This window comes from Ursus arctos, unplaced genomic scaffold, assembly GCF_023065955.2.
Source record: "Ursus arctos isolate Adak ecotype North America unplaced genomic scaffold, UrsArc2.0 scaffold_9, whole genome shotgun sequence".
NCBI classification, from domain to species: domain Eukaryota; kingdom Metazoa; phylum Chordata; class Mammalia; order Carnivora; family Ursidae; genus Ursus; species Ursus arctos.
The window spans coordinates 78,510,827-78,582,915 of NW_026623111.1; the positions used below are offsets into that span (position 1 = coordinate 78,510,827).

The following is a 72,089-nucleotide window of genomic DNA, read 5'->3' on the forward strand; positions in this document are numbered from 1 at the left end:
GAGTTCTGTAGCCGTTCTCCAGAACATGTGAACTATACTTCCATCTAAGTTGCTTGAGACACAGTACGTTTTCAAGTAAGAGCTGATACAGTACTGGAAATTTTATTGCCAGACACCAAGGCATATTCTAGCATGGGCTGGCAGTGCCTTGCATCTGGACATAACTTGCACCCTGGAGCTTCCCCACCCTTGTCCTGGGGAAATTACTTTTCTTTCTCCATGGCGAGAGCATCAGCTTCCTAGATCCCATGTCTCTCTCTCTTCCTCTCTCTCTCTCTCTCTTTTTTTCCCAGAGATTTTTTTCCAGCTTTATTGACATATAATTGGCATATACATTGTGCAGGTTTAAGGGTACAACCGTTTGATTTGATACACTTCTATACTGCAAATGATTTCATCATAGCATTAGCTAACACCTGCATCATGTCACATAGTTATCAATTCCTTTAATGTGGTGCAAACATTTAAGATCTACACTCTGACTAACACAGAGATTTTATCTTTAGCTGATAACTTCCTCAGTTTGCCACCTGGTTGTGCCTTGTGGGAGAGAAAATATATATCTCCCAGCATGTTTTGCGTTTTTCTTCCTACAAAAACCATTCAAATGTGGATGTAAGACCTCTTCTCACAATAACGCCTCTCATCAATGGCTTCAGTGCTTCCCTATCTGGCGCAGCCCCAGGATTGCTTGTGGGTTTTGTTACAAGATACTCAGGCCTCTCCCCAGACCTACCGTTTTAGAATGCTGGGCATGGGCCCAGGAATCAGTAAGCCCTACAGGCGAGGCTGGTGCACAGCCATGTGGGATCCTGCTCGGTGTGCTTGCTACTTCGATGTGTGACCTGAAGACCAGCAGCAGCAGCAGCACCAACCCTGTTATAAACCCAGAATCCACACTCTACTCCAGACTGTCTAGATCTTCAAAAGCCTAGGAAATTCTTGTGCGCACTAAAGGTTGGGTCTCCCTGGTCTATGTGCCTTCTAGGCACAGAACCAGACTGTGTGGTACGCTCTGGGTGTGCACTCTGATCAGCTTGCTTGGGCTTGAGGAGTCCACGGTTTGGTCCGGTTCCTTTCTCCCCCTCCCCCTCCCCCCTCCTCCTTCTCCCCCCCCCCTCCTCCTCCTCCTCCTCCTCCTCCTTCTTCTTCTTCTTCTCCTCCTCCTCCTCCCCCCTCCCCCTCCTCCCTCTCGCCCTCCTCCTCCTCCTCCTTCTTCGTTTCTGAGGTAGAATTTAGTGTCTTCCTCTTGATTTAGTTTGTCACTTTGGGAGAACTTCATCAGGTAGCTTCATGAGAAAGGTGCAGGGGGACATAAATTTCTTGAGATCTTTTATGTTTCTAATGGATTTTCATTCCTGCTATGAAAAATTTCAATTCTCAAGTGCTTTTTTCCCTTCCATTGTAACCTGTTCTTATTTCATGCATAGAGTATCTTCTTGTCTCCTTCAGGAGATTAATAACAGCTTTTTGGGAGATTTTTAAATTCTTTCTTTTTGTGGATTATTTCTTCTAACTTCTTTTTCTTTGTTTTGCTTTGTTCTCTCACATGTTAGAAAGCTAGAATCACCTCCGACGTCTGGTGGGTTTTGGTTGTTTGCTTCTGTTGAAGAATGGGACACTAACAAGCTGCTGGGAAGCTCTGGATACATTGGTGGCATTTGTTGACCATGGGATTTGCTATAGAATTATCTGGTGGTTTTTATTGTTAGGAAATCTGCAATGTCAATATGCTTGAGTCTTTTCTCTTTGGGCTGGTCAGATTCTTCACAGAAGGATTTTCCAATTTTTTGTGTGGAAGGTACATATGCCCAGCTGCCACTACTTAGGGGTCCGAGAGGGCAATTGAAGATGCCAGTATAAGTCCCTTGAAAGAAAAAGGTAGAATCCAGGACTATGCAGGCAACTCCAGTTTGTTTACATTAATCTCATATGACTATAAGCGAAAACTCTATTAGACCTTATAGTCTCACATTTAATAGCTCTTAAATGGTTTCTTTTAAAGCCTGTGGATTTTTTTTTGTATCTAGCCTTATAAATCTGCCTTAGATAATCTCAGGTTCCTAAATGATCCAGTGAGAAAACACATCTATGACTGTATGAGTAAATGCAAAATGTACAAAGTTTTAAAATCTTTTCAAGGATTTAGACATCTCAGAATAATTTATATATTATTTAGACAATTATTTGGCCAGAGGGTTTTTTCTTAAATGAAAACAAAAATCACAGTAACTTCAAGTTAATTTATAATTACATATGAATGTTGGCAGCTGAAAGGTTTTGCATCATTTCATATGCCTGTTGGCCATTTGTATTTTCTCTGTTATGAATTTCCATCGTTGCTCATTTTCCTATTGAGCTGTTTGTCTTCATTGTAAAAAAGCTCTTAGATATTAGAGATCCTAATTTTTTGTTAACATGTGTTGTAAATATTTTTCCTTGTGTATTATTTTCTTTTTGACTTTATTTCTTTATACCAAAATTAAAAGTTTCTACATACTCAAAATTTGATTTTAAATACTTTCATGAAATTATTGAAGTCAACTTCCCATTTTATTTGAATTAATATCTCATGAGAAGTCAAAGATTTAAAGTGATTATTATATACCACACACATTTTCTCCTTTATTCTCTATGCCCTATGCTTCAGTTACTCTTATAATCCTGCTTTCAATACCCATGACATCTGCCTGTGCCTTCTCCCTTTCTGTGGATGTTTTTGATTATGGTCCTAGCCAATAACTTCTGTCTTGGAATACATATTTATATGTAAATATAATCACTTGAACTATTTAATCAATTTTCTCCATAGTAAAATTTGATTTATCCAATATTCTTCTTCTTTTTTTTTTAACAGGGATGTTGGGGCAGAGGAAGAGAGAGAGAGAGAATCCCAAGCAGGCTCCATACCCAGCATGGAGCCCAATGGGTGGCTAGGTCTCATGACCTGAGCTAAAACCAAGAGTTGGATCCTTAACTGACTGAGCCACGCAGGTGCCCTGATCCAATATTCTTAAAAGTCTTAAAGAGAGGACTGGTAATCAAATTTTTGTTAAGCACATTCTTTAATAATTTATAAGAACTTGATATTGAGGGTTTCTAGTTCTGAGTTCTATTGTCATGTTGCAGTAGACAGAATTCTAAGATTACTCCCAAGAATCACTTACCCTGTGTGCACCGTTTGCATAATGCCCTACACTTAACTGTAGTTGGCGTCTTTGAATATGATGGTCTAGTCACTTGCTTGATTAGGTTATTTTATATGGTAAATGATGATGGTATTGTTGCTGCCATGATTATATTGCATTACATTAAGACTGGAGGAGGACTGGAATTCAGGAGATTGTAAGCATGAAAGGACAAATGGAAGGAGCCAGCCTGAGATTGTTCCTGGCCTACCACCAGCAAAAGAGTGGAAGATTAAGTCCTCTAACCACGGGGAACTGAATTTGGCCAACAACCGTGTGAACTTAGAGGAGGACTCCAAGCCCCAGAAAGGAATTCAGCCCAGCTGACACCTTGATCTCAACTTAGACCCTGAGCAGAGAGACCAGTTTAGCTGTGCCCCAACTTTTGCTCTAAAGAAACCATGAGATAACACATGTATGTTCTTTCAAGCCACTAATTTTATGGTAATTTGTTACATAGCAGTAGAAAACTGACACACATATGGAAAATGTTTCATGTCATTATGAATCACCCACAATTATGTGTATTTTTCAAGTACATTTTCTTAAATTTAGAGTAAACCTTTATGTGTAATCAAGGGAGATGTTTAGAAAGGGATAACTTTCAGGTAGTAAGGACAGGCTTTGGGGAGGACAGGGAATTATGGAACTTTTTTAGTGATGTGGAGGGTGAAGGAGACAGGTGAGTAGAGATGGGAAAGTCACTTGAGGGAAGATTTTGACTTGCAGAGGGGGAAGCATAGAGGAAACTGACAATAGAATACTACTTGCTAGGAAATTTTTGAAAATGGAAAATTTAGTTTAAAATAAAAAAGTATGATACAAGAATAGAAATAAGGTCTAATATAATTTAAAAAGTCTTATATACTGGCTAAATGTTAAAATTATTTATTTCTACTTCTGATATTTATATAAAGGAATTTTCTTTAAGTTTTATTTATTTAAGTAATCTCTACACCCAGCGTGGGGCTTGAACTCATAACCTGGAGATCAAGAGTCACATGCTCTTTTCTTTTTTTTTTTAATTTAAATTCAATTAGCCAACATATAATACATCATTAGTTTTTGATGTAGTGATCAATGATTCATTAGTTGCATATAATGCTCAGTGCTCATCAGATCACGTGCCCCCCTTAATGCCCATCACCCGGTTACACCATCTCCCTACCTCCTCCCTTCCACAACCCTCAATTTGTTTCCCGAAGTCAAGAGTCTGTCATGGTTTGTCTCTCTCTCTGATTTCTTCCCATTCAGTTTTCCTTCCCTTCCCCTATAGTCCTCTGCACTATTCCTTATGTTCCACGTATGAGTGAAACCATATGAGAATTGTCTTTCTCTGCTTGACTTACTTCACTTAGCATAATCCCCTCCAGTTCCATCCATGTCGATGCAAATGGTGGGTAATCATCCTTTCTGATGGCTGGGTAATATTCCATTGTATATATGAACCACATCTTCTTTATCCATTCATCTGTTGAAGGACATCTGGGTTCCTTCCACAGTTTGGCTATTGTGGACATTGCTGCTATGAACATTGGGGTGCATGTGCCCCTTCTTTTGCTACTTCTGTATCTTTGGGGTAAGTACCTAGTAGTGCAATTGCTGGGTCATAGGGTAGCTCTATTTTTTTTTAATTAAGGATCTTTTATTATATTATGTTAGTCACCATACAGTACATCCCAAGTTTCTGATGTAAGGCTCGATGATTCATTAGTTGCGTATAACACCCAGTGCACCATGCAATACATGCCCTCCTTACTACCCATCACCGGTCTATCCCATTCCCCCACCCCCCTCCCCTCTGAGGCCCTCAGTTTGTTTCTCATTGTCCATAGTCTCTCATGTTTCATTCCCCCTTCTGATTACCCCCCCTTTCTTTATCCCTTTCTTCCCCTACCGATCTTCCTAGTTCTTATGTTCCATAGATGAGAGAAATCATATGATAGTTGTCTTTCTCTGCTTGACTTATTTCACTTAGCATTATCTCCTCCAGTGCCGTCCATGTTGCAGCAAATGTTGAGAATTCGTTCTTTCTGATAGCTGAGTAATATTCCATTGTATATATGGACCACAACTTCTTAATCCAGTCATCTGTTGAAGGGCATCTCGGCTCCTTCCACGATTTAGCTATTGTGGACATTGCTGCTATGAACATTGGGGTGCATATGGCCCTTCTCTTCACTACGTCTGTATCTTTGGGGTAAATACCCAGTAGTGCAATGGCTGGATCATAGGGTAGCTCAATTTTTAACTTTTTAAGGGACCTCCACACGGTTTTCCAGAGTGGCTGTACCAACTTGCATTCCCACCAACAATGTAGGAGGGATCCCCTTTCTCCACATCCTCTCCAACAATTGTTGTTTCTTGTCTTGTCTATTTTTGCCATTCTAACTGGCGTAAGGTGGTATCTCAGTGTGGTTTTGATTTGAATTTCCCTGATGGCTAATGATTTTGAACATTTTTTCATGTGTCTGTTAGCCATTTGTATGTCTTCATTGGAAAAGTGTCTGTTCATATCTTCTGCCCATTTTTTGATTTGTTTATTTGTTTCTCGTGTATTGAGTTTGAGAAGTTCTTTGTAGATCTTGGATACCAGTCCTTTATCTGTAGTGTCATTTGCAAATATATTCTCCCATTCCGTGGGCTTCCTCTTAGTTTTTTTGACTGTTTCCTTGGCTGTGCAGAAGCTTTTTATCTTGATGAAGTCCCACAAGTTCATTTTATCTTTTGTTTCTCTTGCCTTTGGGGATGTGTCATGAAAAAGTTTGCTTTGGCTGATGTCATAGAGGTTGCTGCCTATGTTCTCCTCTAGAATTTTGATGGATTCCTGTCTCACATCGAGGTCTTTCATCCATTTGGAGTTTATTTTAGTGTATGGTGTGAGAGAGTGGTCAAGTTGCATTCTTTTGCATGTAGCTGTCCAATTTTCCCAGCACCATTTATTGAAGAGACTGTCTTTTTTCCACCGGATGTTTTTTCCTGCTTTATCAAACATTAGTTGCCCAAAGAGCCGAGGGTCCATTTCTGGGTTCTCTATTCTGTTCCATTGGTCTATGTGTCTGTTTTTGTGCCAATACCATGCTGTCTTTGTGATCACAGATTTGTAGTACAGCTCGAAATCCGGCATTGTGATGCCCCCAGCTTTGTTTTTCCTTTTCAACAGTTCCTTGGCGATTCGGGGCCTTTTCTGTTTCCATACAAATTTAAGGACTATTTGTTCCAGTTCTTTGAAAAATGTCATCGGTATTTTGATCGGGATAGCATTGAAAGTGTAGATTGCTCTGGGTAGCATGGACATTTTAACTATGTTAATTCTTCCGATCCATGAGCATGGAATATTTTTCCATCTTTTTATGTCTTCCTCAATGTCTTTCAAGAGTGATTTATAGTTTCTAGAATATAGGTCCTTTACGTCTCTGGTTAAGTTAATTCCAAGGTAACGTATGGTTTTTGGTGCTATTGTAAATGGGATGGATTCCCTAATTTCTCTTTCTTCAGTCTCGTTATTTGTGTATAGAAATGCAACTGATTTCTGAGCGTTGATTTTGTATCCCGCCACATTACTGAATTGCTCTATAACTTCTAATAGTTTGGGAGTGGATTCTTTTGGGTTTTCTATATAGAGTATCATGTCACCTGCGAAGAGAGACATTTTGACTTCTTCTTTGCCGATTTGGATACCTTTGATCCCTTTTTGTTGTCTGATTGCTGTTGCAAGGACTTCTAGTACTATGTTGAATAATAGTGGCGAGAGTGGGCATCCTTGTCGTGTTCCTGATCTTAAGGGAAAGGCTTCCAGCTTCTCCCCATTGAGAATAATATTTGCTGTACACTTTTCATAGATGGCTTTTATGAGATTGAGAAATGTACCTTATATTCCTACACTCTGAAGGGTTTTAATCAGGAAAGGATGCTGTATTTTGTCAAATGCTTTTTCGGCATCAATTGAGAGGATCATATGGTTCCTGAGTCTTTTCTTGTTGATATGATGTATCACGCTGATCAATTTGCGAATGTTGAACCACGCTTGCATCCCAGGGATGAATCCCACTTGGTCATGATGGATAATCCTTTTAATGTACTGTTGGATTCTATTAGCAAGGATCTTGTTGAGGATTTTGGCATCCATATTCATTAGGGAAATCAGTCTGTAATTCTCCTTTTTGATAGGGTCTTTGCCTGGTTTGGCGATCAAGGTAATATTGGCCTCATAGAATGAGTTTGGTAGCTTTCCTTCTGTTTCTATTTTTTGAAATAGCTTTAGGAGAATAGGTATTATTTCTTCTTTGAATGTTTGGTAGAATTCCCCAGGAACACCGTCTGGGCCTGGAGTTTTGTTATTTGGAAGGTTGTTTATCACTGACTCAATCTCTTCATAATTAATTGGCCTGTTTAAGAAATCAGTTTCTTCCTGTTTCAGTCTTGGTAGTTTATAGGTTTCCAGGAAGGCCTCCATCTCTTCCAGATTGCTTAGTTTTTGGCATATAGCTGATAATAGTTTCTAATAATCCTTCCAATTTCATTGGTGTTGGTCATGGCCTCTCCTTTTTCATTCATAATTTTAATAATTTGGGTCTTTCTCTTTTCTCCTGGATAAGTCTTGCCAGTGGTCTGTCAATTTTATTGATTCTCTCAAAGAACCAGCTTCTTGTCCTGTTGATTTGCTCTACTGTGCTTCTGGTTTCTAATTCATTGATTTCTGCCCTAATCTTGGTCAACTGCTTCCTCGTGAGTGGATTAGGCCTGTCCCTCTGTTGCTGTTCCAGCTTCTTGAGGTGAGAATATAAAAACTGCATTTTAGATTTTTCTATTCTTTTGAGTGAGGCTTGGATGGGTATGTATTTCCCCCTTAGGACTGCCTTTGCAGTATCCCATAGGTTTTGGACTGTTGTGTTTCATTCTCATTGGTCTCCATAAATTGTTCAAGTTGATTTTTGATTTCCTGGTTTATCGAGTCATTCCTCAGCAGGATGGTTCTTAGTCTCCAAGTGTATGAGTTTCTTCCAAATTTTTCCTTGTGGTTGAGTTCCAATTTCAGAGCGTTGTGGTCTGAGAATATGCAGGGGATAATTTCAATCTTTTGGTATCGGTTGAGACCTGTTTTGTGTCCCAGAACATGGTCTATTCTTGAGAATGTTCCATGGGCATTAGAATAGAATGAGTATTCTTTGGTTCTGGGGTGTAGTGTTCTATATATATCTATGAGGTCCAACTCATCGAGTATGGCATTCAAAGCCTTTGATTCTTTGCTTTGTCTTTGCCAGGGTGTTCTGTCTATTTCTGATAGTGGAGTGTTGAGGTCCCCTACTATTAATGTATTTTTATCTATATGTCTCTTTATTCTGGTTAAGGGTTGGCTTGTGTATCTTGATGCTCCCCTGTTGGGGGCATATATATTTATAATTGTCATATCCACTTGTTGAATACTTCCTTTAAGAATAATATAGTGCCCTTCTGCATCTCTAACTATAGTCTCTAATTTAAAATCCAATCTATCTGATATGAGAATTGCTACCCCAGCTTTCTTCTGAGGTCCATTTGCGTGAAAGATGGTACTCCATCCCCTTACTCTCAGTCTGAATGCATCTTTGGGTTTGAAATGAGTCTCTTGTAGACAGCAAATGGATGGGTCATTTCTTTTTATCCAATCTGCAACCCTGTGGCATTATGGGAGTGTTTAAACCATTTACATTGACACTAAGAACTGAGAGATAGAATTTTAATGATGCCATGTTGCCAGTAAAGTCTTTGTTTGTATCGGTTGTGACTTTCTGTTCTGTATCACTCTTGGGGCCTTTTTACCTTTATAGAACCCCCCTTAATATCTCCTGTAGGGCTGGTTTCATGGTTACGAAATTGGTTAGTGACTGGCAATTCTGGAATGTCTTTATTTCTCCATCAATTCTGAATGACAGCCTTGCTGGGTAAAGGATCCTTGGCTGCATGTTTTTCTCTGAAAGAGCTTTAAAAATGCCCCCCCAGCCCTTTCTCTCATTCCAGGTCTGTGTAGACAGGTCTGACGTAATTCTGATGCCTTTGCCTTGTACGTGAGAAATTACTTTGCCCTGGCTGCTTTCAATACTGTATCCTTGGATCTAATATTTGCGAATATGCACTATGACGTGACGTGGCGTAGGTTTGTCGTGGTTGAGCTTGGGAGGGGTCCTCTCTGCCTCTTGGACACGAATGTTTGTTTCCCTCACTAGATTAGGGAAGTTTTCAGCTACAATTTGTTCAAATATCTCTTCTAGACCTCTGTTTTTCTCCACCCCCCCGGGGATGCCGATGATTCTGACATTGGATCGTTTCATTGAGTCAGTAATCTCCCGTAACCTACATTTGTGGGTGTGGATTTTTTTAAGACCAGCCTCTATTTTCGTTTTTTCCTCTATTAACCCATCTTCCAATTCACTAATATGTTCCTCTGCTTCGGTGACCCTGGCCATCAGAGCCTCTAGTTTTGCCTGCATTTGGCTCATAGAATTTTTAATTTCTGTCAGATTCGTTCTCATTTCTGTCCTTAGGGATTCTATATTCTCAGTAACCTTTTCGTTAATAGTTTTTTCAATTCTACTCATCATTTTGACCATCGTTACTCTGCATTCCATTTCTGATACTTTGGTTACATCCATATCCATTATTTCTGTGGCAGAGGCCACAGACTCACTGTCTCTTCTTTGCTGGGGGGGGGGGGCTTCTCCTTCTTGTCATTCTGATGAGGAGAGGTTGCGGGATTGTCCAGAACCCAAATTATTGAATGGGTTCCAGGCCGTGCCCCTTGTTTTATAGGGATCTTAGGGATGTGGGCTTCTTCTTTAAAGATTTTATTTATTTATTTATGTGGCAGCCAACCAGCGAGAGAGGGAACAGAAGCAGGGGAGTGGGAGAGGAAGAAGCAGGCTCCCAGCGGAAGAGCCCGATGAGGGACTCCTTTCCAGAATGCCAGGATCACGCCCTAAGCTGAAGACAGGCGCTCAATGACTGTGCCACCCAGGCACCCGGGTTGTGGCCTTCTTGATTTTTCAGCCTGCCTTCTGTGTTCTGGGGGAGGGGCCCGCCGCGCTGATACTCAGGCAACCCTGTTTGGGTAGTCTCCGTGTCCCCTGCAAGGGGGGATGGGGATGGGCACTCTCTGAGCTGGTATTTCCAGGCTTTTGTTCTCTGGCGGCTTTCCCTGGCGGTTTGCTGTGCCTCTTCTGAGAGTCAGAGCAGCTGCGGCCAAATTTCAGCCTCTGTCACAGAACAGAGGGATTTCGGCCCGTTCTCCACTGATGTTCTGGCCACTTTAACTCTGTTTCTGTTGGTGCTGCTCAACCCTGCAGCGTCCTGGGATGTGCGCCCCACACCCGGCGTCCCAGCCCTCACTTCCAGGGCCGGCGCGTCTCTGTCCTTTGTGTTTCTAACGCCGCCAGCCGCCAGCTGCCCCGCGCGCGCTCCGCAAGCTCCCGGTCTCAGTCTATTTCTGGTGAACACTCCGGGATTCCGGTGTTCCGCGAGATGCCTGGTGGCGCGCACACCCGGCTCACGGTCTCAGTCTGCTGTTTTGCGGGTGCCGACCGCGAGCCCCGCCCGCTCCCCCGTGCAAGTGGCTACTGCTTCCCGGCGCCCGAACGCAGCGGCTCCCTCCCCCTTCCGTTTATCTTCCGATATCTGTGCACAGTTTCATGGCTCCCCACTTCGTACCTCAATACTCAGCACTGGAGATGTTCATTTGTAGAGATCCAGATGTATCATCCTGCGTCTCAGGCTGATTCCGTGGTTGTTTAGGCTGGTCTGGTACCTATCCAGCTCGACTCGGAGGACCGGCTGAAAAAGGTGTCTCCTACTCCCCCGCCATCTTAACTCCTCCAGGGTAGCTCTATTTTTAACATCTTGACGAACATCCATACTGTTTTCCAGAGTGGCTGCACTAGCTGGCATTCCCATCAACAGTGTAAGAGGGTTCTCCTTTCTCCACAGTCTCGCCAACATTTGTGGTTCCCTGTCTTGTTAATTTTAGCCATTCTAACTGGTGTAAGTTGGTATTTCATTGTGGTTTTGATTTGTATTTCCCTGATGCTGAATGACGTTATGTATTTTTTCATGTGTCTGTTGGCCATTTATATGTATGAACAGAAGTGTCTGTTCATGTCTTCTGCCCATTTCTTAACTGGATTGTTTTTTGGGTGTTGATTTTGATAAGTTCTTTATAGATCTTGGATACCAGCCTTTTATCTGATATATCATTTGCAAATATCTTCTCCTATTCCATAGGTTGCCTTTTAGTTTTGTTGACTGTTTCCTTTGCTGTGCAGAAGTTTTTATCTTGATGAAGTCCCAAAAGTTCATTTTTGCTTCTGTTTCCCTTGCCTTTGGCGATGTGTCTAGTAAGAAGTTGCTGCAGCCCAGGTCAAAGAGGTTGCTGCCCATGTTCTACTCTAGGATTTTGATGGATCCCTGTCTTACATTGAGGTCTTTCATCCATTTTGAGTTTATCTTTGTGTATGGTGTAAGGGAATGGTCCAGTTTCATTCTTCTACATGTGGCTGTCCAATTTTCCCAACACCATTCGATGAAGAGACTTTTTTTTTTCAATTGGATATTCTTCCCTGCTTTGTTGAAGATCAGTTGACCATAGAGTTGAGGGTCCATTTCTGGGTTTTCTATTTTGTTCCATTGATCTATGTGTCTGTTTTTGTGCCAGTACCATGGTGTCTTGATGATCACAGCTTTGTAATATAGCTTGATGTCAGGCATTGTGATTATTTTTCAACATTCCTCTGGCGATTTGGGGTCTTTTCTTGTTCCATACAAATTTTAGGATTGTTTGTTCCAGCTCTGTGAAAAATGTTGATGGTATTTTGATAGGGATTGCACTGAATGTGTAGATTGCTCTGGGCACCATAGACATTTTAACAATGTTTATTCTTCCAATCCATGAGCAAGAGTCACACGCTCTTCTGACCGAGCCAGCCAGGCATCCCTATATAAAGAATTTTAAGTAATGTATTTAACCAACAATTTTTATAGTTCCAAAAATATAGCAAAGAGACCCTAAGGACTCCAGTAAGCAATTTGGGCCAGTGGTTCCTTCTTCCCAAAGATTATTAACGACTGGCCCTACAACAAATGTCCCTCCCAATTACCCCAGTATATCTAGGAGATTGGGCAGGGGAAAGAGGAGTTTTTAGTCATGAGATTTTGTCCCAGTGGGAAGCACTGTAGCTCTTCCCTCCCCATTTTTTTCCTAGCTTGTGGGAAGAGTTGTGAGACATTTGCTCTCCCAGAGAGTTGTAGAGATTTCTACTTCTGAAGCAATGAACATTATGTAATCATGACAGCTAGGTCCCAAGGTGTTATCAATCTTCAAATTTTGGAAGTGTATTATGTAAATCTCCCCCTCCCCCCAAATGAAACGAGATACTTGAATATACTGTGACTTCTTTCAGACCCTTAATGAGTTACTTCTCATTTAGTGTTTAATTTATGAGTCATTTTTCTAGTTACCCCAGTTTCCCAATTGTCCAGACAGTAGACTAGTTTATAGCAAGAAGAAGAGAAAAGAAAAAAAAGAAAGAAAGAAAGATAGATAGAAAGAAAGAAAGAAAGAAAGAAAGAAAAGAAAAAAGAAAATCACTTTCAAAGTTATTGTTTCCTCTTTATGTAATACTAATTTTCCATATATGAACTATCATGCAATTAGAGTTCCTCACTTTTTCTTCACTTACCAAATTAGAATGAAATGTAATTCCTTTTGGGAACTGTTTTAGAGGAAATAATAATTTTTGGTTATTTCACAAGAATTATTGTATCTTTAATGATCAACAGAGAGCCACAGAATTGAATGGAAATGTAGACCCAGAGAAGCAACAGGACTCATTCATGAGCTTAAACTTTACCTTCACGGTAGTGGACATGATGAAATTTGATCACTCCACACCACTGTGTTCTATTGCTGATTGCATATGTCTAAATTGCAAAAGATCAAGTTTCATAACAACATTTACTGCTCCCCTACCACGTGTATTGCAGTATGTTAGGTACTGGGGAGATTAGTTACATACAAAACAAGGTCTTGGCACCATAAGATACAGCCCTTATAGTGAGAGATTTAAGTGAAAGTTCAACATAATTTAACATAGTGTTAGACATAATAAACATATCAAAGGTCAATATAACCTTGAGGTTATACAATATTAAAGGTACATGTAAGGCAATACAGGAAGACTTGACCTCTAAGCTGTAGAACTATCTGTTCAGGAACGAGAGAAGAAAAAATTCTCTTTCTGCCATGTCTTATGATGTCCATGTTTTCATTGTTGGGTAGCCTTTGTCACAATAAAGGAACTTTGGTGTCTCTCTCAGAAATATTTTAGTAGCTCATTTTGATTTTTCACTTTCTTGTTTCTCTCATCAACACGATGGCAGGCTTTGATGTTTGGCAGGCTTCCACGAGGGAGGAGGAGCACACCAGGTAGTGGGGCTCAAGTTCAACTAACAGTGTGGGGATTAAGAAGTCTAAGAAGTGGGGGCGCCTGGGTGGCACAGCGGTTAAGCATCTGCCTTCGGCTCAGGGCGTGATCCGGCGTTATGGGATCGAGCCCCACGTCAGGCTCCTCCGCTGGGAGCCTGCTTCTTCCTCTCCCATTCCTCCTGCTTGTGTTCCCTCTCTCGCTGGCTGTCTCTATCTCTGTCGAATAAATAAATAAAATCTTAAAAAAAAAAAAGAAGTCTAAGAAGTGTATTAGCTTGAAATGGATTCAAGGGCAAGTAATTGAAAATCTGACTCAGAGCGAACTTAACACCTAGGGGTTATTTTCTTCCCAGATAATCAGAATTTGGAGGTACTCATTTTCCTCCATGTGTTCAGCAGCATGATGGCATCAAGGCCAGTGTTTCTGAGAGTAGCTTAGCCTTCCGCATGATTGTTACTGTTAGGTCCAAGATGGATGTCCCAGCTCCAGGTTTTACAACTATGTTTAAACAGGCAAAGGGGAGGAGGAAAAAAGGGATTGTGCTAATCCCATTTGCTTCCTTCATTAAAAAATGGGCAGCTTCATTCTAGAAGCTTTCATCAATATTTTGCTACAACTCTGTTGGGAAGAAGAATATCACATGGCCACTCCAGATGCAAGAAAGCCTGGGAAGCAAGTATCTAGCTTTCCCAAGCCCTGTGGTAGAGGTGGCAAGGTAGAAGTGGTTTGAGATGTACTGGTTTAGGCAATGGATATTATTGGTCAGGGAACAAAGGACTACTGGAGGTAGGAATATGTGCTTTACGTGTAGGGTCTCAGTTATCACAATGATGCTGTAGGTAGGTGCTTTTATTATCCCTATTTTACAGATGAGAAAACTGAGGTTAGTTAATTTGTACTAGTTAGTTGGTAAGATTCAGACTAGATGGTTGCAGGGATCCACACTACCTGTTGACATTCAAAAAAATTTTTTTAATGCAGTTTCATGCTCCTACTGCACTACTACTGCAGACTTAAAGTCAGATGTCGCAGACTTTTATGTCAATGCTTAAAAACATATTTTGAGCAATGGCAACATGACTGGAATAGACATATCACCTTCTAAAGATAATATAATGAAAGTGATAATAGTCCATTGAATCTACGAATTTTGTTTGTTTAAAAAAATTTTTTTGGGGGGCGCCTGGGTGGCACAGCGGTTAAGCGTCTGCCTTCGGCTCAGGGCGTGATCCCGGCGTTATGGCATCGAGCCCCACATCAGGCTCTTCCACTATGAGCCTGCTTCTTCCTCTCCCACTCCCCCTGCTTGTGTTCCCTCTCTCGCTGGCTGTCTCTATCTCTGTCGAATAAATAAAATCTTAAAAAAAAATTTTTTTTTAAATTCATCTTATTTTTCATATAGTCAGTTTTCATACTTGGGAGAGAGTCAGTGCAGACCTTCAACAGCATGCTCTGGGCAGCAGCCCTAAGGAAGATCTGGCATGAGAGTGAGAACTGGCCGCAGGACCCTGGGCTCCATAATCCTGTTAAAAACACTGCCTCAATCTCTCTCTATAGAAACGTGGCAGATGGATGGCCAATAGTCTTGAAAGGCTTGTAATATTCATTAACAACAAATTGTGTAGAGTCATCTGTGAGGTTGGGAACAAGGTAGGTTTTTGATTTTTAGGGTGAGTTAACATACATAATCTGGCTCCACTGTCTTCTAGGAGTTTGACTTGTTATTGTTTTCATTATTTATCTTTGAAACATGGTCATTTCCTGATAAGTTTAGTTTAAATGCTAACAGTGTAGGAGAAAGAAGGCTACATAAGGCTTTTCTGAATTTTCATATTTACTGGTGGACCTCATAGAAAAAGCATCAGTAAGGTGATAGGGCCAATGTTGATAGTGTTTTTCAGAGCACATGGTTTGTTTAAGCTGTGTGCCTTTAAACCTCAGACTCTCATGTTTTTATGTATGTACAAACCAGAGTTAAAAAGAATCCTTCCTTGGAAGTTAGTTGGTCTATTTTATGTGAAACATCTCACTCTAATAAAAATTTGTAAGATTCAGGAACTCATAAGGATTGATGCTTAGTTGACAAATGGAAATTGTGCATCTTCACTTAGGGTCTTCGTGAAGCCACCCGTGGGGCAGGTAGGTAGTGGTTTGCATTGTAGTGTTGTAACTGGGATGACCAAGGGAATGGGTAAGCTTTTCCCCTCCCATCCAAAATCTATATTCAGACTCCCAACATCTTCCTGTCTACCTGGTTATTCATCCACCATCCTGGACTTATGTTTGAAATGTATACCACCCTTAACAAAGCTTACAGTGAGGCTGCTGTTGCCTGGGATAGCAGAAAGCATTCCCAGCAGCACCCAAAGACTCTAAATCTTGTGCTTTTATCCTAGGGTGTAAGTATTATTTTCTGTATGTATAAACTGCAACACATTGTTACACATACAGAAGGGGGACTAGGTTTGTGACTGCTATGATAACCAGTCATCGTATTTACTAATTTTTAATTTGGCTGTGTTAATATCTCCCAGTCCAGAGTTTCAATTTACAGTTATTAACAACCAGTGAGCCCGTGAAGTTGCAAGGTGAATTCACTAAGATAGCTGCTATGAGTAATGTCCAGTGCACACATCATATTTTAGAAGTTCCCTTCTACATTGTTTGCAATTTGGAAAGCATTTCCCCATATGCATAAATTATGGGGAAGATAAATCCCATATTAGAGATCTTCTCATTATTCTTCTTCATTGCTCCCTAAAAAGAGCTCATTTGCTCTTCACCCTGTTGCCACTGCTCTTAAAGTCTATTTGTCCAACCTTGTAAAGTTGAGCATTCTTGCCCCTTTTCCCTTACAGCTCAATTCTTGAATTTCTTTGTTTATGCCATTTGCTTCTCTTGCTCTCCATTTTTTTTTAAACTAGATCTACCACTTCCAAAGGTAAAAGGGAGCTTTTTCCCCAAATCTCTGGCCTTCATAACCCAGTGTCTCCTCATTGTCTTCCTATCTCCACTGGCTGCTGCTTGTCTCTCCTCTTCACAGAACTTCCTTCTCTTTTTTTCACCCCAAAGATGGGGACACATCCCAACACCAGTCCTCTGCTCTCAAAAATTGTTTTTGTTTTCATGCTTTTTACTATTACCTCTACTTCATATGACTAGGGAATGTGCCATCTTGGACCCCACATCTCACATCTCCTTACTGGACATCTTTGAATACCTTCTGTCACCTCCATCTACCGTGCATCCTACATTCCCAGTCTTGCTGCCAAGTCCCTTGTATTCCCTAAGAATATCTCATTTATCTGATGCACTCTTTCCCCTTTGGCACTGCCCTGGAACAGGTTCCATTCTCTCTTCCCGTAACCTAGTGAAAGCCTCCTTATTCTCCTCACCTCTAATGCTCCCTCCCCAGGGCTGCAAGAATGAGTTACTAACGTGTCGTGATCCATCACCCCCCTGCTCAGAAAATTTCAAAAAAGCTCCCATGGCCCAGAGGATAAACTTGAAAGTTCCTTTGAAGAATTCAGGAATCACTGTTACCTGGCCCCACGCATTTCCCATCTTAAAGTTTGCAGGTCAGCAATACTAAATGATTATAATTCCCAGAATACATTCTGTTCTTTCATGCTAAGCCCTCTGTCTGGGACCCTCCTCCCCATTTTCTTTGTCAAACTCCTCTTCACTTTTTATTATTTTATTTTTATTTATCTTTAAACATTTTTTAAAAGATTGTATTTATTTGTCATCATTTAGACTGTCTCTCATCAGCAGCACCGGCATAAAACTGGGCGCACTGAGTAACACGGGACCCATAGTGTTCTGTGGTGTTTTCTTGGGACCATTCTGACAGCTGCCTTGACCCTAAATATCTCCTTCAGCCTCTTTGACAAAACAATTAAACTAAGCCCCACGTGTGCCTGGGACTCCACGGTTGACAGAGCCCTGTCACTAGCATCATACAGTCTAATCTTTATGAAGCTGTATTGGCCTGTTGGAGTAATTTTTTTTTTAAAGATTTATTGGTCCATTACTTTAAGTTAATTGAGGTAAAGAAACCTTTTAAAATCTACAATAGTTTATCAAGTAATATAAATTCTTCTGTTGACCTCAAAACATAATGTTAATCTCAGAGTAAACAAGAGGCAGAATTTTTATACACAGATATATGGAAAAAAGTGGACAAAACCCCTCATGTCAGCATCAAAAATGCAACAAAACCTTTATTTTTCTTCTTATAATCCCTGAATTCCACCACAAAGAGAAAAAGGGTGACTTTCCCCCCCAAGTTTTAATTTAAATTTCAGCTACTTAACATACAATGTAATACAAGTTTCAGGTGTAGAATGAAAAAGTTTGGTAGTTTCACGAAGCAAAGACTTTGATCTGTAAATAAATCACTTCCTTGTCTACACACATTCTTGAGTACATTTTTTTTTTTTCTAATGGCTTTTGATCTGGCTTCCTGGCAGCATGGGGAGAAAAGAACACATTTACATGGGGACTTTACCAGTACCTCAGTTTTGTCTTTGAAAATTTTCAAGGTAAGGAGTGATTTCTAAAAATAAACACATTCCATAATTTGGGCATGACTTAAGCACAAGTTTTTAATCTCCTTTTCAATAGTTAAAAAATTAGAAAGTTTGCTGGCAATTTATTTCATGGGAACATATCAGATGTACGTCGTCTCCCAATGCATTGTCAATGCACAGACAGTTGGGGACAGGCACACAGAAGTTCCATGGACAGGCTCTCTGCTGGACAGGCCTGAAAGCTCGGCGTGTCTGGGTGAACGGTGCTGACTGTTAAGAGCTGCTGGTTTGGGGGTCACCGAAAGCCCAGCTGACACAGGCGTCATTTTGTCACACTGATTCACATTTTGTTTGCAAGCCACTTTCCCCTCCCCATTTCTACACTGGTGAAAAAGCGATCCCCCATTTCTCCTTCCACCATCATTGTGACCGAAGGGTTGGTCTGAGACTGTGAACCGTCTGTCAGGTGGGGGTGGCGACAGGTGTTATCTGCCCTGCCCCGGCCCACAGGGAACCCAGAATCACCCGGTGAGTGTGGCGCTGCTGGGCGAGGTGCGTGCGCAGTACTCGATCATTGGTTTTAATAGGAAAAGCTCTGTGACCATGGACTGAAGTATGTGAGTCAACACACAGGTGTCAAGTTTTTGGCATTTCAACCTAGGGAGAATCTTGGTCTGAAGCATGCTGCTCTGAGGCCCCCGCAGTATCTTTTCAAAAGCTGCTCTGCAGAATTGGGATAAACCTTTATTATTGTCATACGCTCGAGTTCTTTGTACCTGTGTGATCTGTCAGTGCTAATACCATAAATCCTCTACCATCAGAAGTGGGAAAGGCACTAAGTCAATCTTTTATACTTTAAAACGCAACCAAAAAAAAAAAAAAAGGGTTTTGTGGGTCCTTGTGTTTAGAGTAATTCTTTAAAATAAAGGATGAAACGGACTGAGAGAGGTTGAGTAACTTACTGAAGGTCACCGTTAAGTAGGGGGTAGGTGACTTGCTCTCAGTCTAAAGTCCTTTCCACAATATCGAACAAATTGTAGACACAGAAACAAATAACACTTTTGGAGAGACACAAAACCCCTTAAAAGAATAAGCTTTTTATGTACATTTGGAGATAAAGCTTAAAATGCAAATCTTTCTTTGAGAGCGGGAAACGTGAACAAATGAGTACCACAGGCTCTTGCATATTCAAAAATTACATGAGTTCCAGGATTATAGACTTAAATTCTATATTAAAATTACATTATATATAACTATACTATAAAAGTTCCAGATTAAAAGCACACATCTGTATATGCATATATGTTTACTTAGAAAATACATTGCTTTGGATGTTTGTGCCGTTTCTTAGTTACCCTTTGTACATGTTGTGTTCATAGCTGCTTCAGTCTGATTCTACACTTCAAGCCACCATATTACTTTTTAATTACTTTATGACTCATTTTCAGTAAATCGTAATGATTGTTCAGCCAATAAAGCACAAAAAATTACAGATTTTTGAATATGTTTCCATTTTATATCTGAACCTCATATTTATCACATGTAGCATGAAATGCTTCTGTTTAAAAGAATAATTGTATATTCACTGGAAACATTATCAAAAGCAATAAGCGTACTTCCCTCTGTCATATAAAAATATGTGACATTTCCCCCCAAATTTCTTGTATTTAGAATATAGTGAATAATATGGTAACAACTTTGTATGGTGCCAGATGGTAGCTAGACTTATCGTGGTGATCGCTTCATAATGTACGTAAATGTTGAATCACTACGTCGTACATCTGAAACGAATATAAGATTGTATGTCAGCTACACTTCAATTAAAAAAAAAGAAAGTCCTGCATATAAAAGTTCTAGACCTTCTCTACTTGTAAATCTAAGCGTATCCTTTCACAGATGATAGCGTTTCCCTTAGGGTTTTGGTACATTTCATAAAAAGGGAAATACAGACGGTGGAAATAGGAATCGAAGAGTTCAAGTGCATTAGCTCGTCACGCGTATGTTGCGGGGGCAGGTATAATGAAGACCTCCTCCCCTAGGTTTCAGTGACTAAGGGCGGCACAGGTACAAGAAATTCAAGAAGTCAAAGAAATACCTTACCTTTCTGCAATGGGAAAGATGCCATAATTCAACATGAGTAGAATGATTAAGAAGGGAAGTCTACTGGACTCAACTGTGCAGCTAATGCTTCATCTAGCTCTCACTTGAATTTTACACATTGGCTTGAAAAAGGATTGCACACGAATTTTTTGTTCTTTTGGATAGCTCTCATGTATGATTTATTGACTGCATTTCTGAAGAACAGAATTAGTGATGTCGTTTGGCTGATCGTTCCAGAAGGGGCAGGAGCCAGAAACGGCTGCAAGTGCAGGCATTTGTATGGTCTCAGAATGTTAGGATGGTGCGGATGCTGAAATAGGAAATAAAAGATATATTAATTGTTTTCATGTTCAGATAACCCACACTCTTCCGTGTGAGAGTCCGAGGAACATTCGGCGTGTCTCAGTGCAAAGCTGTTTGCGGTTCCTGCTACTTCATTCCCATCCCGGTGCATTCAAGTCAAGGAAAGTAGTGGGGTGGGTCCCCTTGATGGTTCTTTCTTGTGTGTTCTCCTGCCTTAAGCTCAATCATAACATCCTGAACTGGACTATCATTTAGGCCTTATTCCATACCAACATCCTCAAAAAATCACTTTTGAGAGCATGCGTAGTTGGCATAATCATACAAAACCACAATGGGTAAGTTCTTGCGTTTTGTCACATACTCCGTAAGTGCTTTTTGTACGTTTTATCATTTTAGCCTCAGCTGAAACAACATGCTGAGGCAAGTCCTAATATTTCCATATTAGAGATTAAAAATACTGAGAGAGAGGTTTAGAACTTGCTCTAGGCCACATATCTAGTGTGGGGTGTGGGAATTTAAGCCTAAATATAAAGCTGCACAAATTACAAAATGACAGATAACTTGCCTGAAGGAGCCAGAACGTAACAAAGACCATCTCGAAGGTTTCATAGAGCTTTGATAAAGAAATGTTGAAGGATTCTTAGAAATAGATAATAAAGTTGATTTGTATTCAGACTTCATTCTTGTGGGGATCAGAAATGTAACATTTACACTGGAACCAATGTCCTTCCTAAAAACTATCTTCTGATGGATATATACTTTTAGAAAAAGAGGGTCTTTGTGCCTTAAAAATATGTATATATATTCTTATATTTAATAAGGAAAATATATATAATTTTAGAAATGGAAAGATAGTGTGAAGAAGAAAGTAAAAATTACCTGTAACCCCACACCTAGACGTAATCAGTGTTAATATTTTCTTGAATTTTGATCAACTTTTTTCTAGACATATGTCAATTTTTTACTGCTCATATTGAAAACTTGCGGTCATATTGTATATAATTCTGTAACCTAAAATTACAATATGAGAATTTCCCAATTTAATGAAATAGCTTCTTTTTAATGGCTTCATTGATTTCTAGTACATGGCTGGAATTTATTTAACCACCAACCTTAATGTTGGACTTTAGTATGTTTCCAAGTTTTGATACTATAGATAATAGATAAGCGTGCTTAAATAGATGTGTATTTGATCTCTGATTAGTTCTGTAGAATAGCTTCCCAGAAATGGAGTTGCTGGGACAAAGGACCTTTTTTTAAAGGTTTCTGATGCAAGTTAACCAAACTGCTTTCCAGAAAGAATGTAATTTGGTGCTCTCCTTTCTCGATAAGATTCGTCAGACTGCCCAGTATAATATGTTATGTGTGTGGGTGCTTAAGAACTCCCATTTAAAGTTGAAAACCTCATGAGAAGTGTGAGATAGCAGGAAAAATATGGACGATGCAACTAGAAGTTTCGCTGTAACTGCCTATTACAAGTTGCACCTCGTGTGTAAGTGCAGATGACAAAATTCTTTTTAGGTGGTCATTGTAGTTAAATGTTAGAGGTAGGAAATGGAATTGACTTATTTTCCTAATCTTCGAAGCAAATGTAAGACTTCAGCATTTAAAAGAGCATTCCCCTTTACAACATAGGCACACCTCACTCTTCTGCTCCTTGCAGGTACTGTTTTTTTTAGGAATTGAAGGTTTGTGGCGACCCTGTGTTGAGCAAGTCTGCCGGTCCTACCTTTTCCAACAGCATTTGCTCACTTCCTGTCTCTGTGTCACATTGTGGTAATTCTTAATAACAATAGTAATAGTAATAGTTAATAGTAATAGTAATTATAGTAATAGTAATAGTTAATAAGAACAGGAAGTACAAATATTTCAAACTTTTCCGTTGTTGCTATATCTGTTATGGTAACCTGTGATCAGTGATCTTCGATGTTATTATGTAACTGTTACGGGACTATCTCGAATGCGCCAATAGAAGATGGTGAACTTAATGCATAAGAATTGTGTGTATTCTGACTGCCACTGGCCATTCCTCTGTCTCCCTGTCTTTCCTGGGCCTATCACCCGAGACACAGCAATATAGAAATTAGGCCAATTAATAACACTACAGTGGTCTCTAAGTATTCTAGTGAAAGGAAGCATCAATCGACGTGACAAATTTTATTGCTGTCTTATTTTAAGAAATTGCCACCATCACCCCAAACTTCAGCAACCCCCACCCTGATCAGTCAGCAGCGAGCAGCACTGAGGCACGACCCTCCACCAGCAAAAAGATTACAACTCACTGAAAGGTCAGGTGATGGTTTGCATTTTTAGCAGCACAATATTTTTTAATTAAGTTATGGACATTGCTTTTTAGACATACTGCTATCGTACGCTTACTGGACCACAGTATAGTTTAAAAATAACTTTTATAAGCACTGGGGAAGCAAAAACTTTCTTTGACTCACTTTACTGCATACTTGCTTTATTGCAGTGGTCTGGAGACGAGCCCATGATCTCTCTAAAGTATGCCTATACTTTTTAGTTGTAAAAAGTTCTTTGTAAACTGATAAACAATAATTGTGATGTTTTTAATGAAAAAATTAGTGATATCTGTATATGAAAAAATCTCAAGGTAGCTCTACTTCCTTCCATAATGGGTAGGTCCTTAATATAATTTAAATTTACAGCCATTAATGGTCAGCTTTTATAGGTGGCCAGGCAGAGGCTGCAGTGACTTCAGGTTAAATTAAGACTGACTCTGATTCTTTTTCCTTGCCAGGGTGACTATTCTCTCATAAATAAAGCTGAGTGGCTCTGATTATTCAGATTCACTGTAACCAAATACTTTGGTTTCAGTAGAATAAGAAGTACAAAGCAACTGTTTTAATTTCTCACAATATGATCTTAAATGTTATATATCCAAAGACTAAACCACTAATGGAGAAACAAGGCACGCCATTTTTTTTCATTCTTCCACCTTTCTTCTCTCTTGACCCATCCCAACCATAAAAAAGAAATTTAATATCTACCTCTTTCCAGAGCGAAGCAGGTCAAATCCTTCATTTATTTTTTCAAAAGGTAAAACATGGGTTATTAATGGATCCAGTGGAAACTTCTTGGCCATAAAATCAGCCACAAGTTTGGGGACAGAATCTTTAGTCTTAAAGCCTGAAAAGAAAACATCATTATAAGATTCAGCCACAGGTAAGAAGAGAATTTTAGAGGAGACTTTCCAAGCAAAAGTAAGATGAAAGTTTATAGAAAGTGCTACGTCCCACAGACTACTATTACTGAGGCTAATAAGACATAGTGTTTCAATATCCTTTTGCCATGGTTAGACTTTTTTTTTTTAATCCACCTAGACAAAATAGGGCCCTTAATTTTTAGCTCTCCCGTAGAGAAATTATACTATAGGTGCTTATTCCTGAAGTCAAGGAGCAAATTTAGCAGTTGCCTAAATTTAGGTGATGAGAGCACACATGAATGACTGCTATGGATTTCCCACGTCCTGTGAGGTATTTCGGTGCCTTGAGCCGTCATGGGTATAAAAGAAGGATACTGAAAGAGTCTAGTTAGTTTACGGGAGCACCAAAAATGTGTCTTGGGACCTTCTGTGTGTATCAGATCCATTAATCTAGTTGATTTAGAGCCTATGGCTACAAAGGGGTTTTAATTTACTTTTAACCGTGTTGCTTTTGAAAACTTGGCTTTGTCACCTGTAAAGGGGAAGAACTCGTGGGATTAATAAGAATTCAGCCATCAAGTCTAACTACGTACCACCAAAAATTGCTCCTTTCCAAGTACGTCCGGTCAGTAGCAACATGGGGTTCATAGAGAGATTTTGAGACTTAGGAGGTACTCCTACAATGACGCTTACACCATAGGACTCTTGACAGCAGGACAAGGCAGCCACCTGGAATAAAATTAATATTTAGCATCATTAAAGTGAATTTTCTGATAGTCCACACTCATGCTGCACGGGATCATGCAATATTGACGTAGCTAGATTGTGCGTGCAGGGAAGAGATAATGTCTTTTGTTTCTTTATTTCCCATTGTGCCTAGAATAGTGCTATGGTTTTAGGAAATGCCTAGAAAATCTTTTTTTAATGAAACCAGTGGGTGAATAAATTTGCGTATGCTTAATTCTTCCTTATAAAATAAAGAGGCAAACTTCATTACAAACATATCTATATAAAGTGTGATTCCTCAAATAGAAGTAGTGGTTTGTCATCACATGGCTCTCAGGCAGTCTGTGAGTTGATTAAGTCATTTTTCACTTATTTATCAAATAGATATTTTGAACTCAGTACTTTATTTTATTTATTTTTATTTTTTTATAATAATATTTTTTTATTATGTTATGTTAGTCACCATGCAGTACATCCCTGGTTTTCGATGTAAAGTTCGATGATTCATTAGTTGCGTATAACACCCAGTGCACCATGCTATATGTGCCCTCCTTACTACCCATCACCAGTCTATCCCATTCCCCTGCCCCCCTCCCCTCTGAGGCCCTCAGTTTGTTTCTCATAGTCCATAGTCTCTCATGCTTCATTTGAACTCAGTACTTTGAACCACGTGTTTTGATGACAAACAGATATAAGGTCAATTACATCATCAAAATTGGTCTCTTAGCCACTTGATCGTCTCCTGGAACTTCAAAAGAAAGCCTTCCCCCTCCAGTCAAGTTTTTAAACATGTTCCATAGTAAGAGAATTGTTGAGGACCCCCCCCCCAGCAATATATAATGATTAACCCTTTGATTTTGGAGTATGATATGTAGAAGACCAGGTAACCTCAAAACATGTGGCTGTTGGACATTTGGTATCTTCAAGTGAAGTAACAATCGAATTTCGCAGAAGAAAATAGAGGGAAAACAACAGAAAAAGGGCATAAGGAGAAATGCTACCATGTTGGATAAAGTTGGATTCTCTTGAAACTTCAGTCATCTGAAGTGGGCATATTGTCCCAAGTCAAGGCTACAAAGAGCTTTATTCTTAGGGTGGTGCTCCCTCTTACCAACACTGCTGTGATTTACTGGAGAACCTCAGAAGGGGGATTTGTTGTTTTCTGGGGACTGTTTCAGTAGGATTCTAGAGAATTCTGGTTAGGTGGAATATAACTGGAGATGTGTTCCTCATTGCAGTTGATGATATTTACAATTATTTGAAAGTAATGTTTTGTATAATCCAAAGATGATGTAAGCACTGCAAGATCAGAAACAGTATTGCATATCAACAGCACTAGCTGACATTTATTGAGCTTATCATCTGACAGGTGGCATTGTGCTAAGTATTTTACATGCATTATCTCATGTGATTTACAAACAGTGCTATGAGAAATGTACCTCCTAAATTTTTTGGTGGAAAAATTTGTTGACTTTCCAAAGTATTCAGCCCAACACATAGATATTGGGTGATTACTATGCGCCAGGCACTGTGCTGTCTGCTGTGGCAAAATGGGGCAGTGTGGTAAATGGTAAAATGCAATATTTTCTATTAGTAAATGATACTGGTCTAAAATTGGCCATTATTCCTTCTGGCCATAGTATAATATATGAAAAAAATCAAAATGTATTAAAATATAAAAATATGTTAAACCATTTTTGTTAAGAATGTGGGGGAAAAATCAAACTTGCCAATTTGAAAACAGAATTTATGTTACCTATATTTACTTGAGTTTGAATGTTTTTACTAAAAATTAACAAAGAAAATTTATAATGGCTTAATTAAAAAAAGACCCTAAAAGGGAAATATTACTTGAGACAGGTTTGCTTAGCTGATAGAATTCAAGATTTCTAATAGCAATCAACTGAATATCCCAGGTAACTGACAGGAGATGGAAAATCACCATTCATAGTTTTTAAACTATTATTTATATATAATATTTATATTCTGCTGCCTGAAAGTACACTCTGGAATGTAGAAGCAGGTATCTCAGGGCATTTCCTGTTACATACCATGGTGTCAAGCCGCCCAATGACTTCAAATGAAAAGTCCACACCGCCACCACTCATTTCCGTCAGCACGTCCTGGATGGGTTCCTTGTAGTCCTGAGGGCTGATGCACTCAGTGGCACCCAGCTCTTTGGCCTTTGCATATTTATCTTTGTTGATGTCCACCCCAATGATCCTGGCTGCTCCTGCTGCTTTACAGCCCATGATCACAGACAGGCCAACTCCTCCAAGGCCAAACACGGCACAGGTGGAGCCCGGGGTGACCTGTATTTACAGAAAATGCAAAAATGGATTAAACAATGATTACTAAAAAGTGCCCAAGCTGCATAAAGTGCCATGCCTTGTCCGTTATGAGGAGCTATTCAAACTCTTAGGTCCAATCTTCTGTCAAATCTCTTTTGGTTTTAGTTGCTTCGTGTTTAAATTAAGGGGGTTGAACTGGATGAGTGGTTCTCAAACTCTGCTGGACATTAGACTCACCTGGGAGCTTTAAAAATGTCTCAATGCCCAGGTCACAACTCATAACCAGTTCCATCAGAATCTCTGCAGGTGGGACCCAGTTCCCAGGTGACTGCAAAGGGAAGCCCAGGCTTGGAGCCAGTGGGATGGATGATCCTTAAGCTCTGAATTCCAGTGACTCCCCTCTTGAAGAGAATGTAATAGTTCAAGTCCATTGATACCCAGCTTTCTTATATCACACACAGAAATGCAAGTTTGGGGACATGAAATAATAAGTGGAAAAGATTATTCTGGGATACTGAAAAATAATTCAATCAAATCCTCAGTAATTAACTCCTTGGTTCATTAACTGAAAGTATCATGACCAGTATGATGAGAGCAGAAATTAGCTGTGAAACATAGAAAAGCTATTGTCAGCTTAGAGGAAAGCCTAAGAACAGGAAAAATTTAACATAACTAAGATAATACAGCTTGAGACTGCTGTGATCTTGTGGGTCATTATCCCCGCTTTTAAGAATATACTAATAAATGATAGTGCACTGAAAAGTTGGTCTGTGTTTTATTAATGACTGGTATTAATTATTACGAGTACTCTCAGCTTGTGCTCTGTGTAGGCTCAATTAGACCACCTGCTCAAACAGATGATGTGATTGCACAAGGGACTTAGTGCTAGAGCCACAGAAATTTGGAAAACAAGTGCTCTCAATTATTTAAATTGTCTGGGAACTGTTAGTAAACCTGAACTGCTGTAGTCAGCCTTCAGTGTGGGTAAAATATTTCTTCTGTCCCAAGTCATCATTCTGTGGGATACACCGCTTTTTACTTTACTTAGAAAAACTTGCGACTTGTGTTTGTGATTTAAAGGTGAAGGTACTTATGTATCATGGTTTAAGATTCAGCAGGAGTTTTGAGAGAAAGACTAGTTGCAGCTCTCACACTAACCAGCTGTGAGATTTTGAGCAAATAGCTTTATGTCTCTGGGCCTCCATTTCATAAAATGAAGGGATACTGCTAAATTTCCAACCTTTTGGGAAGAAGGGCCTTTAAAGAATTTCTCTTTAAAATCTGCCACCTTTAAAATCTGTGAGTGTGTGTGTGTGTGTGTGTGTGTGTGTGTGTTCATGGCAGGAGACGAGATGTAGCAGTGAAATCCCCTAATGACTGGAATAAAGGAAAATGCATTACTGAAGCCTCATTACTTCCCTTAGAGGGATCCACAGAGTGGGCGGGTTGGTGACTCTGGGTTTGGAGGTGTACCAGATAAGGCTTTGGAATCTACCGTTGATTCTAATTCTGGGAGTAGAGGATCCATGGACTAGATCTCCTCAGAGGTGACCCCTTTATTTCATTTCCTTCTGCTGCCTCCAAAGCCAGCAGGACCTACTATACCTGATGGATGTTGGTGCTAACAGTACAATCAATTACTAACTGAGCTCCCAGCTCTAAAGTTAAGTAATCACAGAAAGAACAAATATAGAAGAATAATTGTTGAAAATTACATCTTTACTTTTTCTTAACTAAGCATCAATAGCTTTTTCATCTGTGATAAACAGATAAGTTTGCAGGAAATGCTCCTCAATTCCTTCTGAGGCCATTTTCCCACACATAACTGATACCTTAAATTTTGTAGAGTATATCAATGTTACTGTAGGAACAGGGCGGAAAGCTACCAGTAAATCCATGAAGAACGATGTCTGATTATTGTGAGAATGATCGCTGATTATTGCTGTCCTTCTAGTTCCTGATAGTCTGAGCATAACCAGTTTGATCATCCATTGTCATTCCTACCTTGGCAACGTTGACGGCAGACCCATAACCAGTAGAAAATCCACAGCCAATGAGACAGACTTTCTCCAGTGGGGAGGCTGGATCTATCTTGGCCACTGCAATTTCATCCACCACCGTGTACTGGGAGAAGGTGCTGGTGCCGATGAAATGGTGGATGGGCTTTCCTCTGCAGGTGAACCTGGTGGTACCATCCTGCATGCTCCCCCGAAGTGTGCTCAGACTGGCCAGTACAACACAGACACACAGGGCATGAGACAGGAACATAACTGAGGCACACATCCATTGGCTGTGTAAGGAGAGTATCAGAAACTTACTCATTTTTCAAGCAGAAGTTGCCTTGCGGATGCTTACAAACGTTGCATTTTCCACACTGGGGAGTAAAGAGTGGAATGACTTTGTCACCTGGAGGGTATAAAACACATTCTTCTTAAATTTCTACCCAGGAATTCATAGAGCAAGAACTGAAAGCTTATGTGTATGTATTAGAGGTGTGTGACTTTGAAAAATCTTCAAGAAATAGAGTTCGGTCACCACCATTGGTCACTGGTCATTGCCTGCCAGCATTGTTAATGGTTTGGGTTTATATGTGCCTGAAGATTCCCAAAGAGGAAATGCAAATCTCGGAAACAACATGGATTTAAAAGACTATTTCTCCTGTATTAGTAGTTCTCTTTCATAGTGTGCCCTTTCTCTTGGGGGCTTTAGACATATCATCTCATAAATTCTTGATAATTAAACCTTGGATATTCTCACTATAACTGTAAATTTAAATTTTAGCTGTGAGCAGGCTGCCATCATTCTACTAGATACCTAGGAGACCCGGTAGTTTGTAATAGTTTGGGACAAATTAAAAATGAGTATTTTAGTAACCATTTCTTGGCTTTTCAAAGTGACTGTGCTTTTAAGGTTTTTGTTTTGTTTTTAAGGGAAAACTAACAAAAATGGGACAAAGAAGAATTCAAGAAATCCCTCTGTAAACCTCCACAGTGAGTTAGGCACTCTCTTTGAGGGTAAAAACTGACTTTCAAGTGTTTGTAGCTAGCAACTTAATTGGTAAATTATTTTTCTGCTTTGGTGGAAGACAGGGTAAAAAGTGTGTCATTTATTATTAATTTATTTCTAACTAAAGGAAATATTAAGAGCTGAAACTCAAACCAGATGATTTATTTTATTATTTTCTGTTCACAGGCCAATTAAGTATTTGGTAAGGGGGAGGCCACATTTACTGGTAAAGTGATTTTTTTAGAATTAGACAGAATTTTCATTTTTAATCACCTAAGCAACCTATCCACCAGACCCAGAAAAGAGGTTAGGCCATACCATTTATAGATAAATTTTATATGGAGATGATGGCATGGAAATTTTCTATGTCTTCACCCTTTAATCGTGAAGCTGTTCATCTATATTAATATAAAAGTTAGGATAAAATAAATATTAAAGAGAAAGTAGTACTTTGTCACCAATCACATTTAACCACGTTTAAAGGTACTAAAACAGATGTTGTATACGGCAGGATGTCTTCTGCTAGGTCTACTTCCTTTCCTTCCATCTAGACTGTCTCTTTCAGGTTCAGGAAGGGAGGCCGTATTGGAAGAGGAAATCAGTGAAGGGCTCCTCTTCCCACCTAAGAGGAGATCATGTTGATTTAAGCATAGCCTCATGGCCCCCATCCCATGAAATCAGCACGGAACAGTTTCCAAACACTGATTTGGAGGCTCAGGACATAGACTTAATTTTTCTTATTTTGTCTCATTTGTAGTTCTCTTTGGACCTGACAGAAGACAGTACTCAGCAACAATAAAACGGAGATTACTCGTTCATGAACTCTAACTTCGCCAGGCACTGCATCTCTTTCTATCCTTACGTGACCCGGGATCTAACCTGGTGCCTGACATCTAGCAGGTACTCAATAGGCACTTGCTAAAGGAGAGAATTCATGAGTGAATGAAGGTACACATGTCAGAGTCAGGCAGGGAGGGAAGAAAGGAGAAGACCTATGTTCTAGTCCCAACTCTGCTGTGACCTTCTGCAGGGTCTTTCCAGGCTAGGTGATCTTGGGGTCCTGACCTGAGGCACATTCCCTAAGTGTGAATTCTGTACCTGGTTTTACTGTAGTCACCCCTTCTCCAATGCTTTCCACAATGCCGGCTGCCTCATGGCCCAAGATCAGAGGGAGAGGTGCAACGAGCGTTCCATTAACCACGTGTTCATCAGAGCGACAGATTCCTGAGGCCACCATCTACACGGTAAAGGCAGGATGATTAGGTCTAGAAAAGATTAGGACCCATTTCTTTTCCTCGTCAATTTGGAATAGTCTGTGAAAGAATTGTTTCTGAAATATTTAAGTCTTATTTAATATACAAGAATGTATCCCTTTTTATAGAAGTAGAAATTGCAGATTAGCACTAAGAAAATTGTCACTTAAGTTCTACCGTGTGAGGCTAATTGATTTTGAAATCTTGACGTATATCCCTTTGCACTTTTTTCCTGTACAAACACATATGTTCTTTTTTATTTTATTAGGATTATATTGTATATACTCTTTGATTCCTTTCTAAAGATTTGACAATTTGTATTTATATCTTTACTTGACCATAAATGTAATTCCACTGTTTGGATTACCATATAAAAAGTGTCTCTTACTGGATTTTCGCTTATTTCCATTTTTCCCATTTTCTGAATTTTTTAAACCTAAAACTAAACAGAAATAGAAAAATGTTTTACCTTAATACGGACTTCATGGGCCTTAGGGGGTGCGACCTCGACCTCCTCAATGGAAAAGGGCTTCTCCAGCTCCCATAGCACAGCTGCTTTGCATTTGATCACCTGGAAATTGAATAGAAAGATGATACCAGTTTTTCCCCACTTTTAAAGTCCGTGAGGGTAACTCATTTTATCATGTGCAGCAGCTAGCTCCACGTCTGGAACCTAACAAGTGTTCCATAGAAATGAAGAGCTTCTGATTTACGTAGAGAATAAAAATACATTTTTTATTTATTTTTTATTTATTTATTTTTCTTTTTAAAGATTTTATTTATTTATTCGACAGAGATAGAGACAGCCAACAAGAGAGGGAACACAAGCAGGGGGAGTGGGAGAGGAAGAAGCAGGCTCATAGCGGAGGAGCCTGATGTGGGGCTCGATCCCATAACGCCAGTATCACGCCCTGAGCCGAAGGCAGACGCTTAACGCCTGCGCCACCCAGGCGCCCCAAAAATACATTTTTTAAACAACAGGCAAAGCAATAACATAAGGAAAGAGAAACAGAATTAACTATAATGAGATATTAAGATAAAAGAGAATATATTCTTTTAGGCCATCTTTATGTTGGTTTTTCTTCTCCAAGGGTTGTTTCTTCCTGATATTTCTTAATGTGATCCTTAAATCGGCTGTTTACCCACAACTGTTGGCTCGTGCATGAAGTTCTAAATCAACATAATTTTGCTGACAGGTATAGTGCTGTTCACATAAAATCTATTGCCTTCTTGCTCAATTCTCTGCTGAAGCCCAAACAATCTAACTTTATGATTTCATTTGCACATTTGCCTCCCTGACTAGGATGCCTTCTCTTTCTCTATTTGCCTGTTCTCTTCCTTTGACTTTGTTTTCTCTACTGCTTGTGTGTGGCATTTGTTAATATCACTCATTTGACAGTTGGCTTTGGTAGTGCTGTCTTCATCAAATTTATGTGTAGAGATTCCTTCCAGATTAGATTTGCAACAGAAATTGCAGAGGTTACAGCTGTATACACCCACTCACACGCCCACATATACACGTATATGTTTAAAAATGGGAGAATGATGTGCTTGAATTTCTAGCTAGCACAGCTTACCCATGGAGGTTCTTAAAAATAAGTTGAAAACACGTTTTTAGTGCTTGTAAATGTAGTAGAAAGCCTGTCTTCATTGTTGAGAAACTTACACAGTTAAGGAAGTTTTTCCTAGAAAGAATTGGCATAATTGCAAATATGATAAAAAAAATCTTCAATAGAAATGTATCCTTTTGACAATTCATTTTCATTATTCATATAGCAAATCCCCCCCACTTTGCAAGGTTTTTGCTACGGTCAATGCCACAAAAAATGTGAAAGTTCTTGGAAATAAGACACTAAGGGTAGATAGGTCCTAATTATAGGGTTCTGTTCTGGGCGAGTTACATGCTTGATCTTTAAACCTCACAATGATGCTACCAGGGCAGTATTATTGAATTTTTGGTCTTATTTTATAGATAAAAAGATCGAGGCTCAATTGACTCAGTAATTAACTGAGTAATTTTCCCAAAGTCACAAAGCTGGCTGTCCAGAAAATTAAGATCAATCCAACTCAAAAAAAAAAAACATCCAACTTTAGTTTTTTACCACACCATGGTAGTGAAAGATTAACAAAGGTTAAATAATAACAACAGCCACAATAATAACAGCAGTGACTAACATATATTGAATTATTCAACATTCTAAGTGCTTTACAGTATTAATTTATTAAATTCTCACAACCACCTTATAAAATAGATATCATTATTCCCTCAGCATTTGAGGTAAAGATAATTCAGGAAGGGTAAACATAAATGGTGTTGTCACAAAGCTAAAAGTGATGGATGTTGCATCTGGAGGGGAGGACTGTTTTCATTAACACATTTGGCTTACACTTTTGCTCTCTGACCTCCTTCTTTTAAGCTGAGTTTTGGCATATTTAATTTTCCTTTTTCCTAACTGTTCTTCATTTGAAACATAGTGCCATTATAAAGGCTAACCAGTAATGAATGAAAATAAAGAGAGTTGCAATGAGAAAACTGACAGCGACCGGTGTGATTTCCAACGGATCTTACTGATATAGGAGTGTTGTGTCACAAACCTCAGAATCTTTAAGTTATCATAGCAAGATAGTATATTGTGTGATCCACTCCTAACGTAACACCTGTACTGGAAACAATTGCACAGGCTTTTGTAATTGAGTAGGTAAACAACACGAATTGCTTATGTTGAATGACCACATGCATTTTTCTGCCCCTGTGAGCACATTGTACAAATAAACATGAATCCACGGAAGACTTAGAATCCATTATTTGTGTTCCCAGTGCTAATAAGTGATTCAAACTGTGTCACTGTTATTATTTTTTTGTTAAAAAAATGGAAAAGATATTATTCCATAGGATTTCTATGGAAGTTTCCTGGATTATGCCACAATAGGGCCCTTTTAATTCAGAATTTGCATGTTGATGTTGGCTGGCTTAACCTTGATGATTCTAATGCTTTGAAATCAGTATGCCTTTTGTAAGAGATTTCATAGTAAGCTTCAAAGGATAAAACCCTCTGAATCAAATTCCTCTCATAGAACTTTTGCCAAATTTAACTTTCCTGTGTTCCTAGAAAGAATATGATTACAAAAAGTAACATTTAAATTATGGTTTCTTAATATAAAGATAACTTCTTGATTAACAACATAGAATTTTAGGTTTGCAAATTATTCATGATTGGCCATAGTTACAGCACATTAATATAGGAAGTAAAAACTTTATTAGGTACAGATGCTATTCATTCTTGCTAAAGACATTTAGGAATAGTTTCTTCTTCTTCTTCTTCTTCTTCTTCTTCTTCTTCTTTTTTTTAAGAAATAGAAATTAAATTTAAAGATCACCCAGTTCAACAGAAAAAAAAAAAACTCCACTGGTTTTTTCATGAAGCTTTGCATAAACCAATTATTAACAAGACAAGTTGAAAATTATTTTTTCCTTTTAATTGAACATACAGAGAGACAATGTGTAAACAGAATTTTTGCATTATTTCATGAGGGCACTTTTGGTTTCTTGCATGACCTCCACAAGTTACAGCAAATGTTATAGGAAACATTAAATTGCCATTGCATAACCTTTAAAGTTAAATTCAAACAGGAAACTCAGCTGTACAAAGAGATAAATTTTTTTAGAAAAAAGTGTCCTGAAACTCATCAACTATAAATGTACTATAATTTATACTTCAAAATAATTTATAAGAAATATGTCCCAGTGTTGTCACAGTCCATAAAATACGCTTGACAGAGGAATAGCCTATTTTCATTTCAGTTTAGCGGAATTGCATATTGAAGCACATAATGTATGTTGTATTTCAGTATATATTATTTTAATTTAGATGTGAATTTTAAATTTTCATTAATACTATATCTCTTTGTGTATTATATAATAAGAATATATTTCCAAAAGTAAAAAAAAAAATGTTTTTGCTTACTTTTCCTGCTGTGCTCATGGCTCCGTTTTCTCTTCAGGCCGGGAGACTGGTGAATTTTTACACTCTTTTCTGCTTGAGTACATAAAGTTGATCTGTTACACAGATTGTTTGCTTTGAGTAACAAACCGTTGCACACACTATCTGAGGTCTTTAAGCCACACCCCTCAGCTTTTTCTCCAGCCAAGGCAAATCAGAAACAAAAGGTCACGAAGGCAGCGTTCAAACCCTGACTTTGTTTGCAATATGCCAATTTCAATTAATATCTTGATTTCATTAGGTTAAATATTTCCTACACATAAATTTTAATCTCCCTTTTTCCTGGATTTTATATTTCTTCTCTCTCAATCTCACACAGGGTGTTCAGAGTTCTGTTTTCTCATTGTGTGCACTAATATCCAGCTTCTTTAAAAAAATTTTTTTTTAATTTTTAAAGATTTTATTTATTTATTTGTCAGAAAAAGAGAGCACAAGCAGGGGGAGCGGCAGGCAGAGGGAGAAGCAGGCTGAGCAAGGAGCTGAATGCTGGACTCGATCCTAGGATTTAGGGATCATAACCCGAGCTGAAGACAGACGCAACTACTGAGCCACCGAGGCGCCCCCACCCTCTTTTGTTTAAGACTAATCTCCAACTTCAAATCCACATATTGTGGTTAGAAAAGAGAAGTAAGGAAGCAGCACACACGATGTAGAGACTGCTTCAAGCCAGAGGAACATGTTTGATTTAGCATTCTTTCACAGCAGCAAGTCGCCGCAGAGGAGCTCAGGGTCTCTGGCGTCTCTGCTCCGGGCGACAGACATCCGCACTGAGCGCGCGCCTCCCCGTTGCAGGCACGCAGCTGGGCACAGGGCGGTGGCGGTGGCGGTGATGGGTAAGAGGTGGCCTCTGCCTGCGCCGACAGGGAGTTTGGAGCAGTGGTGATGGCATGGCGACCCCATCTGTGGATTCAGGCAGGCCCCATCCTTTTTTTTTTTTTTTTTTAATTGTATTTATTTATTTGACAGAGAGATGGACAGAGAGCACAAGCAGGGGGAGCAACACAGAGAGAGAGGGAGAAGCAAGTCCCCGCTGAGCACGGAGCTGGAGACGGGACTCGATCCTGGGACTCTGGGATCATGACCTGAGCCGAAGGCAGATGCTAAACCGACTGAGCCACCCAGGCGCCCCAGGCAGACCCTACCCTTACCAGCTGTGTGCACTCGGATTTATTTAACTGTCTTTGGCCTTAGTTTTCTTATCTATATACTGAGGATGACTAACTCCCCATGGAGTTGTCTGAGGAAAACTGAGATCATCCTTTTAAAGCGCTTAACAGGGAGCCCAAAACAGGACAGCCTTCGATGATTATTAGCTACTGGCCAAGGTCTCAGTGCTGAGCACCTTACCACTTTCTTTTTGCTCTGCAAACGCTCTGGGAGCTGAATGTTCGTAATGTTCTGTGCGGCCTTAACACGCCTTCTGTGATCTTCCAGCTTTCCAACAATTGTGCAACCAATGTTTGGTAATACACCCACTTTGTTTGAAATAGTTTTCCATTTCCCTAACTGGAAACTGATACAGTTCTTGTCACCAAGAGTGGTCCCGGAAGCATGCTCTCAAGTACACCAAAGTGCAGCTGCCCCGGCCGAGAGCTTATGTAAGGATGTAATAGGAAAACGTGTTTGTGACCTTGCGGGCTTCAGCGTAAACCTGAGCCCAGCGGCCGGGAATGCCTGGCTTACACAGCAGCTGGGAACACCCGGCTGGATCAGGGTGGAACGCTGCCCTCAGATAAGCAGCGGCCGGGAACGCCTGGTCCGCTAAAGGGCTGAACGCTGCCCCAACTGGAACTCGATTGCTCCTGACAATAGCCCGCGGGTCCATAGAAACGTGTTTAAGAATAGGCCTCACTTGCCGAACCTTACATCGCCTAATCCCGTGACCTTCCCCGTGACCTACTACTATTCACTAGGATATAATACGGATCATCGCCTTGATTGTCTTTGATTGTTTATTGCCATAAATACGCGAGGTTGCAGCTGTTTGGGGCGATCGCACTCTTGGTGGTGGCGTGCCTGGCGGTCGTCCCTTGCACCCATGCTCTCTTTCCCAAGCTAACCTGTCGGTGCCTCGTCCTCCTCCCAAATCATCGCCGGGGCGCTGCGGGCGGTGTTGCGACACAAAAGTATTTACGCAGACTGACTTGATGTCTCTGTAAAGGTCACAGTTTGCTGACATAGAAAGCACTGGAATGAGTATGTTTAAGGACGTTGAGAAGAAAGGAAAAGATCCAGAATCATCAACAGAAGAGAAGTCAATAGATGACAAACAGGGCCCAGTTGCTCTTTTCCATTATACATTGAATGTAGGCCTGATCTGCAATGTTTTGCACACCATCCATATGCCTTCCAGTATTTTTCTGGAGCACTTGCAAGGTGTTCAAAATATAGTATCTTTTGAATCCTTATATGATAAAGTCACTGAAAATGTTACACTCAACCACATACGCCTATTTGAACAAGGCTATGAAATTTGTTTTAGAATTCTCATTTAGTTTGTATTCTGTGAGTTGTAAAATATAACCAACTCTTTTGTCTTTGTCATTTTTCTAGTTTTTGGTTTTTCATTTTCATTTTTACCAAAATTATATATGCCTGTATGTATGCAAAATATTTTTCTACAAAGCCTTTAAGAGAAGCGGCAGTATTGACTTTCCTGCTTCTTCCTACATTTACTCCTCCCTAGAAGCCACTGCTTTCAACTTTTGAAACTTATTTTTTTATTTCCACATCTCTTAAGTAGTATGCCTATATTCCTAACTTGGTTTTTCTTTGGGCATTTCTGTTAACTCCACATTTTGGAGGATGAAAATTTGGGGCAGTCATTACCACAAAAATACTCTACTTCTCTTCTGCTTCCCGAAGGAGTAACAGAATAACTTCTATTATTAGGGCTACGTAAATGCTGCTTACATGTGAGCCGTGTAGTTTGCATTGTTGTTGTTGTGTTGTTGTTTTCCCTTTACCTAAGCAATTCTCTTTTCTCCTAGGCTTAAATATTGGTTTTTTTAAAAACTAGCTTGGTTCTGTCTTTATACTTACAACCAATTCAATGCCCCGAACGTCTCCAGTGGTCTAAATCTCCACCTAAGACAAGTAGACGCATCAAGAATCCCGCCAATTTTTTCTGGTAGAGAAATCCCCCCTGGAGTCTTGAACTTGCTGCAGAATGGCCTTGGTGTGCTCTGCCTCTGGGGCAACCTGCTGTATTGGATTCCAGTGGCCGCTGTGACAAATTCTCACAAACTAGGTGGCTTAACACAGTGGAGGTTTATTTTCCCCCAGTTCCGGAGGTCCAAAATCTACGTCAGTATCACTGGGCTGAAAGCAAGCATCGGCAGAGGTTCGAAGACAGAATGCACTCCGTGCTTTTTCCAGTGTCTGGAGGCTGCCACATTCCCGGGCTTGTGGCCACACACTGCAACCCTTTCCTTCCCTGCTCCTTCCTTCCTCCTCCTTCACATTGTCTTTGGGAGCTTGTAGCATGTTCTGTTTATCCCCAGTAGTCTGCAATTTTACAATGCTCTGTTCTGGATGGGTGTATTTTTGTCCGTTTTATTGGCATGCAGTGGCTTTAAAAAAGTGAGGATTCACTTTTCAGTTCTAGATGATTTACTTACACTGTTTTATTAATACTCACTCTTCCTCCCCTCCCCCTCCCGCCCTGCCTTGTCTGTTCTTTCACTCATTCAGGAACTCCTCCTATTCAGGTATTGAATGTGTGGAAACACTACTCTCATTTTCTCTCCCCAGCCCCTTTTCCCTTTTTTCCATCTCTTTGTGTTTGTGCTCCCTCCAGTTTCAAATCTCTTCCAATGAAGGCACAGGTGGCGTAGGCAGAGTTCTCAAAGCATGCACAGTCCTCCTAGGGGTTGGGAGTACCTGCTAACCTCGCACTGACCCAGGGCTGGGCAAGAGCTGTGCTGGAACCCACGCCTGGGGCGAAGAGCAGCAGGGCACCGGCTCAGAGCGCCCTGCGGCCTCCTGGCGATGAAAAACTTGATTTCTAAGATCAAGAACTTCTACTTTGGCTGGTTTGCTCCCAAATTGTCACCTGTGAATTTATACATCTTATTTTCATGGAAACAGGAGCCCTGATTTTTTTGCTTACCATGCCTGTTAGTCCCCTGAGAAATTGTGAATGATATTTCTATGATGACTGATAAGTTCACAGTCCAGCTCAGAGCTTGAACAGTGATAGCTCGATAATAACACACCTCAGTTTGCCAGAGACATTGACTGTTGTCCCAGAGTGATTATTAACAGCTTACCCCTTGCTTTCAAAAGTGTGTTAGTTCGGATGGTTAATTCTGGGATCCCCCTACTTATCCTTGCATGTGAGCCAGAACAGAGGCTCGTGAACACCCTGGATAGGACCCGGATTTAGTCAGCTGCAAAAGGCTTCCTTGGAAGAAAGCAAACTTCAGAATTTCAAGAGTTAGAACTTGTTAATTGCTTACCCAGTAGTTCTGGTGTTTGTGACCTATTTCAGTGATACTGTAACAATTAACTGTAGAGAGTAGTACAGAGTATCACTTAGCTAACCTTTACTGCTTTATGAATAAGAGAAGCTGGTCTAGGATTAGAAAGAGCAAAGGATAATGTGATTTTTAAAATTTGATAGGCTCATAAGAGAATTACTCCTAGAAGCTGAATTAGAATGAATCAAAGTCTACATTCAATAGCTGCATAATATTTAAATATTTAATTTTGTTTGGAAATGATTATTACAAAACCTTAATTAGGTAGTCACTGAAAGATCTGAAAGTAGTAACTATTGAAGTTTTATTTGTATAGAACTTGCCATAGCCTTGAAGTGGGCCATTGCATAAGAACAGATAGAATTATTGGAATGAGAGAGTGACAAGTACCATAATTATACTACAGCTTTATTCAAATTGGTATTTGTAGAGATTAATGGTCATAAAGGTGAACTTGGGTGTTTTCTTCTTTTCTGTTTTTTTTTCCTGACTTACAATCCAGAAGACATTCTGTGTGCTGCTAGCATAAACGGCAAAGACAGAACTTGTTTATTGGTCTAAACTGCATGCCAAGTGGAAATTTTAAAAAATCCTGGTTTGCACAGCTGTGTGAAAGATTGTCCAGGCAACCTCTTTAAGGAGTTTACCATTTGTCAACAAATATAAGAAATTTTCTTTTCAATGAAAGCAAATCAGAGAAAAAGCAAGATCATTCTTATGTAAGCCTGAAATTTCTGGTTTACTACTCACCTGGAAATCCAGGAATTGTGGTACTCTTGGCCAACTCTAGTTGTCTTAAGGTAGATCACTGTAGTCTCAAAACAGAATTAATGTTTGTTTATTTTAATGTTAAAAGTAAGTATCTGCATGGAATGCCTTGTCTGGAATCGAAGTTGCAGGGAGGGAAAGGGAAGAATGCTAAAAAACGTTGGGAATAAGTATTTCTCCTGAGTCTAAATTCAGATCCTGGGGAAGTAGAATCTAAAAGAAAGCCTGGAGTGCAGTATATTCCTTTATCTGTAAAAGACAGTTCAAAGGCACCCCCCTTCCCCACCCCACCGTGCTCAAATAAAAATAGCAGGAAGAGTTTAGAGGAGTTCATGAGCTATTTATACGACACGTAGTGCGTTCTTCCCCTACAGGGACAGTCCAAAGGTTACAACACTCAAGCAGTAGGTGATTTTCAGGTCTGAGGGTTCTGGGCCCTTTTGAGCGGTTTTTACTTATCTATTTAAAAATTAACTTTATTGATGTCAACTTTACATACCAAAAAAATGCATCCATTCTAAGTTAGTATACTCAGTGAATCTTGACCAATTAATATACCTCTAAATCCACCACGAACAAGATATGGAACATTTCCATCACGCCCCAAAATGCCTCTTATGCCCCTTTGCAGTCAATCCACCTGCATACACCCAGCCCAGGCAACCACTGGGGTGCTTTCTGTTAATAGAGATTGCTTTGCCTCTCCTGTAACTGCGTGTAAATAAAATCATGCCAGTACACCCTCTCTTGTGTAATAGCGTCTTCGGTTTTTGAGATGTAAGTATCTTGTGGGTATCAGTAGTTTCTTCCTTTTTATTGTTAGACCGTGCCCATTGCATGGATTTGCCGTACTCTGTTCATCCATTGGCCAGGGCACCAGGGGGTGGGCATTGCAGTTGCTGCACTTGCAGCCGGTGTGAAAATAGCCACGGAAACACTTGTGCACAAGTCCTTTTGCGGACATGAGTTTTCATTTCTTTTGGATAAATATTGAGGAGTAGATTTGCAGGTTATGTGGTAGGTGGATATTGAATTTTATGAAAAGTGGCCACGCTGGTTGCCAAAACAGGCAACGTATGCACATTCCGGCTGTTCTGCATCCTCACCATCACTTGATACTGACGGCCTTTGAAATTTTAGCCAGTGTATTGGGTATGGTGTTAGTTCAGTGTGGCTTAAATTTGCACTTACTTCAGCGGCGTCTGGGTGGCTCAGTCGATTAAGCATCCAGCTCTTGGTTTTGGCTCAGGTCATGATCTCGGGGTCACGGGAGCCAGCCCATCAGGCTCCCTGCTCGGCAGGGAGTCTGCTCAAGATTCTCTCTCTCCCTCTCTCTCTTCCCCTCCCTGCACACATGTGCACATGCTCTCTCTCTCAAATAAATAAATAAATAAATAAATAAATAAATAAAATCTTAATGCGCTTACTTCAGGACTAATTTTGAGCATTTTTTTCATGTTCATATCTGCCCTTTGTATATTTTCTTTTGTGTGAGCTGTTTAAATCTTTTACCTATTTTTATTGGGCTGTTGTTACTATTGAATTGTAAGAGTTCTTTATACATTCTAGGTACAAGTACTTTGTCAGGTATCTGTGTTGAGAATATTTTCTCCCATTCTGTGGCTTGCATTTTCACTTCCCTACTGGTGTTATTAGAAAAAAATAAGTTTTCAATTTGGAAAAAAGTCTTATTTATACCATTTGCTCTGTTACGATTAGTACTTTTTGTGTCCTGTCTAAGAATTATTTGCATTACCCAAATATGCAAAGATTTTTCCTAGGTACTCTCCTTGAAATTACGCCGTTTTAGCTTTCACATTTAAGTCTGTGATCCAATTCAAGTTACATTTTTTGGTGTATGGTAGGAGGTATGTGTTGAGGTTCGTTTGTTTTCATATGGCTAGTTACTTGCTGTAACACTGTTTATTGAAAAGCTCTCCTTTCTGGGGCGCCTGGGTGGCACAGCGGTTAAGCGCCTGCCTTCGGCTCAGGGCGTGATCCTGGCATTATGGGATCGAGCCCCACATCAGGCTCCTCCGCTATGAGCCTGCTTCTTCCTCTCCCACTCCCCCTGCTTGTGTTCCCTCTCTCGCTAGCCGTCTCTATCTCTGTCAAATAAATAAATAAAATCTTTAAAAAAAAAAAAAGAAAAGCTCTCCTTTCTTCCATATATTATCTCGGCACCTTTGTTTAAAAAAAATATGTGTCAGTCTATTATTTTTGGAATCTGGAATCTCTATCGTGTTCTATTGCTATTTGTCTATCCTATGCCAATACTGCACTATTTTAATTACTATAGCTCTGTAGTAACCCTTGAGTTATCCAACTTCATCTTACTTCTCAAAACTGTTTTGGTGATCCTTTGAATTTTCATACAAGTTTTAGAATAAGCTTGTCTACAAAAACAAAAACAACAACCCCCCTCCCAAAAAAACAAAATTAACCTGCTAGGATTGGAATTGTGTTAAATCTATAAATCAATTTCAGATGAATTGTTATCTAACACTATTGAGTGATCTAATCCATAAACATGGTATGTCTGTTCACTTAACATCATCCATAATATATGACAATAATGTTTAGTAGATTGCAGTGTTTGATACTTGTTCATATTTTATTCATTTTATTCCAAAGTGTTTCATATACTGAATGATACTGTAATTGTTCATTATTTTATTTTCTGATTTTCCATTGCTACTATATTAAAATATAATTAATTTTTGTCTGTTGACCTAGTATTCACTACCTTTGCTAAATTCACTTCTAATCTTAGAAGCTTTTTGGTACATTTCTCAGGATGTTCTATGCGTATAGTCATGCCATTAGTTAATAAAGCCAGTTTTAATGCTTACTCTATGATATTTAGGACTTCTCTTTATTTTCCTGGTCTTAATCACCAGTTTGGACCTCCAGTACAATGTTGAATTGGTGAAGGTGGAATTTCTTGTCTTGGTCCCAAACATAAGCATATTGGTTTAACAGTAAGTATGCCACTAGATTTAGGTTTTTCATAATTTGCAAAGAGATTTTTGGTCGTGCATTGATGTTCAATTTTGTTAAAGTTTTTCTTGTATCTATTGAGATGATTATTTGACTTATTCTGAATTACACTTACTCTGTGGTGAATTACATTAATATTTGAATATTAAACCAACTTTGCATTCCTGAAATAAATCCCACTTGATCATAATGTATTATTGTTTTTATATGTTATTGAGTTTGATCTGCTAGTATTTGGTTTAGATTTTTTGTGCTTATGTTCATGAAATCTGTGGTTTTCTTGCAAAATATTCGTCTGGCTTAGGTATGAAGGTAGTACTAATGATAAACTTTGTTGGGAAGTGTCCCTTTTCCTCTATTTTCTAAAGTTCTTTGAGTAAAATTGTTACTATTTCCTCCTTAAGTGCTTTACAGAATTTACCAGTAGAGTCACTTATAAATTGGGTTTACTTTGTGGGAATATCTTTAATTAAGAACCTAATTTCTAAAAACAGTCATAGGGCTCTTCAGATTTTCTATTTTTTCCTTGATCAGTTGGTAACTTTTGTCTGTGTCTGTCAAGGACTTTGCCCATTTCATCCAAATTGTCTAATTTAGTGGAATAAAATTGTTATAATACTCCCTTAATATTCTTTTAATGTCTGTAGTATATATGCTACCGTCTTCTGTTTTATTCCTCAATTTTGTATTTGTGCCTTTTTTTTTTTTAAGATTTTATTTATTTATTTGACAGAGAGAGACAGCCAGAGAGAGAGAGAACACAAGCAGGGGGAGTGGGAGAGGAAGAAGCAGGCTCCTAGCAGAGAAACCTGATGTGGGGCTCGATCCCAGAACGCTGGGATCACGCCCTGAGCCAAAGGCAGACGCTTAACAACTGAGTCACCCAGGCGCCCCTGTATTTATGCCTTTTTAAAATTGATTGATCTACTTAGAGGTTTATCAATTATATTGTTCTTTCCTGACTAGCTTTTGATATCATTAGACTTCTCTCCATTTTGTTTGCTCTTTTATTGATCCTCGATTTTATTTCTATATATTTTTTCCACTTACTTTTAACTTGCTTTTCATTTTTTAGTTTCATAAGAACACCTGAACTGGCAATTTTAAGCCTTTATTATTTTCTATTAGCATTATTTAAAATTATAAAGTTTCCTTCAAAGTTCTGTTTTAGCTGCATCTCACAACTTTTGATATACTGTGTTTTTATTATCATTCAGTTCAAAATATCTTATTATTTCCCTTGGAAATAATTTCCCTATTTTTCTTGACTCTTGATGTTCCAACATTTGGGAGTTTTATAGAAATATTGCTATTGGTTTCTAACTTAATTTCAGGTAGTCAGAGAACGTAGCCTGTATGATTTCAGTCATTTCAAAGTTTTAGGGAATTATTATATGGTCAAGGATATTGTCCATCCTGATGAATGTTCCAAGTCATTTGAAAAAAATATATACTCTTTTATTATTGAATGTCAACTAATGTCCATTAGCTCAAGTCGGTTGGTAGTATTGTGTTGTTCAGATCTGATTTTCTCTCTACTTTTTTCTTTTTTTTAACTTATTTTTTTAATTTTAATTCAACATATAATGTATTGTTGGTTTCAGAGGTAGAGGTCAGTGATTCATCAGTCTTATATAATACCCAGTGCTCCTTACATCACGTGCCCTCCTTCATGTCCACCACCCAGTTACCCATCCCCCACCCACCTCCCCTCCAGCAGCCCTCAGTTTGTTTCCTATAGTTAAGAGTCTTTCAGGTTTTGTCTCTCTTTCTGGTTTTGTCTTGTTTTATTTTTTCCTCTCTTCCCCTATGATCCTCTGTTTTGTTTCTTAAATTCCACATATGAGTGACAGCATATGGTAAATGTTTTTCTCTGATTGAGTTATTTCAGTCAGCGTAATACCCTCTAGTTCCATCCAAGTCGTTGCAAATCTACTTTTTTCTATCAACTATGTATATACAAGCGCTGACTTCTTTAGCTTTAATGATTAGATTTGCCTATTTCTTCTTTCAGTTGTAGCAGTTATTGTTTCATGTACTTTGAAGTGTGATTGAGGACCTACATGTTTAGGATTGCGATGCATTTTTGATGAATTATCTCCATCATCGTTGTGCAGTATTCTTCATTACCGCTTGTAATAGGCTTTTTTCTGAGATGCACTTTGCCTGAAATAAGTAGAACTATACCAACTTTCTGCTGGTTAATGTTTAGATAACGTGCTTTTTTCCCTCCGTATTTCAACCTGTATATGTCTTTACGATGTAAGAGGGACTCATGTGAACAACATATAGTTGGGTGTTGCATTTAAATTTGATTTGATAATTTTCTCCTTTAAATTTGAGTGTTCAGATGATTTGAAAATAAATTATTATCAACTTTTAATTTTTACCAAACCTTCGAGGAAGGGATAATTCCATGTTGTTTAAGCTGCACCAACCACACCAGATCATAGAGAAGTTAAGATCCCAAATTATTCTATGAAGCCAGGACAACACTGTCAAAAAGTACCAAAAAAGAGAAAAATTACTGGGAAAAAATCTAATTTTATGAATAGTGGTGCAAGATTCATAAAGTAATAGCAACAAATGGAATCACACAGTGTTATGTTAAAAATATGAACACACCACAAGTGAGTGGGGCTACCTTAAACAAAGTAATAGTTCAAAAGAGGTGAAAAATCAGATAAACAGCTCCATAAATGCTAAAAATGCCTCAAAGACATTAAGTAAATTTCTACATATGTCTCAGATTTTAACTCTTTGACATTTTTTATCATTTTATTTTATTTCATCATTTAATCCCCATTCCCTATATCACCCATCCCTCCATCCACCTCCCCTCTGGTAACCATCAGTTTGTTCTCTATAGATAAGAGTCTGTTTCTTGGTTTGCCACTTCTCTCTTTTTCTTTTTCCTTTGCTCATTTGTTTTCTTAAATTCCACAAATGAGTGAAATCATATGGTATTTGCTTTCTCTGACTGACTTATTTCAGTTAACATTATACTCTCTAGATCCATCCACATCATTGCAAATGGCAAGATTTCATTTTTATTTATGGCTGAATAATAGTCCCTGGTGTGTGTGTGTGTGTGTGTGTGTGTGTGTGTGTGTGTGTACCACTTCTTCTTCATCAGTTTCTTTTTTTTTTAAAGATTTTATTTATTTATTTAAGATCAAGAGAGCACATGATGGCAGTGGTGGAGGGCAGAGAGAGAGGGAGAAGCAGACTCCCTGCTGAGCAGGAAGCCTGACATGGGGCTCCATCCCAGGACCCTGGGATCATGACCTGAGCTGAAGGCAGATGCTCAACCAACTGAGCCACCCAGGCGCCCCTCAGAGTAGCTGTTTAAACCACTTTTTTTTTTTTAAGAACTACAATAATGGTTCTCAATCTAGTTTGTCTAAGGATCATATGGGGTAATTTTCATGAGTGTTGGGCAGGATCCAGGAATATGTATTTTTAATAAGTATTCCCAGGCAATTTTGGTGAGGGAGGTCTAAAACCACCCTCTGAGAAAGAGTGCTTGAGAGTAATGGTTCTCAAACTTTAATGAGCATTCCTAGAACTTTTATTAAAATGGAGGTTCTTTTTTTTTTTTTAAGATTTTATTTATTTATTTAACACAGATAGAGACAGCCAGCGAGAGAGGGAACACAAGCAGGGGGAGTGGGAGAGGAAGAAGCAGGCTCATAGCAGAAGAGCCTGATGTGGGGCTCGATCCCATAATGCCGGGATCACGCCCTGAGCCAAAGGCAGACGCTTAACCGCTGTGCCACCCAAGCGCCTCTAAAATGGAGGTTCTGATTCAGTGGGTCTTGGTCAAGGTTGCAGATCCTGAACTTCTTTTTTTTTTTAAATATGTCCAGTTACATGTACATATGGTACATCATTAGTTTCTGAGTAGCGTTCCACAATTCATTAATTGTGTATAACACCCACTGCTCGTCACAACACGTGCCCTCCTTAATGCCCATTACCTGCCTACCCCATCTCCCCACCCCCCTCCCTTCTGTAGCCCTCAGTTTGTTTCCCAGAGTCCAGAGTCTCTCATGGTTTGTCTCCTTCTCTGATTTTTTCCCATTCAGTTTTCCCTCCCTTCCCCTGTGGTCCTCTGTGCTATTCCTTATGTTACACATACAAGTGAAATTACATGATAATTGTCTTTCTCTGCTGGTCTTATTTCACTTAGCATTATCTCCTCCAGTTCCATCCATGTCAGTGCAAATGGTGGGTATTCGTCCTTTCTGATGGCTGAGTAATATTCCATAGTATATATGGACCACATCTTCTTGATCCATTCATTTGTTGAAAGGCATCTCAGCTCCTTCCACAGTCTGGCTATTGTGGACATTGCTGCTATGAAATTGGGGTGCATGTGCCCCTTCTTTTCACTACACCTGTATCTTTGGAGTGTGTACCCATAGTGCAATTGCTGGGTCATATGGTAGCTCTATTTTAACTTCTTGAGGAGCCTCCATACTGTTTTCCAGAGTGGCTGCGCCAGCTTGCATTCCCACCAACAGTGTAACAGGGTTCCCCTTTCTCCACATCCTCATCAAGTTCCCTGTCTTGTTAATTTGAGCCATCCTAACTGGTCTAAGGTGGTATCTCATTGTGGTTTTGGTTTGTATTTCCAATGGCTAGTGATGTGGAGCATTTTTCATGTGTCTGTTAGCCATTTGTATGTCTTCTTTGGAGAATTATCTGTTCATGTCTTCTGCTCGTTTCTTAACTGGATTATTTGTTTTTGGGGTGTTGAGTTTGATAAGTTCTTTATAGATCTTGGATACCAGCCCTTTATCTGATGTAATTTGCAAATATCTTCTCCTATTCCATAGGTTGCGTCTTAGTTTTGTTGACTGTTTCCTTTGCTGTGCAGAAGCTTTTTATCTTGATGAAGTCTCAATAGTTCATTTTTGCTTTTCTTTCCCTTGCCTTTGGAGACGTGTCTTGAAATAAGTTGCTGTGGCCAATGTCAAAGAAGTTACTGCCTATGTTATCCTCTAGGATTTTGATGGATTTCTGTTTCACATTGAGGTCTTTCATCCATTTTGAGTTTATCTTTGTGTATGGTGTGAGAGAGTGGTCAAGTTTCATTCTTCTGCATGTGGCTGTCCAATTTTCCTAGCACCAATTATTGAAGATGCTCTTTTTTCCATTGGATATTATTTCTTGCTTTGTCGAAGATTAGCTGACCATATAGTTGAGGGTCCATTTCTGGGGTCTCTATTCTGTTCCATTGATCTATGTGTCTGTTTTTGTGTCAGTGTCATGCTGTCTTGATGATCAGAGCTTTGTAATATAACTTGAAGTCTGGCATTGTGATGCCCCCAGCTTTGGTTTTCTTGTCAACATTCCCCTGGTGATTCAGGGTCTTTTCTGTTTCCATACAAATTTTAAGATTGTTTGTTCCAGCTCCGTGAAAAATGTTAATGGTATTTTGGTAGGGAGTGCATTGAATATGTAGATTTCTCTGGGCAGGATAGACATTTTCACAATGTTTATTCTTCCAATCCATGAGCATGGGATGTTTTTCCATCTCTTTGTGTCTTCCTCAATTTCTTTTGTAAGTGTTCTGTAGTTCCTAGAGTACAGATCCTTTACCTCTTGGGTTAGATTTATTCCAAGTTATCTTATGGTTTTTAGTGCTATTGTAAATGGAATCTATTCCTTAATTTTCTTTCTTCAGTCACATTGTTTTTTTTTTTTTAAAGATTTTATTTATTTATTTGACAGAGATAGAGACAGCCAGCGAGAGAGGGAACACAAGCAGGGGGAGTGGGAGAGGAAGAAGCAGGCTCATAGCGGAGGAGCCTGATGTGGGGCTCGATCCCATAACACCAGGATCACGCCCTGAGCCGAAGGCAGACGCTCAACCGCTGTGCCACCCAGGCGCCCCTCTTCAGTCACATTGTTATTGTATAAAAATGGAACTGATTTCTTTGCATTGATTTTGTATCCTGCCACATTGCTGAATTGCTGTATGAGTTTTAGTCATATTAAATGTTCATGAAAAAAAAAAGAAAAGAAATTATTATCTATTTGGCAATTTTTTTCAGGCTCATTCCTACTGGAAATAACACTGGGTAAGGAACCATAATCTCAGTGTTAAAGTAATTGCCTAGGTTTTAGTATTTCTCTTTCTGGAGAACTTTACTGTTAAAGGTGATAAATTATCTTTTTTTTTTTTTAAAGATTTTATTTATTTATTTGACAGAGAGAGAGAGAAACAGGCAGCAAGAGAGGGAATACAAGCAAGAGGAGTGGGAGAGGAAGAAGCAGGCTCCCAGTGGAGCAGGGAGCCCAATGGGGGGCTCAATCCCAGGACCCTGGGATCACGCCCTGAGCAGAAGGCAGATGCTTAACAACTGAGCCACCCAGGGGCCCCAAAGGTGATAAATTATCTTAAGCTCTTGTTTTTTTCTTCTCTATGTTATTTGATTCATTCATTTACTAGTCCATTAATTTATTCAACAGGCATTTGTAATAGGGTCAAAAATGTATGCATACTGCATTTCAGATATGTAGGCAGGATGTTTTTTATTTATTTTTTATTTTTTTAAAGATTTTATTTATTTATTCGACAGAGATAGAGACAGCCAGAGAGAGAGGGAACACAAGCAGGGGGAGTGGGAGAGGAAGAAGCAGGCTCATAGTGGAAGAGCCTGATGTGGGACTCGATCCCACAACACCAGGATCACGCCCTGAGCCGAAGGCAGACGCTTAACCGCTGTGCCATCCAGGCGCCCCGGCAGGATGTTTTTTAAAACCATATCTACAATAACCCTATTGTCTTTTCTAACACCCAGTCCTTCAGTCAAAGCCCAGAGAGAAGTTGGGACAGTCAGATCTGTTTTCCACATCTTCTCTCTTTCCCTTTTCCTTCCTAGAGCCCTCTAGCAGCAGGGACTGCCTTACCTGCCCTCTTCTGCATCACATCTTCCTCCTATCACCATGCAACAAGGCCTGACTATCACGGGCAGAAGGAATGTAGGTGTTACCATTGTGTGAGAAATCAGAGTCCTCTCTAGGTTTAAGCAAAGGAAAGAAAGGAATTTAGAAATTTCTCTTCCCTACAAAATTTGTCTTTTAAGTTTATTGTCTTACTTCCAAGTCCTGTTTTAACTGTCAGAAATTGAATCATAACAGTCCTTATCCATATTTCTTTAGCCACCAGTCAAATGGCTATTTCTGGTCAATCGAGAAGAAGCTCTTAGAAGGAGATGGTGCCGCAGAGAAGCAAACAGTTGTAATTCAGAAGGCCAACTTTGGAACTGGGTGGAAAATTCTAATGTCTTTCCAATTTTCCTTTTCTGGCCAAAGCTACAGAGCATGGTTGTTGAATAGAAACATCCATTTACCCTCCTTCTAGGAAGATATTTTCTTTCACTTTTGGAAGGCATCATGCTATCTGAACTTTATTATGTCCTTACTGAATACTTTGCAATGCTTTGCAGTGATTTGTAATGCTTTGTGATAACTTTAGGGTTACCACATAAAAAATAAATGAAAGTCTCCTGGTCCTTAAGAGACAAGCCCTCCCAGACAAGCATATACACTAATAAAAATACAAACAGGTGTGGCTTCCCTTTGTGTGTTCACCCTCGTTGCACTGCTGACCAAATAAAAGAAGAAAATATTTCTGGTTTCATGTGGCCATGTTCCAGGTAGAATGAGACCACACATTGCAATTTTGTTCGAAGCTTCTGCCCTGAAAAGAAAAAAAAGAAAGAAGGAAATGTAGAATCTTGCTCTCATGGGATTAAAATCTGTTTGGAACACCACTCAGTGACCAGGAAGAGGAGCAGTACCTCTTTCAGCAAAATGCCTGAGCCCTTGAGTCAGAGTTGGCTGGTTTCTTTCTACTCATGTTATCACACGATTGAAATAATAGTTAACAAAGTTTAAAAGTAGGGTGTATTCTGCAACCTCCTATAAAATAATATCCTCAAGATTCTGAAAAACAGAAGTTCAGTAAAAGTTAATCTTAAGTTTGTAAAACTCCTACAAACAATAGAGGGGTGCCTGGTGGTGCAGTTGGTTGGGTGTCTGGCTCTTGGTTTTGGCCCAGCTCATGATCTTAGTGTCCTGGGATTGAACCCTGCGTTGGGCTCTGTGTTTAGTGTGGAGTCTGCTTGAGATTCTATCCCTCTCCCTGTGCTCTCTCTCTCTCTCTAAGATAAATAAACAAAATCTTACAAAAAAATAAAAATAAAAGCAATAGATAATTGTGGGATATACTGATCTATATAGGAAATGTTACGTTGGGAACTATGGTTCTCTGTCTTCAATTAAAGCTTGTAAAAAAAAGTCCTGAGGAGGCAGGAAAGGATGAAACGTAGAGGAAGGTGTCATTTTTTCTTTTTCTTTCTTTCTTTCTTTCTTTCTTTCTTTCTTTCTTTCTTTCTTTTGATGATGGTGATGATGATGATGATGATTGAGAGAGAAAAGCGCTCGAGCAGGGGGTGGTGGGTAGGGGCAGAGGGAGAGGGAAAGAGAATCTAAGCAGGCTCCACACTCAGCACAGAGTGCTTAGTGAGAGACAAATACAAAAATACCAAGATGAATTAGTTGCTCTTTCTGTTTTTAAGAAACTTAAACTCCAGAAGATTGTATAGGGAAAGTTAGACAAATCCTTTACTAGAAGCATAAAAAGAGTCATCAAATAAGTCAAACCAGTGAGACTGGGAAATCTCCACAGAGATGACATTTTAACAGGGTTTTGTATATTTTGACAAGTGAACACATGAGGGGACTATAATTCCAAATGGAGGAATCTTTGAACAGAATGGGACAAGCTAGGGCATGTTTTGACTGAGTGTCCACAGCGTAGGGAGGTAATCTTGAAAACTAGGTAAGATCTAAGTATAAATTCCAGTTGACCCTTGAACAACATGGTGGTTAGGGATACCAACTCCCATGCAACTAAAAATCCACATAGAACTTTTGACTCCCCCAAACTTAAGTACTACTAGCCTGCTGTTGACCAGAAGCTTTACTGATAACATAGACAGCTGTCTAACACATAGTTTTATGTTATATATATTATATACCATATTTTTACAACAAAATAATCTAGAGGAAAGAAAATGTTAAGAGAATCATAAAGAAAAGAAAATACACTTACAGTACTGTATTGTATTTGTTGAAAAAAAACCCAAGTATAAGTGGACCTGCTCAGTGCAAACTCATGTTGTTCAAAGGTCAAGTGTACTTCAAACACCATGTTAAAAACATGGCATTTCTTTTTTCAAAGGAAGTAGGCCACTGAAAGTTCTCAGTATTAAAGTGAAAGGATCAAAGTTGTGTTTTATAAAAATCCCCTAGCCTTGTACAAGAATATTGTGAGGTGTGTGTGTTGGGGGGGCGGGTAGGAGTTCTTGCAGTAGAAATATTACTTTATGTAAGAAGATACAAATATCCAAACTTAGAGCAGTGGAATTAAAATGGAAAAGAAGAGACCATGCTCAAACCCCTAATTACCATCAATACATCTTATTATTTAGGTACAGGTGGCAGCCATTTTTATTTCTGGTTAGGTGGGAGAAATGGGTGGCCATGAAAGGGAACTAGACCCTGTTGAGAATTTACCATGTGCCAGTCATATTGAACAAATACCATCTCACTGAGAGCTCATAAAGTCACTTTAAAGTGGTTATGATTTTTAAAATAAAAACCTGAAAAGAAGACACATTAAAAAAACCCTCAAAATAAGGTAGTTAGGATTTTCTCCATACTACAGATAAATTGGGGTTCAGATAAATTAAGTAACTTTCATGAAGCCACATAGCTGGAAAGGAAGCGAAGCTGAGAGTCAAACTTAACCGGCCTGACTGAAAGGTTATTACTATAATGGTACAAATGAAGTTCTCTTCAAACGGGGGATTTGGTTTTTGCAGTAGTTCTAGGAGATGACCAAAAAGACACGCAGATGCAAGTGGAATTAATCTGAGGTTTACAATAGCTTCCTGTGGATGTTAGTTTATAGGAGACACTAATTTCCTCTTCGGTAATCAAGTACGGTGTTAGTTTTCTCACCATAGACAGTATTCATTAAACAGATTATTGTAATATGCCATTTCTTGTGATAAAGCTGTCGAACCAGCCAAACACTTACCCAAGCAAATACTTCACCACTTATGTTCGCTTGGGCTGCCATTACAAAATACTGCAGGTGGAGTGGTTTATACAACAGACATTCATTTCTCACAGTGCTGGAGGCTGGGAAGTCCAAGACCAAAGTGCTGACTGATTTGGTTCCTTGTGAGAGCCCTTTTCCTGGCCCACAGGTGGCTACTTTCTCATTGTGTCCTCACCTGTTGGAGAGAGTGAGTTCTCTGTGTCTTCTCTTATAAGAACTAATCCTGTTCATCAGGGCCTTGTTCTTGTGACCTCATTTACCTTGACATAATTCCTTTCTCCAAAATATAGTCACATTAGGGGTTAGGGATTCAACATATGAACGGGGGGGGAGGCCCAATTCAGTTAATAGCACTACCTATAGCAAAATTCAGAGAAAGCTTTTACTACTAAGTTTATAATTCAGCAAAACAAAGCAGCCATTGCTTAAGAGAAAATATGCCTAAGGAAAACAGTATTATCATTTGTTTGCTAGCATTGCCTTATCACAAAGAGTTCCAATGAAACCAAATATCCAAAGTAAATGTGTACGACACATGATTTCTAGTGAAATCAGTGCCAGTGACAAACAACGTTCTCTGTTAGTGTTAATAAACTGTTGCAGATAAGGACAATATTTGAGACTGATAATGAGGCAAGAACACTCATGTGAGTTCAACTTCTATTCAACTTTTAGTGGAAGTCCTACCCAGTGCAAGGACTCAAAAAGAAGAAATACAATGCTTAAGAATCGGAAAGGAAGAAATGAAGCTTTCATTATTCCTAGATAGCATAGGTGCAGAAAATCTAAAAGAAACTTCAAATTACTAAAATAGGGGAATTTAAATTCTTGCCTCATTATCAGTCTCAATAATTCATTATTAAGTATGATGTTTACTGTAGGTTGATATGTAGACGTGTTTTATCATGTGCTTTATCAGAATAAGAAAGTTCTCTGTAATTCTTATTGCATCTATCAAGATCATCATATTACTTTCTCTTTTTTTTTGTTAATGTGCTGAAATAAAATACATTGATTTTCAAATGCTAAGCAGATTTTTCATTCCTGAATAAATCTACTTAGTCATGATGTATTATCCTTTTTGTATTATGGTGAATTTATTTTGTTTGGGATATTTCCATCTATTTTTTGTAAGATCCATCTGCAATTTTCCTTTTTTCTGTGCTGCTCTAACAGATTTTGGTATTATTATAGTTACACTGGCTTTATAATGTGAGTTGGAAAATGTTCCTTCTTTTCCTATTCTCTGGAGGAGTTATGATTAATCATCAGGATTAAAAATGAAAACCACAAGGAGATATCACTTTTTTCATAGGGGAAAAAAAGGAAAAAAAAGTGGGGTAGATTATCATATTTGAAGACATAATGGTTGTCAATTCTCCATAACTGATGAAAATTATAAACCCACAGATTCAAAAAGTTCAATAAACACCAAGCACAAGAAACATGGAGAAAACTATGCCAAGGCATATCATAGTCACATTGGTCAAAACCAGGGATAAAACCTTTAAAATAGCCAGAAAATAAAGATCGGTCATGTTCAGAAGAACAAAGAGAAGCAACACAGTAGATTTCTTGTTGGAAACAACACAAGAAAGAAAAAAGTGGAACAATATCTTTGAAGCACTAAATGAAAAAAACCTTTCAAGCAAGTATTCTATACCCAGTGAAAATCTTTCCAAATTGAAGGGGAAATAAAGACTATTTTCAGCACATAAAGGCAGAAAGAATTCACCATAAGACTCATGGTATAAGAAATATTTAAGCAGAAGGAAAATCTCTAGTGACAGAAACAAGATCATGGGTTGCATTGGCTGGGGGAGGACAAAGAGAGGGGGACTGGGGAATTATCAAGAGGCACAAGGGCCTTGTAGGGGTTATGGACATGTCTATTATCTTTATTGTGAATATGCATAAAAACTTATCAAATTGCCATTCTATATCTGTGCAGTTTACTGTTTATCAATTAAAATTCAGAAAAGCTTTTTTAAAAAGCCTATATACACATTATGAAGTCGATCAGGGAAATCTTTATTACTCCTCTAACAGTCACTGAGTTGGCTTTATCTTCCTGTATTCAGCTGTGATCAAGGTCCCATAATGGAGAGAAAAAAATCCAAACCACACCCAAACCAAAATACACACACACACACACACACACACACACACACACACACACATCCTTAGCTGGCAGCAGGACTGTCTTTGATTAAAGGCATGGAATCATAAGGTATCTTTTAAAACCCCCATAAAATTAGACATAAAAAAGCAACCTCTTCTACTTCCTTTACAAAGGAAATAAAATTTATTTTTTGATGTTAATTAATATTTCAAATTTCTCTGGGAGAGAAAGTATTTTGATTCATGCAGAGATGTAAATAACTGATATAAAACTTCCTCTTGAGCAAGTCTTAAGGGAGGTGGAGAGTGAAAAACCATGTCTTAGTTTTCCCGGGATGCTGTTGGTTTGAGCTTTTGTCTCAGCATAATTATTAGTAAAAGAGCCATTGACTCTTAAAATTAAGCTGATTTGGATAATAAATTTTGAGGGCACCTACCAAGGCTGGCTAAGATGCAGGAGAGGGAGAAAAGAGGCAGAAGGAACACATGGGGAACACACATATCAAAGTCTTCTGCTTCTCAGAATTGCCTGAATCCTCTGTTCCCGTATCAACCCATTTATCAAGAGGGCGTGAATCAGCGGTGGGAATGGTACTAACCCTCACTGTACTATTCCATACTGATTGACAGACCATTTTCTATACAGCTTCTCTCACTCCTAAAGCAGTTCCTAGGTCGTGCAGGACATATGTGGCGGGATGGGCTTTGTGTAAGTTGCACAGCTGGTCCAGCATTTCAGGGTTTGGTGTCTCCAGCAAGCACAAAATTTTTGGCTGTGACTTCACTGTCCTCAACCCTGCTAGAAAAGAGAAACAAACAAGGCAGCTGGAAGGCACCTCCCAAGGCACCTGCGAAAAGGAGCAGTTATGTCTTATCTGTCTTCCTAACTTGACAGTGGACTCACTCTTAACCTTTTGGCCTCACTAGATTCTGCCACCCTCCACTCCTTTCGAAGACCCGCAGAGGAGACCAGTCCTCACTGGACTGAGAACCTTCCATTTTTGCATTTGTTATTTAAGAAACACTATTGGGCATCTATTCTTGTTAGCTTCTCCGCTGGCTGCTGGAGAGAGATGAATAGTCTTGAGGGAACAAACACATAAACAGAATACACAATATACCATGGTGCATGCAATGACAGAATCATACCCAGGTTACTGAGGGAGAGGAGGGGCAATAGGGTCAGAGGAGACATTCTGGAGGAGTGAAGACAAACCTGAACCCTGATGGCTGAGCAGGAATTTGCTACGACAAGGGGGCAGGATGGGAGAATATTCTAGGAGGAGGAAAAGCAAGAGAGAAAGCAAGGAAGAAGAAACCCAAGCATGGTGTGTGCAGGGGAGAGCTCAAGCATTGTAATGCTGCTGGAAGGTGGTGGGCAGTCTAGTCAGTGGTGGAGAGGTCAGCTGGTCTTTGATTCATGCTCAAATCCTGGAGGCAAAGTTGAGTCTTTGAAGGACTTTTAAGAAAAGAAATGGTGTAGTCAGATTTACATTTAAGATGCCTCACCTGGGGACTGTGGGGAGAAGCCAGAGGGAAATAAGACAAGAGATAAGGTATATGGAATTTCTTAAAGTTCTCTTTGTAATTACCTTGCAGGAAGGTAACAGGATAGCAACATTTCTCTTGAAGTATTGACAATTTCCAAAGATTAGGGATAATTGAGTAGGTCATACAGGCTGTGTTTTTGGTGATTACTAGTAAAATTAAATTTAAAAACTCAGTAATATCTAGATAGAAGAATGTTGAGATTCCCAAAGTATTACTAAGTTTGTCTCCAATGGATGATAAAACAGTTAAGTCTGGTATCTAGACCCTGAATTCTCTGTTCTTTTTCAGGGGGAAAAAAGCCAGTGAAAAATAAAGCTCCTTCCTAAGGGAAAAGAAACAGTTCCTGCTCTGATGGAAAGGAGGAGAAGACATCAGTGCAGTTTGAGTCCCAGCCATAGAGTGCACCTGTGCTTGGCATCCTTGCCAGGTGGGGGCCTCATTCTCTCTCCCACCTGATCAGGAACCAACTGGGGCCCAAGCAGAGCTGATCCACAGCAAACAGGGCATGCCCTCTCCACTCTACACATCCTGTCCACATACAGACTGTGAAACATCCTCTTCTGAGGCCTGAGGTGAGAGAATGTGGTACGAGGAGGTTGGTGATGCTTTCTCCTTTGCACTCAGAAAGCCCATTTGTATCTTAAAGAACGGAAAAAGGGAATACTCAGATTGGACACTGCTGTGGGTGGGCTTGGAAACCTTGAATGAGCTAGTCCAAAGCTATTCTGCAACAGATAAGGACATGTGTTCAATGGTTACCAAGCCGAGACACGTGCTAGCAAGGAATGAGAGGGAGTTAGTTGATTCATATTTAGGAGGTAAAACCAAGAGGCCTTAATGAGCCATTAGATGTGAGACTGGTGCAGAGGAGAAATCCAGCATGGTGCCCGGCTTTCCAGTTTGAGTGGATGGTGAGGCCACAAACTAAAATGGAAAACCCAGGAGGTAGGTTGACTTTGGCGGGAATAAAGGATTTAGGCTGGGTCAGATTGGTTTGAGTTACCCAGACAATTATTCCCCAGTAGGAGAGTTCACCCAGATGAGTAAGGTCAAAATGCCAAGCTATTCCTAAGGAGAAGTAGGTCACACAGGACAGTTGGGCGTGGACTGTCAGGTATAATTCCACTGTGTAAGTTGTGAAAAGAAGAATATTCTTGGTTAAAGGTAGAGAGACCTCATATTAGAGGTCTCCTAAGTGAGGTGGGGAGACTTCAGGGAATGATTAGGTGTTTCTCCTTTTAGGGACTCTTACTATTCCTACAAACATTGTCTAATGCACCGACCCCAGAGGAACATGTCTGACCGCCTCTATGAAAGTCTGGCAGCCAGGGGCTATTTGAACCTCGGAAATAAACATTCAGTGAAGGGAACAGGCCACTTTCTTCGTTTGACCCTTATTACAATTGGAGGAAAGACTTTGGATAATGAGATGTTCTCCATGCTTAATTACTTCATGAAACTACTGGGGGAAAGGATGAGACTTAATATTCTTCAAATAAGAGAAACCTCAAAATATGAGGAAACTGGCTACTAAAAAATGACCAACGGTATAATAATTTATTTATTTAAGTTTCAAAGTGACAATAGTCCAAATTAGGTGAGATTTGTCTTACCAAGCATTCTAGAAGCAAATAGGAATGAAATAGGGTCTCTGACAGTGCTAGGGCTGAAGTCCTAGAACCTAGTCCTCTCTCTTCCTGAGTTATTACTCCTCCATTAAACTGACTCACTGGAGAGTTTCTTTAGAGTTCTGCCAAGTGCTTTCTGGGGAGATCCCATTTCTGTGGTTCTCATTTGCCAGAACTAAAGCACTAGCGTGGGTCCACTATTTTGAAAAAATAAAGTAGAAGTTCTTTACCACCTCTTATTCCTAGGAAAACACTCCTCAGCATTCTTTTCCAAAGTACAGAGAAACTGGGAGCCCTCTTTCTAGTTTAGTTAGCCTAGGAAAGTTAGAACAAGGTGGAACCTCAAATGTTGAGAGTTGGAACGCAGGCCTCTGACTCAGGTGATCATATCAGGCTTTTGATTAAGTTCTAATCCATAATCACATATGATATTTGCACTTCATGGGTTTCTTTTTTTTTTTTTTTTTTTTGGTATCCAAGCTTGTTTTACAAAAAGCTTTGCTGAATGAATAGTGCTACATTTGAGGTATGCCAGATAGTTATGTAAGCGTATGGTTCTTTGCCAAAGTTTGCATTGAATTTTATAAAATGCCAGCAAAGTTAAAACACTGTCCCCCCCCCAAATGTACAATTGCAAGTTTAGGTAAACATCATTTTTCATTAAAATGTTGACTTGATTTTTAAGTGAGAGTCTTGTTCATTCACAGTAGAGAAAAATAAATCCAAATTTGAAATTAAATATTTGACTGCCAGAAAGAGCAGCGGCCATGAACATATTTTGCTACTTCATGCAATTCTTTGGCTAACACGATGGCATACTTAGTGTGTTGGATGCTGGTACTGCCAGAAATATATATCCTCTCAATTGGATTGCCGAATCAGTCAAGAATGCGTAGTGTCCATTCGGCACAGGATGTTCCGCTAGGTACTGTTTAAAGACAGAACTTGGAGTAGCCCCTGCTTTATGAAACTACATGTATAATGGGTCGAACTCTCAGGGAAAGCATCAGTCACTTCTCCACAGGTGATGGGATGACTGGTAATGTCAGCGAGGTGGTGGAAGGAACTACTGGAGCCCAAGGCTGATTGCCTGGAGTAACAGGGATTTTTACTTCTCCTTTCACGAAGGGAATCCAACTGTGAAGAAGTGAAGAACAAAAAGATGAAAAAATATATGTGCATGAGAAAGAAAAAGTTTACTTTATGAGGCCTCAGCTAACGATTACAGAGGACTAGAAAACATTTTAGATGTAAGGAGGAGTGAGAAACAAGAAAACGCTGGTGGAAGGAATTTTGCAGAGTGGAGTTGAGGTCATGGGGAAAGCTATATATAGTCTTTTTCTTCCTCTAAGTAAAAATCTTTTTATATCAATCTTGGTGAAAACTTAATCATGTTCTTTTCTGGACAAGTGTATAAGAGAACTGACTATTGAGATAAATAAATGCATAAAAATGTCCTTAAGGAATTAGCACTTTTTCAGGTTCATGAACCCAAATAATCTTATTAACATTTTGAGGCAAATACCAGCTGTGCTGGCCTTTTTGTAATTCCCAGGAGGAGACCGTCAACTTTTCCAAATTACTGGCCTTTGGCCATGTGGTTCCTTTAATGGGGGATTGGCCTGCCTCCTGCTCGTCCTTCGTGTGCGAGCTCAAAGTGAGCTTGTCGATGGCCTTCCAAAACACCGCATAGAAAGCTGGAAGGTCCTTCTTTTTCTACCCTTTTTTTTTTCCCTCTAACACGGTACCTTGGTCATTCCCCTATTTAGCACTTATCACAAATTTATGCAATATATTTGTATGTTTATTTACTTTTCTTAGTAAATGGTCTCTTACTGCACTATATGGTCTGTAAGGGCAGAGATCCTGTCTGTTTTATCTGCCACTGGCCAGCTGCTTACCTAACTCAGTACTTGGTACGTGGTTGAAATGGGAAAAAAAAATTGCCACATGAACGAATATCCTTCACACATTATTTAAGTGATTAAAATTTTAGATTATTCTTTAAACAAGAAGCTTCATTAAGAAGGATATTTCTTTTAACATTCCTCTAGGTATTTCCTGCTTATTTATCCTTTGATTTAACATCCAATAATTTAGTTTTTTAATTTTTTTTAAAAGATTTTATTTATTTATTTGTCATAGAGAGACAGAGAGTACAAGCAGAGGGAGCAGCCAAGCACAGGGAGAAGCAGCCTCCCTGCTGAGCAGGGAGCCCGATGCAGGACTCCATTCCAGGACCCTGGGATCACGACCTGAGCCAAAGGCAGATGCTTAACCAACTGACCCAGGTGTCCCGCGATGTTTCAGTTTGACATTGTTTCATGGCTTCATTGACTAAAAATGAAAAGTATACAAAAACTATCAATTTCCTGAGCTCACCTTAAAACCAGTGTTTTCTGATGATTCAAAACACCATTCATAGGTAGGTTTTCCTGGCAAGATAGTAGAAGGTCTTTCTTTTCACTATTTGGCCATGACAGTACAGAAGTGAAAAATGATTTCATAAAGTTTAAGAAACATTAAATATATGAAATTGTGACATAGGCTGCATTTGTAAAAATATAATTAATAGGAAACTCTAGTCCAGCCAAAGTAGAGTTTATTTCAAAAACCGATCTGATAATATGTTTATTCCTTCTTGGATTTATTTCTTTTGCTGTAACTATACTCAAATATAGTTCAATGTCCTTTAGATGTCCTTATTTAATGTTTTTTTAAGTTTGAGATAAGAGACAATTCATTTTACATATTTTTCTGGTTAAAAATGCTTCCCTGGGGGCAGTTTTTACTTCCTTAATTAGGTCATAGGGTTCTAACAGTAGACATTGCTAATGGATGAGAGAAATGTCTCTAAATCATTCTTAGGTGGAGATCGCACATATGTATTATCTCTATAAATATATGTATTTATGTATGTATTATATATATTATATATTTGTAAACTGTGACTATGACAAATGCTTTGAAAATTGCTATAGCCAGACTTGGTTGATGATGAAGGTACTTCACAAAGGAATTTTGTATACTTTATAGGTATTTCGGCTGTTTGTTTTTTTTAAACCTAGATTAAACTAGATCAGCAAACTAGGAGAAGGGAAGAGAACTTTCACTCCTTGGCTTCAAGCCACTTTTCATTGGGAAATATTTATGGTGTAAAAGTGGAGATTTTGGAGATTTTGCAATTTACCGAGGCATGTCTGTCTTAGCTATATTACAGCCTTGTATTAAAACCTGCAATTTCTGCTATACCCACCTTACTTATTTTTCTTATAAAGCATCTCATATGTTTTTTCAGGTGTTTAAATACTTTATCCACAGCCAATAAAAGCTCAATAACAAAATAAAACTGCTTCTTCAAACGAAATATATCACCACAAAACATTTTGTAAAATATTCAATTTTTGTTAAGAAATTTTAGTGCATTATACATATAGAGCTAGATAGATGATAGATAGATAAGATGAGAGAGAGAGAGAGAGGTGATAGAGGCAGTTGTACCAAACTGAAAACATTTTTTTGTTAAATCAGAGTCATTACCAAGTGAACAGGGACTTGGAGACTTGTAATTCTACTTTACTGAGCCCAACTTTGATATATATATTTTTAAAGATTTTATTTATTTATTTGACAGAGAGAGAGCACAAGCAAGGGGGGTGGCAAGCAGAGGGAGAAGCAGGCTCACGGAGCAGGGATCCTGATGCAGGACTTGATCCCAGGACCCCGGGATCATGAACTGAGCCGAAGGCAGACGCTTAACCGACTGAGCCACCCAGGAGCCCCCAGGATATTTATTACAGTATGATTCTAGCTGCACTTTTATATTTGAGTAATATTATAAAAAGACGTATTTCTGAAATATTAATATATTCTGGTAAAAAGCCTCGTGCACTTTATTATGATTCAGTTTCACCTCGTTATATAATGATGATTCTTAAAGTTATTCATTAAAAAATGTGCTCTTCCCTTAAATGACACTATCTCTTTCCTAATCTCACCGATGAACTTGTACCATTCAATGAGCAGATTTGAAAACCTAATTCAAGTTAATTTATAACAAGTGTTTTTAAAAAATTTCCATTTGAGGGGCGCCTGGGTGGCACAGCGGTTAAACGTCTGCCTTCGGCTCAGGGCGTGATCCCGGTGTTACGGGATCGAGCCCCACATCAGGCTCCTCCGCTATGAACCTGCTTCTTCCTCTCCCACTCCCCCTGCTTGTGTTCCCTCTCTTGCTGGCTGTCTCTCTCTCTGTTGAATAAATAAATAAAATCTTAAAAAATAAATAAATAAATAAATAAATAATTTCCATTTGAATCCAAAAAAATATGGTTACAATGTGTTAAAGACCACCCATAAAATGACTATTACTTTAGGAAATATAAACAGTTATCTTTATATCCCCAATCTGCTCTAAGTGGCAGCAGCTGGTTAAATCTCTTTTAAAAACTATTTTAATGTAAAAATCCAAGCATAACTACAGCCTCAGGAAATGTAAACTTGAAATTTTGATATCGTTGACCCCGTGCCCCCCTGCTAATTCCCAGGGGCTAAGAAGCCTCTAAATATTTATTTTATAAGGAATATATACCTTCACCAAATCTACTTCTGCTTATATTTTTGAAACAGATCCACGATCGTAGTGGAAGGAAGTGTGATAAGGGAGCTACACGTCACCATTACACAACACAGACTTCCCGCCACTTGACTCAAAACGTCTAGACGGTTCAGAAGCTGAAAGGTAAAATCACCACTTTTAGTAATTTGTTTCCATACCTGCCAGATGACAGTTTAATCAATTGCCCTTCTATCTGTTATAGGAATCTTCAGGGAAATTCTGTATTGGAAATCCTCTGGGCCTGAAGTCCTCACCAAGTAATTTTCTTCTTGTGGGTCTTTGATAAAGATATCTGAGCTGATTCTTGAGGTATCAGTACAATTGCAACAGGCTGGCAAAAGGAAATGAGTTTTTCTGGTTGGGGAGAAAGCATGTTTAAGGCTAGAAAGGTGTGAACAGGGAGGGTAATCCAATGCGCTTAAACTTCTGAACGCCTAGCAGACTCATAAAAGTAGATAAGACCTCCTCCCTCGCTGTATCCCCAGAGCCTAGCACAGATGCCGCAGAAGAGTGGCTGCTAAGTTCTTAGTTGTTGGAAGACTGGGTACATTAGTAAATAAAATAGGTTGTGGTCCAGTAGTAAAGACTTTCAGAACTATGCTAACGCACTGGCATTTGGGGACAAGCTGAGTTTTAGCAGCTTAGCGAAGGCCTGACTATTACGTTAAAACGCGGTAGGCAGGAGACCTGTTATCCCACTGCTGTGTTAGCTTGTCCGGATGGATGGTTAGACTGAGCTAAGGTCACGATCGTGAGCAATGAGAGGAAGGCATAGTGGAGCGGGCACTGTCGGGTCTTAGCCTCAGTTTGTACGTGCTAGGCAGGAGTGAAGAAGAAGTCAAATGGGACGCTGTGGCTTCTAGTCTGTGAAAGCAGAAGAAGGGGCATTATTCGCTGAGATAGGATGCGCTGGTGAAAGAACTGTTTGGGGCGAAGCTGATGCAAATGGGACATCAAGGTGGAGCTCTACGGGAAGTAGGTGGAACTCGAAGGGCTTAGGCTTATAAACATGCATTTGGAAGTCGCTGCAGAAGGTGGGATATTTGAAGCAAAATTCCTGAAAGCGGAATTTGTTTCTTTGGACAATAATTTATAATTCATTTTCAAACTGGTTATATTAAGCTATTACTTTTGCTTCACTGGGTAAATGTGTATGGGTGATTCTGACAGTTGGACCTTTTTTTTTTTTTTTTTTTTTTTTTTTACACAAACAGTTTGAATGTTCCTGATGCAATGATCTGGTAAGCTAGACCAGATGTAGAGACTAGAGACAACGCCGAAAAAACATGCAGGGGAAGAAATTAGTGAGCATTTGGATCTCAGATTAAGATATAATTCCTTTTGCTGATGAAACTCAAAGCTTGGCATGTAGTGGCTGTTTAGTAAATTTAGACTCGGTGAAGGAAATCTAGTTCATCTCGTAGACAGGATCTCTGACCCATGAGATGGATGTCCCAGTTGACATTTGTGTGAATTCTTCGTATCCTACTTCGACCCTTGCCCAACCCTCAGAAGCAGCAAGAAGAGTGCCAAGAACACCCACATTGGCCCGGAGCTTGCCAGCTCTGTCCAAGGAGCGCGGGAGTGGTGGGAAGAGCCCAGGCTTTGCACTGAGTCTGCACCCTGGCGCTGCCCCTACGGGGTCTGGCAAGTTATTTACTTGCCGCTCATGGTCTTAGTTTCTTCAACCAGAAATGGTAACAACAACCACAATAATAAAAGGATCCAAAGTATATTTGATAAAAAGCACTTTGAAAACTGTAAAGTAAGTTTTTGTGGCATTACTTGAAGAAATGAGCATCTTTATGATGAGATAAAAAATAGGCAAGATGAAATCCACTCAAAAAGAAAATAAAAAAAGATCCCAGCTTTGTGGAAGAGGACGGTTTTATAAATAGATTCACAATCGCAGCCAGCTGTTCCAAATAATTGCCGGCGCTGTCTGGGGATCACAACCTGAAAAAAGTCATCAACGCAATGATCTCACACCAGATCAGTGCAGCAGGTCTGCCGAACCTTCTTGCTTATTGTGAGTGAGTGAAATACTCATTATTCTTGACATGCCAATGTTGCATGCTCCTTTTTTTGTGTAATAAACAATGACTTTGACAGCGGAAAAAAAAAGGGGTTAATACAGGACAGGGATATACTAAGTCTACGAAGTAATCAGCGATATCAATCTTGCTAGATTAAATAATCAGAAATAAAATATGAAGGAAATGGGTACATTCATAAATATGAAATTTTTTAAAAGTAGCCTGTGCGGAGGAACCAAGATCACTAGACAAACAGAGACCTCAAATTCTTTACTGAGTTTACTTTAAAAAGTAAAACATAGGTAATCAACTGGTCCAGGTCAAATTTCTTTGCCAGGAAATCAGTCGCTAGTTTTGGAACATTATCTCTACTTTCCCAACCTATAAATTAGCACACATTTTCTCTAGATTTCACCAAATGATCTTTATGTCTTATCTTATATTTATCCCTTTTCTCTCCTGCATTATGACCTTTTCCCCATAATGGAACTATTATCAAAAGCACACACATAAGCTGTATTTCCCTGTCTTAAGAAACAAAGGCAAAAACACCCACAAAAAAACCCTTTCTTGATGCCCGCAACTTCTTTTTGTTGCCCTGGATGTGTTCCTTTTACATAACACTGTCTTTACCGAAAGAACTGTTTCTAGTTCATTGTTTGTGGTTCCATTTCCCATCTTCCTGTTCTCCTGGAGCCCACTCAGCACTCTGCTGGTATAGCTTTTGTCAGGATCACCTGTGACCTCGTGGTCGATGTGAGGCCAAAGCTTGTTTTCTTTCCACAGTAATTGGGTTACGAGAATGAGGGGCTGGTTGCTAAGGATGGGGTTTCTCAGAGGAGACTCCTTAGAGGAAATAAGACTTGAATTAAGTAATAAACAATGCGATGTAAGTTGAGCCTCCTCACTTTGACTGAGGGTATGATGTGGGGAGATTATGGATTATTCAGGAATATTAGAAGTAAACTCCAGTTATTCAATACATATCTGCTGAGTACGGACTGAGTAGCAGGCACCATTTCAGGGCTGTGAGTATAGCAGAGACGAAACATACCAAGTCCCTGCTCGCATGAAGCATGAGAATCCTCTCCTTTTAGTGCCAAGAACTGAATAAACAAGTAATCTGTGATAAGCACAAAGGCGAAAAACAGAGTGAAGGCAGTAGGGAGTGCCAGGGAAGGAGGGTGGTGAGGGAGGGAAGGAATGCTACTTTAGGCTCACGGAAGGGCTGCGTGATAAAGTGACATTTCAGCAAAAATGTAAAGGAAATGAGCTAGCCAGAAATCTTGGGAAAGAATATTTCAGGGAGAGGGCAGAGTAACTGCAAAGGCCACCGAGGTAGAGTGTTGGCCCTTGAGAACAGTGAGGAGGCTAGTGCGGCTGAGCAGTGTGAGGACAGAAGAAAGGAGCACCTGGGGTCAGAGGGCCAGATCACGTGGGGCCTTTGGGCCATTGCATATTTTGGAATTTTATTCTGAGTGAAAAAGGAAGCCATTAGAGGGTTTTGAGAGAGGCATGTCTTGATCTGACTTCCGTTTCTAACAGTCTCACTCTGGCTGCTCTGAGGGGAATATTCTCTATGGGGGCAAAGGGCAAAAGCGGAGAGGCCATTGAAGAAGTTACTATAATGCAGGAAGGAGATGATAGTGGCTTGGACAAGTGATGGTGCTGGTGAGAGATGATCAGACCCTGGGTATACTTTGAAGATAGAGCCAATAGGACTTGCTGAAGTATTCACTATTTGAGAGAAAGAGCATGATCCAAGGTTTGGGGCCTGACCAATGGGAATGAGGGAGCTATCATTTATTGAGTTGGGAAGACTGGGAAGAGTAGGTTGGGGCCTAGGGCAGAGGTGGTGGAATCAGGCGCGGTCTGGGGCAAGTTAAGTTTGCATGTCTATCAAATATCCAAGTGGGGGTCGAGGAGGTAATTGGATATACGAGTCTGTAGCTCAGGTGGAGGGCTCGGCTGAAGATATAACATTAGGTGTTATAAACACCGTATTTAAAGCCATGAGACCAGAGGAGATCACCTTGGAAGTAAATATAAGGAAAGAAGAGGAAGTGTGAGGACTGAGCCCTAGGATACCCCAAAGTTAGATGTCTGGGGATGTGGAGGATCCAGCATGGATTCCTGGAAGGAGTGACCAGTGAGACAGGAGAATAAAAAAAGAGAAGAGCAACAAGAAGAAGAAGAACAAAGTAATATCTAGAAGCCAAGTGAACAGAGTTATTTGAGAAAAAGGGAGCCACCAGCTATATCAAATCCTGCTCATAGTTCATATAAGACCAGGACTGAGAATTGGCCATTGCCTATGTCGCGCATTTCAGCGCAAATCTCAATTGTCCGCATAGAATGTAACACGCCCTTTTTGTATATTTTGGCTTAGGGTCCAGAATTTTTTTCTGATGCTGTTGTGATTTGGATACTTTCTATTTTTCATACATGTTCTTGTATATATTGAGAACAATCAATTAGAACTTCTTGTCCCATAAAATCTTTCCAATAGAGACAGTGTTGGTGCTTCTAATTCAGGCCTTTGAGGAACCTGAGTTGTGAATGCTGATATTAAACGTGTGCCAGCTAAAAGCCCTAAATCGGGTCAGGGGTGGGTCATTATTTTTTGTTATCATTGTGGTCATGATCTCATTTTATATCTGTCCTTGGAAGTAAGTAGGCTTATGTAAAGGGGGTTATGATGAGACAATTGGCATCTCTTACTTGTTGAAGCTCCAAGGTTAAAGACACCACTCTCAGGTCGGTGGCTCTGTTGTCATTACCCCTAAAAACTCCCATCCACTGGGGCGCCTGGGTGGCTCAGTCGTTAAGTGTCTGCCTTCAGCTCAGGGCGTGATCCGGGGGTCCTGGGATCGAGCCCTGCATCAGGCTCCCTGCTCCACTGGGAGCCCACTTTTCCCTCTCCCATTCCCCTGCTTGTGTTCCCTCTCTCACTGGCTGTCTCTCTCTCTGTCAAATAAATAAACAATATCTTAAAAAAAAAAAATCCCATCCATGTGTGTCCAGTGAGGAGCAGCACAAGGTCATGCGTGAGCATGTTGGCTCATGGAAGATTACCTTCCATCATGCTGGTTCCACAGCAGGATGCAAGGGCATCAATCTGAGTTTAAATTAAGGAGATTATTTGTTTCTTCATTTCATAATATTTCATGGGCCCTGAAATGCCCTACATATTATTGTGGTCTCAGCAGATAATTCAGTTTCCAAGTCATGATGCTGAATTTGGTCCACATGCCTTTCGTTTTCTGCTTGCTTAAAAAAAACTCACAATATAACTCTAGTCTTAATTTAACGTTTTCTTACATTTGCTCTTCAAGATAGAAAGCAGAAATTATTGTGGTCGGTGTTCATGGCATTTCTGTGTACCATGGACCAAAACTCAAGAGAAAATTCCTGTGCTATTTTTAGATTAATATCATGTAGATTAATATCAGATAAGCCCTGAAAAGCCATTTAAACTCAACTAAATTGAATTAACTATACTAAATCAATTGACCTAATCTTTTTTTAAAAGTTATGAAAATAAAATACTAACATGGGAGACAAAGGAGTTTCTTTTTTTGGTGGCATCTTGGAGACTAGCCCCACATTTTGTGGCCATTTGCCCAACTGGTTTTCTATGAATAGTTTTTCAGTGGTTGCTAGATTGTAGCAGTGGATGTGGGCATTTTTCAAAGACCAGTGTTCTTCAAAGTACCATCTAGAAATCAGTAGACCGTAACAATATACCCCGGGACCCGCTTCTCAAATCTAAATGGGGACCTGGTGCTGCTGGCTGCTACAATGGAGGCACATTTTACAAAGTTGAAGGCTTCTCTTCTAAAGCGATTCACATTTGGGAAAACAAAACTCAGGTGTTAAGAGCGCGGTTGGATGGATTTTGGGGAAGAGAATGCCAAATTTGGAAAAGTCCCTTTCCCCATGGATCTCCTTATCTCTCCTCAGAGGGTCATGTTGTGATATTTGGCTTGAGGTGTAAGAGACGGAATCACCTTTGCCAAGAAATCCACGTATACAAGAAAGATGACACAAACATTTGTCTAGTTGTTTGACTGCCTTACACTCTGGTCACATGACAGTGGTGTGATGTGATGCTTAAGGTTAGGAGACCCGCTCGTAAGGTTTTGACTTTTTAATAAAACTGCTTCATGGTTACTAGTTTGGACATAGCAGGTGTTTCCATAGTTGGTTATTAACAGAGCTATAGAAAGTGAGTTTTGCCTTGTGTGATCAAAGAACTTGGGTGTTGTATGGCTCCCCTATCTTGGCTCTTATCACCCTTTCAAGATGCCCAGTGACTTCAGAACTGTAGGCCACGGTGTTGCCTGTCATTTCTGAAAGTACCTCCCCCATGGGCTTCGTACAGCCCCAGGGGTTGATGCACTTGGTGGCTCCCACAGCCATGGCCTTCTCAAATTTGTCTTTGTCCAGGTCAATCCCAAGAAACCCGGGTGCCCCAGCCAGCTTATAGCCCATGATGACCGAAAGGCTGCCCCTCCCAGGCCAAAGACAGCAAAAGTTACACCACAGGGTGACCTGTGGAAGGAAAAGTTCCTGTAAATGCTAGAAGTAGGCTCAAAAAACTAAACCTGCAAAATGTCTCCAGTATCAAGAACACAAAATTCAGAGGATCTGTATGATATCAGGATTGGATGACTTGTTCTGATGGTAATATTGCAAAGAGGATTGGAAACAGCAGAAGGTCTGAGAACAGAAAAGGAACAAAAACAGTATTTGCCAGATAATTGAAAGTGCTTTATAAAACGTTACATTATTCAAGCCTTTGTTGTGGAAGTTTCTGTAGCTTTCCCGGCCACCACCCACAACCTCATCTTGCCTCATAGTGGGATGAAATAAGTGGCAAGATCTCTATTATCTCTTCTCCACAGAGCTATCCTAAATCTGTTTGGTCTGACTAACATTTTTTTAATAACCATGACTCAGACTCATTTGTAAATAAATTGGTTTTTCATCAAAGTCAAACCTCCATGTTGCAGTTAAGTGATCCATGTGTATGTAGCTCTAGGAGGAAATGTAGTTAGATCAATTTTGGGATTTTTACTCTGTGCTATATTAAGGAAGGTTCTAGCCAGAAGTAGTTTTCTTGCTAGAAGAGTCCTAATCCTGTTTCACGTCTGGTAGCAGGGAGACCTGAACACAGGGAAACTCACGGAATGGGTATGACACTTACTGTGGTAGCTTCTCCCTATTCCCTCCTTCCCTTCCTCCCCCCCTTCCTCCTGCCCTTCCTCTTTCCTTCCCTCCCTCTTTCCTTCTTCCTTCCTTCCTTCCTTCCTTCCTTCCTTCCTTCCTTCCTTCCTTCCTTCCCTTAATGCAGAGGTTTATGGGTGAACAGGGCCTGTTTAATACCCCCTGATTCTCTGGTTTTGTCCTTCCTTGAAGGAATTACCTGAAGGAATACCTTGTGTATATATGTGTGTGCATGTGTTTTGAAATGTCTCCATCTATAAGCAGAGATTTACAGAGAACTGCAGATACATTACACCTACTGCCCATGGGTTTTAATTTCAGTTATGGCATCCTAATCCCTCAGTTCAGTTCCTGAATTTGAAGCTTTGAAACCAGTGCCGTCATTCTCTCGGGTATTATTTATTCATTCATTCATTCATTCATTCATTCAATAAATTTTCTTGATGGATTCCTTAATGGGGAGCATTTTGTACCAGAAACTAAACTGGGTATTCTCTGCCTTTCCTTCCAGTTTATGTACTAGCTTTATAAATGTCCAGATTTGAGATGGAACCTTTTGTCGGTGGTTGAATTTCAGGTTCTAGATTTAGGTACGAAAGCTTATAATTCTATCTGCCTTCTGAGCTTCATTCAGCTTTATCTCTAGTAAGTGTTTGACTTACTAAGGTGGCCCTGAAGTGGGATCATTCTAATCACAAAGCTGTACCACTCAACATTTCTCTCTAGGTCTCAGCTGCCCATCTGTAAAGTGATAGTTTCTTGCCCCTGCTGTTACCTGCCTCTGAGCCTCTAAGTGGATCATGGCCCTAGTCTGCTAACTGTGCCTTCCATCTGAAAACAATAACCCCACCAAACAAAAGAACAAACAACAAACCAACAACCCTCTCTCTTTTCTAACCTTCCTGTTCAAAGGAATGGTAATTAGAGATTAATGTCTATAGGAAATTATCCATATCATTATTGCAGAAGAATACCATAGTCTAAAATAAAAATACCAAATATAGGTAATTAAAAAATATAATTAGTTTCACTTTTTACCATTATTTTTCTTCACTGTTCCCATCCCCTTTTTGTTCTTTCTTTTTTTCTTTCTTTTTTTTTAAGATTTTATTTATTCATTTGACAGAGAGAGAGAGAGACAGCCAGCAAGAGAGGGAACACAAGCAGGGGGAGTGGGAGAGGAAGAAGCAGGCTCCCAGCGGAGGAGGGAGCCCGACGCAGGGCTCGATCCCAGGACTCTGGGATCACGCCCTGAGCCGAAGGCAGATGCTTAACGACAGCCACCCAGGCGCCCCTCCTTATTGTTCTTTAATAAAAATCTGTGTGTGTTTTTTTTTTTAAGGTTTTGTCCATTTATTTGACACAGAGAGAGAGTACAAGAAGAGGGAGCAGCAGGCAGAGGGAGAGGGAGAAGCAGATTCCCTTCTGAGTAGGGAGCCCGACTTGGGGCTTGATCCCAGAACCCTGGGCTCATGACCTGAGCCAAAGGCAGATGC

The 72,089-nt window shown here is 39.6% G+C and overlaps 1 protein-coding gene and 1 pseudogene across 1 annotated transcript; both read right to left on the minus strand.

Moving 5' to 3' along the window:
- Positions 1 to 19,251: 19,251 nt before the first annotated feature.
- Positions 19,252 to 35,784, minus strand: LOC113263118 (alcohol dehydrogenase E chain). Its single transcript, XM_026509674.4, has 9 exons — positions 34,985 to 35,784; positions 31,489 to 31,590; positions 30,865 to 31,003; positions 29,079 to 29,166; positions 28,765 to 28,984; positions 26,521 to 26,781; positions 24,337 to 24,472; positions 23,589 to 23,727; positions 19,252 to 20,584 (listed from the first exon to the last, which is right to left on the minus strand). The coding sequence occupies exons 1-9, from the start codon at positions 35,000 to 35,002 to the stop codon at positions 20,560 to 20,562; spliced, it is 1,128 nt and encodes a 375-aa protein (XP_026365459.1). The 5' UTR covers positions 35,003 to 35,784; the 3' UTR covers positions 19,252 to 20,559.
- A 33,828-nt stretch (positions 35,785 to 69,612) lies between these two features.
- Positions 69,613 to 72,089, minus strand: part of LOC113263060 (all-trans-retinol dehydrogenase [NAD(+)] ADH7-like) — an 8,033-nt pseudogene continuing 5,556 nt past the window's right edge.

Coding starts and splice junctions, on each gene's coding strand:
- LOC113263118 (XM_026509674.4), bottom strand. Junction 31,004..31,488: donor CCCATGAAGTCCGTATTAAG/GTAAAACATTTT, acceptor TTTACCGTGTAG/ATGGTGGCCTCAGGAATCTG. Junction 26,782..28,764: donor CTGCCGTCAACGTTGCCAAG/GTAGGAATGACA, acceptor CTGTAAATACAG/GTCACCCCGGGCTCCACCTG.